General features: G+C 45.5%; 6 protein-coding genes and 1 long non-coding RNA gene across 7 annotated transcripts; 4 read left to right on the forward strand and 3 right to left on the reverse strand.

The window, feature by feature from the left end:
* Positions 1–3247: 3247 nt before the first annotated feature.
* LOC135889323 (nicotinamide N-methyltransferase-like) lies at positions 3248–6699 on the forward strand. The gene is made up of 3 exons (XM_065417181.1): positions 3248–3401; positions 5127–5334; positions 6264–6699. The coding sequence occupies exons 1-3, from the start codon at positions 3248–3250 to the stop codon at positions 6697–6699; spliced, it is 798 nt and encodes a 265-aa protein (XP_065273253.1).
* A 5571-nt stretch (positions 6700–12270) lies between these two features.
* LOC135889239 (nicotinamide N-methyltransferase-like) lies at positions 12271–14859 on the reverse strand. The gene is made up of 3 exons (XM_065417066.1): positions 14817–14859; positions 13635–13863; positions 12271–12706 (listed from the first exon to the last, which is right to left on the reverse strand). Exons 1-3 carry the CDS (start codon positions 14857–14859, stop codon positions 12271–12273), a joined length of 708 nt encoding a protein of 235 aa, XP_065273138.1.
* A 6301-nt stretch (positions 14860–21160) lies between these two features.
* Positions 21161–23434, reverse strand: LOC135889240 (nicotinamide N-methyltransferase-like). Its single transcript, XM_065417067.1, has 3 exons — positions 23326–23434; positions 22214–22421; positions 21161–21596 (listed from the first exon to the last, which is right to left on the reverse strand). The coding sequence occupies exons 1-3, from the start codon at positions 23432–23434 to the stop codon at positions 21161–21163; spliced, it is 753 nt and encodes a 250-aa protein (XP_065273139.1).
* Positions 23435–24721: 1287 nt separating this feature from the next.
* LOC135889345 (nicotinamide N-methyltransferase-like) lies at positions 24722–29889 on the forward strand. Its single transcript, XM_065417206.1, has 3 exons — positions 24722–24875; positions 25992–26199; positions 29454–29889. The coding sequence occupies exons 1-3, from the start codon at positions 24722–24724 to the stop codon at positions 29887–29889; spliced, it is 798 nt and encodes a 265-aa protein (XP_065273278.1).
* A 5304-nt stretch (positions 29890–35193) lies between these two features.
* Positions 35194–38648, forward strand: LOC135889328 (nicotinamide N-methyltransferase-like). Its single transcript, XM_065417186.1, has 3 exons — positions 35194–35347; positions 37073–37280; positions 38213–38648. The coding sequence occupies exons 1-3, from the start codon at positions 35194–35196 to the stop codon at positions 38646–38648; spliced, it is 798 nt and encodes a 265-aa protein (XP_065273258.1).
* A 5033-nt stretch (positions 38649–43681) lies between these two features.
* On the forward strand, positions 43682–52941 carry LOC135889153 (nicotinamide N-methyltransferase-like). The gene is made up of 3 exons (XM_065416963.1): positions 43682–43880; positions 46151–46358; positions 51573–52941. Exons 1-3 carry the CDS (start codon positions 43721–43723, stop codon positions 51997–51999), a joined length of 795 nt encoding a protein of 264 aa, XP_065273035.1. The 5' UTR covers positions 43682–43720; the 3' UTR covers positions 52000–52941.
* A 5836-nt stretch (positions 52942–58777) lies between these two features.
* LOC135889443 (uncharacterized) lies at positions 58778–63817 on the reverse strand. Its single transcript, XR_010561931.1, has 2 exons — positions 63630–63817; positions 58778–59221 (listed from the first exon to the last, which is right to left on the reverse strand). It is a non-coding gene; the product is annotated as an uncharacterized LOC135889443 (long non-coding RNA).
* Between the last annotated feature and the right edge of the window lie 5602 nt (positions 63818–69419).

Raw genomic sequence — 69419 nt, forward strand, 5'->3', positions numbered from 1 at the left:
GCGAGCCTCTCAGGCCCACCTTGGAAAAGAGTGTGTGTGTGTGTGCGGGGGGGGAGGGTGATTGGGCACCACTCCCACCCCAGGTTGGGGGCACTGCTGTGCCTCAGTTCTCCTCCTTCTTAGCCCCCTGAGGCACTCACACACCCACGACAGGTGAATCAATTTAATCCCCCCCCCCACTTGCTTTATTGAGCCAGAAACAAAAAACCACAACCAGTTCACTTGGCTCACCTAAGCATAATCTGTTTTGTTGTCATCTTTGCAATTTAAACATGAGTGTCACAATATTTGGTGTTTTCTTAAATCCTCACCTGCTGAAGTCACCTCATGATGTTAGAATCTCAGCTTTCTTTTTTTGGAGTGCTGTGTGTGGCTCAAGTAAGTTTCTAGCCCTCATGGTTTTGGGGGGAAAACCCTGAAAAACACGACCTGAGTGTACCCAACAGGCTCAGCAAGCAAAGAAAAAGGACCCAGCATATATTATTATTATTATTATTTTCAAGTCCCTTGATTTTTAAGCATATCATGATTTTTTGGGGCCTTGTGGTGCTTCCATGCTTGGGGTTGGCCATACTGCTTTCCCTTGTCATTAGGGTTTCCCAAGAGAGTCCTGCTACCCTTCCCAGCAAGTCTCTCTTACGCCATTCACCTAGTTAGTGTGTAAACTTTCCCACCTGGTTCCCTTTCCCCAGTGCTCTCAGAAACAGAGAGTGCGGGCTAGGGTGACCAGATGTCCCGATTTTATAGGGACAGTCCCGATTTTTGGGTCTTTTTCTTATATAGGCTCCTATTACCCCCCACCCCGGTCCCGATTTTTCACACTTGCTGTCTGGTCACCCTAGTGCGGGCAGCCCCTTTTATAGCAGGCGTGCTTCCAGTCTGGACTCAGGTGATCCTAATCTCACGCTCTTAGGGAGTCCTGTGCTCCCCCTGCTCAGGTTTTCACCAGCATTGGCTCAGCCCCACCCTTCAGAGGAAAACCAGGACAGTTAGAGCTATGCCCAAGCTGCCTTCAAGGGCGAGCTCACCTTATGATGGGGCCACAGGGAGGAGATGGAACACAGAACCGATGTATACAGGGCCAGCCCTAGAACAAATGGTGCCCCAGGTGAGGAGTGTCCTCAGTGCCCCCTTTCCCCCCCACACACACATTTGTTAAACTTTTGAATACCTTACAGCACCCTGAGCTCGGCACCCTCCCAATCCCGGCACCTGGGTCACCTGCCCCAAAATCTGGCTCTGAATGTATGTACTCCTGTCAGATTGTCACCTGCACCCCTGACCCAGATCCCTGGCTTGTGAAGTGTCCTCAGAGCATCAGTCGAACCTGTTTATCCCAGATGGTAACACGAGGACAAGTCGGAGGTTAATCTAACTAACTGTAAATTACCCAAGAGAGTCAGGCAAGGGAACGTGGCTTAGTGGCACGTAGTCCTAGTCCGCTTTCTCTGAGGTAAGATGAGGGATTAAGTAACAAGTGCAAGAGCAATAAAAGTGTTTAGATACAAGCGATGTCAGGGCAGTGCTTCGATAAACAACATATTTCAGTTGACCTCTTCCCTCCTGTGCAGCTGGGACGCTGACCTCGTCGAGGCTGAAATGGAAGCGGTGCCTCTTCGGATATGAGGCCAAAGTCCCTGAGGGCTCAGTTGACTTTGGTGGAGTTACGCCACCAGCAGAGAATTTAGCCCAGTGATCCTTCTACAGAATGCTAAGCACGGAGCTGCCCAAGCTAGCCCAGGGGAAATGCTGATGACAGGGCTTTGCATATTGGGGACTGCCCAGAATGTATGTAACTGTGCAACCAGCTCACCAGAATGTCCCCACCGCTCCCATGTACTGCTTGTTCCTGGTTTGATTGTGATACATTTGAGTATCTTGCAGCAGTGCCACCATCATGGGCTATGGTGGCATCAGAACGTACAAGCAGAGCCATGCTGGGATGAACGGTACCTGTCCAGTAGCTAGAGAGGGGCATGAGATGATGCAGTTCCCTCCCTGCTGATAGCCAGGGCTCAGAGAGGAGCCAGAATCCACAGGAAAGGCCATGGAATCCCACTTTTACTCACGCTGGCTTCCCCCAAGAGAAGTACAGAGAAAAATCAGCCCAGGGGAGAAAAGAGTTCAAGGTTCATGAATGGTTGGGGAGACACGGGAGTTCGGGGCGGTGATGCTGTATGGAATATGGGTTTATAATAATTTATAATATTAACAGCAATATTACAAATTGGAATGAATCATGCTAGATATGCTGTGTAAGGTGTTGGTGAAAATGTTCTGATTTGACAAGTCTAATAATCTTGTTTATGTTTGTATTGCCTTTGTATTGTGAGTTAGAGATATGTAGGGTATATCTGTATTTCCAAACTTGCGCTGTGTTTCTGGGTGACACCCCCAGGCAGTTTGACATCAGCACTGCCTAGCCTGTTTGATGGTCCATCAAGGATCATTGGCTGTACAACTGACCCATTGAGAGAAGGCAAGGGATACATCTTAGTAGTCAGCAAGGCATGTAGTAACTGGAGTAACTTTTCTACAAACAAAGCTCTAAACAAAGTACCGAAAGACCCATCCAAGCTGTGGATGTGTTCCAGAGGGACTTCCAAGACAGCAAACTCACCAATACTCCTAAGAACATGATATATGGACTTGGAAGTTTCGATATGTGTTTGAGTGCTTTATCATTTAACAACTCTTTATAATAAACCTTTAGTTTTAGACACTAAAGGATTGGCTGGCAGCATGGTATTTTGGGTAGGATCTAAACTAATATTGACCTGGTAATGTGGCTGACCCTATGGGGTCAGAGGAACATTTGGTATATGTGAGCAGAGTTTTTAAATGACTTCTCCCTATACTGGACCTAGGTGCTGATTGGGAGCCAGAAAACTGGAATGGAATTACGGGACTGTGGGTGGGGATTTCTTTTTTTTTAACTTCTTGATAACCAGCGTGGGAGATCAGAAGTATAGACTGACTGGTTGGTGAGTTTAACTTCAGTGTTAACCACTAGTTTGGGGACTCTGAGCTCTCCCTTCTGCAGCCTGGCCTGACCTTGGCATTTTCAGTGAGGGCAGCCCCGGGCACCCCGGGTCACAGGGGCATGTGAGGGAGTTATGAAGAAAGCCTGTAATCTGATATTTGGACAAAAGAAGGTGGAGCCATGGCCGGGAAGAGCTGAGGAACCCCATATTAACCCAGATCGGGAACAGCCAGGCAGTTGAACGTCTGCAAACTCAGAGACAAAATGGACCAGAGCCACACTAAGAAAGAAGCTTTGGAGAAACTTTTTGATCCAAATGATTATTTGAAAACGTATTATTCCTTTGACTCCACAAGCAGTGAAAAAAATGATATTTTGATGTTTCTTCTGAGAAACTTCTTCAAGACCTTCATTTTGGGTGAGTGGGGTGTGTTTTGTGCCATTCTGTTTGCACAAAGGCTATTTTATAGTGGGATGCGTGTTGCTGGAAACATGTGTGTGTAGATCTGGATTTCTTTTAGCAGAGGAGATTTTCCCTAATTATCTTCTACCCCTGCTTTATGGCGTGATGGGCCACAGCTGGTCATCCTCATTACAAAAGCCTGGCACAATAGGTGCATTGAGAGTAGTATTGTCCTATAGTGTGTGCAATGACAACACTGGGCTGTGCTAATGACCTAGATGGGTCTCCCAAAGTCAATCGGAGAGTCTGAGATGAAACATAAAATGGGGGCCACTACAGGCTTAAGAATCAACAGTGGAGAAGGTGCACCTGGATCGTGGCAGCATGGAAGAGGGGAGAGGAGGGGGGGGCGAGAGCATGCATCAGTGCTTGTGCACAGGGTCCTGTAGGGTGCAGTGGTTGGGGACATCACTGGTGACAGCGGTTATGGCACAGACCAGGACAGAGCAAATCCTCCTCTGCTAGTTTGTGCCTTAAGTACAGTCTCCCTACAAGATTGAGCAGCTCCTCATCCCATGCAGTAGAGCTCTGTGCCATTCCCCAGCAAGCCCTGGTCCCAGCATTGCGATGACCAATGGCTGGTGGTAGATGAGAAGCCGGCTCGTGCCACTGAGCCAGGAGTCAGCAGTCAAGGAGCTCCCCAGCGGTCCCCGAAACAGGGACTTTCTCCCAAGCTGTTCGTGTGTCTAGGCTTGTGGGCCTGTAGAATGTACTTTTAAAGCTACCTGGGCTGTGTGGGTATTGCTAACTCCGAGCCAAGTGAGCTTAAATAACAGATGTTAAAGATAACACATCTTGGGTTTTGTTTCGGTGCCTTCTGGATCTTGAGCTTTTCGGGTTGTTATTTTTTAAAGCTTTCTCCACAACTCTTCACGCTAGAAACTAGCTTTAATTGAATTTATTTATTCAAAGGAAAGATGAGATGAGATCTCCCGGTGCCAGCTTTAAGAAAGATATGGACAAATCGGGCAGAGCCCAGAGGAGAGCAATATAAAAAGAGAGAAGGCTTAAAAATCTGACTTCCAGGCAGGATTGGCAGAATTCAATATTAATTTTTTTTATACTTTCAATGGATAAGATCAATGTTTATTTTTAAGCTTCTTTATTTTTATTGATTTAAATTTTCACACTTGTGGGAAATTATATGACACTCAGGTGGGGAGGGAGTCAGACAACAATTATTTTATGACAGTAGACACTGAGATTTAAAACGTTAAAGTTTTATAACCTTTAAAACACCAATTGTCAATATCACATGCCAAATATTTTACAGCTAAATACCTTAAATCCACATCAAAGAAGTTCTGGAGCAGGATTTCGCTTACTTTGTCTAGCTGTATATTTCAGTTATTATCAATGGAAATGCTTTTTAGTCAGTTTGTGTGTGGTGGTGAAATCAACGTTTATTGACGTTTATTGATACAAATCTAATCCTTTTCAACCTGCTTATGAGGCAACCTCATCATACTGTCCCCTCCATAAACTTATCAAGCTCAGTCTTGAAGCCAGTCAGGGGTCCTTCGCTGCATTTTACCTCTCCTGGAACTGGCCTTCTTAAAACCCTTTATAAACCCAGAGGGGAAATTGTCCAGCTTGCACCCTTGGCCCCCCAAACCTCCTCCTCTCCCATCTTCTGCTGCTGTATGTGCTGATACACAGGTATTTTGCATTCCAAACCAGATGGTGTTAAAGGCAACACCTTGATTCGTATTGGAAATGCTCCCACCATTTTCGAACTGCTCTCTGCCTGTGAGTCCTTCAAGGAGATCATCGTCACAAACTATATGGATCGGAACTGCCAGGAACTGGAGAAATGGCTAAAGAAAGAGCCAGGAGCGTTTGACTGGACTCCGGTGGTGAAATATGCGTGTGAGCTGGAAGGGGACAGGTACGGGGAGGAGACCTAGTTCTGTTACAATTCAACTAAAGAAAATATGTAAAAATCCCTTTTAATTTGTGGATCTTCCTTCCCCGGGGTGCTTTTTTCCTAATAATTGTTATGTATTATGGTGGTGTTCAATACGTATAAAAAGAAAGAAGTGGATTGGATTGAAGTAAAGGAAAAATTTAAGAGAAGTCTGGAACCAGGACTCCCCTCCAGCTACCGCTAGCAAGGGATTCCTCTGAATTCAGCAGACTCAGAGCTTGAACTTGCAATGCTTACAAGAGGAAGGTTTACTCCTACAAGGGTAATTTTCCCCTTTCCCCCCCCCCCCCCCCCGGCAGAGTGGCAAACACTTCAGGATTAGACACCCCTTCACTCCCATTTTAGCCTTCAAAATGGGCCGTAAGCACTAGATGTTCCAAACAGCTGAGTACACGGGGTGCTGAGCTCCTTAGATTATTGGCCACACTTTATATAATCTTCTATTTATATGAGTGAGCTATAAAGGGTGAATAAATGGTGAGTACATGTTTTAATAACGGGTTAGTCTATTGCTCAAAATTGTTACAGGGCCCAACAGATCAATAACGATTTACACCATTTTCTACAGATTTGCTGATAACCAAACATTTATGACGCATAGTATTTGTGTCTGTAAGATGCCTGTGTCATTTATTAACCCTTATAAAACCCTTAGAAATGGGAACTTCATATAAAGTGTGACCAACTCTGGCTAAATGGGAGCTGAGCTCTTCTGAAAATCTGGCCTTAAGCAGGTGAATTCCACCCAACAGAGATTTTATGTGACTATGTAACTCTCATCCACTGAGCCGATTGCTGATATATTGACTGCGTGCACTGGTCCTGGATATGAAGGGCTCTTTGACACAACAGTAGCACATTTCTCTTCAGTGTTATATTTATCTTTCCAGGAAAAAGTGGGCTGAGAAGGAAGAGAAGTTCCGAAGAACGGTCAAGCAGGTTCTGGAATGTGATGTCAGCAAATTCAATCCTGTGACCTTTGCCTCTCTGCCCCCTGCTGACTGCCTGCTCTTGTGCCATTGTTTAGAAGCAACTTGCAATGACCTGAGTACCTACCGTGCTGCACTGAAGAATGTCAGCTCCCTGTTAAAGCCAGGGGGTCACTTGCTGATGGTGACCACAATGAAGTGTAATTACTATATGACTGGCCAACACAAGTTTCCCTGCCTCTTTCTGGAGAAGGAGGTTCTGGAGGAAGCAGTGAAGGAGGCTGGTTATGATATTTTGCAGTTTGAGGTGACTCCCATATGCTATCCAGCTAGTTTGGTAGAGCATGAGGGGATCTCTTACCTAGTTGCTGCCAAAGGGAAGGGCAAAGAAGATTAAAGAGAAAATACATCAGCTCAATGCAAGTAGAGAGGCAGAATAGATTAGCTGTAGATGCTAGTAGACCTGAAGATCAATGTGCGCGGTGGAGCTTTGATGACCTCCAAGAATTTTGGAGAACCAGTTTGTTCAGGATGCACTAGCTTGAACCCCTTGTTGTGCTACTAAAGCTGCCCTCATCCGTGTCCTTTCCCACTCAGAGCTGCCATCATGTCTCCCTGGCCTCCAACCCCACTATGCTTCATCCAGTGTAGCTGCACCCCACTGGGCTTTATCCTCTCCCTGCTCTTGCCATGTTTTGCCTAGGCCATGCTGCAGCTGTGCAGCTAATAATAATTACATAATGAATCATATAAAGTCCTTCTCACTGCTAATGGACTGGAGCCTGCTCCCAGTAGTCAGTGGCAAAACTCCCATTGGCTTCAGTGGTGCAGGACTGGGCCCAATCAGTGCTGGGTTTGGAATCATTGGTGGATGGGGTTTAGAAAGAGGATCAAAACCCATCTACAGGCCCAACCACCCCAGACTTTTAGGAACAGAGGTTCTGCCCCTGAGCTGCCTCTGGATTCAAATTCTGCAAATAGCTCCATTTGATAATGGGTTGAGCTACTCCTTTCTTACCCCAAATTTTGCAACTCGCTCCCATGTCACGTGTTTAGCTTTGTGCCTTTCTATGCATCTGCATTAGACTGTAAACTCCTTGGGGCAGCCATCCTGCCTCCTTGGGAGTCTTGTCTCCCGGCATTGAGAGCATGGCTCACACTGTACACATCGTCCTCAATACTGGCTATAACATTGATCCGTTTGAACTGATTGGCTGCGGCCTGACAGCTGCATTGGGCCATGGTGTTGGAAGAATGATTTGTTTTGGTGAATAATTGTAATCTCCACCCAATCGGTGCTTGCCTAATAAAGATCTGTTTCCCATATGCAATAATCTCTGGTTCCAGGTCTTATTATTACCTTTGCAGAAGGAGATTTACAGGTTAATACATCTGGATTTAAACGATATCACTATGGCTACACAGGGATAACAAACCTGAGGCTGGCCCAGGTCAGCTGACCAGGGCTCATGGGGATTGGATTCCGGGGCTGAAAAATTGCTGCATAGACATTTGGGCTTGGACTGGAGCCCGAGCTCTGGAACCAGAACAGCCACGGCCATACCGCAGGTCTTTTATCCCTGTGTAGACAGACCCTGAGTCAGTCCTCTCTTCTCTTAAGGGGACACAAGTGAAAGGATCTAAATTCTCTCCTGAAAACCCTCTAAAGCAGAGTCTCAATGCTGAATGTAAAAGGAAAGTTGAGTGAAATACCACTACACTTTTTCGCTCTCCAAAAGGGGAAAATCACAGACAATGTACACCTCCCACCGCTGCAGAATACAGCTAAAACAGGTGAAAAGATGTCGCAGATACCATTACTGCGCATTTGGCAGATGCATTCTTGGCGATCCATCATGTATCACCAAAAATGATAGCAGCGGCTCAATGAGAGCCTGTAGCTTGCTCACGTGCCCTGCCCCAATGCCCCTGAAGCTTCCCCTTAAACACTGACTCAGGTATATTTCATTCCCCCTCTCTTCCACCAACAAAAACTTTTCTGCTTCCTGTGGGTCACATGCCCCCTCCCAGATTTCTGCCTTCCATTTAGCACAGAGATTTTAAGACAGGAGCCGGTGGATTAGAAGCTGATGGGAGCCGGTCATCCTGCCTCTATGCATTGCTGCTATGGGGCGCAAATCTGCAAGCTCACCCCTGGCGCTAAAATGCCTAGTTACAGCTCTGCATTAGCGCCCAAAAGTCTGTGACAGGACCTTGGCCTAATCTCAGAGCCCTCTCACTATGCAAGTATCTGCTTTTGAGCTCTAGAAGGGCAGAGGCTGGCCTAATGCTATTAACTATTCCTAGAACTTTATATCAGCTTCCAGCCTGGGATTCCATTAGGGACCTGTAATCTGCCCTGGAGTTGTGAAAAGCAAATGAGATTAAGAAAAAAAGTTTTTAAGCAACACCAAGTTGTACATCTAACGTTAAAGAGTGTAGGGGCTGAGTTCCACAGCTGCACTCTTCTTGCAGGCACATGAAAGTGTTAAAAGGCAGAGTTCAGAGAGTGCGTCACCAGGGGCAGCTCACTGTGGACAGGGGACCCTGGGAAAACCAGCACAGTTTATGTGCAGACTCGGAGCGAGCACCATGGCTGAGTTCACCGGAGGAGATGATTACCAGGCAGAGTTTGATCCAAAGGCCTATCTCAGATATTTTAAAATTTGGAGAAGACACCTTGGGAGAGGAATATCTTAACTTTGCCCTGAAACATTATTGTAAATCCTTCACTTCAAGTACAGCCTGTTGGTGGGATTTGGGACTCATCCCTGGCTTGTCTATCCTTCTCTGCCGTGGCGCTGGAACATTTTTAATAGTGGGGGAGCTGAAAGCAGCCCCCTCCCCCAGTCCATGCCCCACCCAAGAGCTGGGGCTGGGAGCAGAGCCGTGTCTCCGGGAGGAGTGGACCCGAACAGGGTAAGGGGGACGAGGCTGGGGCCGGCAGCTGGGAACCCAGGCGTGCGCCGGGAACCTGCTGGGGGCCAGAAGCAGAGCCCGGGTGTGGGTCCGGCGGCCGGGGCCCCACAGCCCTGCATAAAACCTGAGGGTGCTGCAGCACCTCCTGCACCCCTGATTCCCGCGCCTATGCTTGTCTGTGACATAAGAAACCAGGTTATTGTCGTGGCAACTTTTGGCCTGGGTTGTGGCGAAGTATCCTGTAATATGCATTAGTTATTTGGTTTCCATGGTCACGCCTATCTGATGTGCAAGAAACATGCTCTGGCAGTTCATCAAGTCTCACCTTGCGGCACAGGGGGGCAAGTCACTAGGCGTTTGGCCATTGTCTTCAATGGAAGCAAGATTAACGCTAGATGTATTAAACTAAATCAACTAAATTTAATTGAGACCAAGCTGCATTTTGTTTGGTTAAACAAAACAGGCGCCTTTGAATGGGAGCCACCAACTCCCGAATGCTAAGCACGGAGCTGCCCAAGCTAGCCCAGTGGAGATGCTGATGACAAGGTGGTGTGCCATGCCCCAACACCTCCCCCAGTGTTGATCATTGGACTCTGAGTGGCCCCAGTTTTATGCCTCCCCTCATACTCTCCCATTGACTTCAGATGGCCTGCCTGACTCGTGGGCACAGTCATGTTGTCACTGCAGAAACTGGAGTTGTTGGCCATTTTTCTGGAGGACAATGTTACCCTCAATGCAGCTGTGCTGACAGGCTCTGTTAACAAGAATGACTGACCCATCCCATCCTTCCACCTAGGTGAAAGGTAACTAAGAAAATCTTCTTCGATAAAAGATAATTCCAGGTCTGCAATCATGTTTCAGTTAAAATATCTCCAGCTATAATGTAGCATTGGTGTAGACAGCACAGAGCAAAACACAGCAGAGATTCACCATCTAAGAATAGCTAATAGCCTGGTGGTTTGGGCAATCAGCGGGGGTGTGGGAGAAGTTTATGTCAGTGCTTTAAATAAGGCAGACCAGGAGCTTGAACCTGGTTTTTCCAGGTGAATGCCTTACCCCTCAGGCTACTGGCAAGTCTGGCTTGGTCCTTCACTACTGCTAGTTATTTGAGAAAAACTTGAAAAGTCTCAGGTCCCTCACAATGCAGAACAGGAACATTTCTGAAATGTCGTACGTTTGGCCATGACAGGAAAGCATTTCTCAGCCATCTCTATTCACTATCTCCTGCCTATGTCTGGTAGCTTAACGGGGAGATAAACTTATATAAACTAAATGGGGGATAAACATTACATCTTACACAATGGATCTGTGTCCTGCCCTCTGATCCTGCTGGATATCGGTAGTCCTTCCGGTTGACAGTTTAACCCCTTATTGCACATGCAAATTGCATTCTTCATGTATCTATCGGGGAGTTTCATTCTTCACACCGAGATAGATTCTTGTAGAACCCACAGGAAGCAGAAAAGTGTTCATGGAGAGGGGGAATGAAATATGCCTGAGTCGGTGTTTAAGGGGAACCTTCAGGGGCATTGGGGCAGGGCACGTGAGCAAGTTGCAGGCTCTCACTGAGCCACTGTTATCATTTTTGGTGATGGATCCCCAAGAATGCATCTGCCAAATGCACAGTAATGGTATCTGTTACAGCTGTATTCTGCAGCGGTGGGAGGTGTACATTGCCTGTGATTTTCCCCTTTTGGAGAGCGAAAAAGTGTAGTGGTATTTCACTCAACTTTCCTTTTACATTCAGCATTGAGACTCTGCTTTAGAGGGTTTTCAGGAGAGAATTTAGATCCTTTCACTTGTGTCCTCTTAAGAGGAGAGAGGACTGACTCAGGGTCTGTCTACACAGGGATAAAAGACCTGCAGCATGGCCGGGGCTGCTCTGGTTCCAGAGCTCGGGCTCCAGTCCAAGCCCAAATGTCTATGCAGCAATTTTTCAGCCCCGGAATCCAATCCCCATGAGCCCTGGTCAGCTGACCTGGGCCAGCCTCAGGTTTTTTATCCCTGTGTAGACATAGTGATATCGTTTAAATCCAGATGTATTAACCTGTAAATCTCCTTCTGCAAAGGTAATAATAAGACCTGGAACCACAGATTATTGCATATGGGAAACAGATCTTTATTAGGCAAGCACCGATTGGGTGGAGATTACAATTATTCACCAAAACAAATCATTCATCCAACACCATGGCCCAATGCAGCTGTCAAGCCCCAGCCAATCAGTTCAAACGGATCAATGTTAAAATCACAGTGAGGTTATAGCCAGTATTGAGGACGATGTGTACAGTGTGAGCCATGCTCTCAATGCCGGGAGACAAGACTCCCAAGGAGGCGGGATGGCTGCCCCAAGGAGTTTACAGTCTAATGCAGATGCATAGAAAGGCACAAAGCTAAACACGTGACATGGGAGCGAGTTGCAAAATTTGGGGTAAGAAAGGAGTAGCTCAACCCATTATCAAATGGAGCTATTTGCAGAATTTGAATCCAGAGGCAGCTCAGGGGCAGAACCTCTGTTCCTAAAAGTCTGGGGTGGTTGGGCCTGTAGATGGGTTTTGATCCTCTTTCTAAACCCCATCCACCAATGATTCCAAACCCAGCACTGATTGGGCCCAGTCCTGCACCACTGAAGCCAATGGGAGTTTTGCCACTGACTACTGGGAGCAGGCTCCAGTCCATTAGCAGTGAGAAGGACTTTATATGATTCATTATGTAATTATTATTAGCTGCACAGCTGCAGCATGGCCTAGGCAAAACATGGCAAGAGCAGGGAGAGGATGAAGCCCAGTGGGGTGCAGCTACACTGGATGAAGCATAGTGGGGTTGGAGGCCAGGGAGACATGATGGCAGCTCTGAGTGGGAAAGGACAGGGATGAGGGCAGCTTTAGTGGCACAACAAGGGGTTCAAGCTAGTGCATCCTGAACAAACTGGTTCTCCAAGGTGCTTGGAGGTCATCAAAGCTCCATAGCACACATTGATCTTCAGTTTTACCAGCATCTACAGCTAATCTATTCTGCCTCTCTACTTGCATTGAGCTGATGTATTTTCTCTTTAATCTTCTTTGCCCTTCCCTTTGGCAGCAAGTAGGTAAGAGATCCCCTCATGCTCTACCAAACTAGCTGGATAGCATATGGGAGTCACCTCAAACTGCAAAATATCATAACCAGCCTCCTTCACTGCTTCCTCCAGAACCTCCTTCTCCAGAAAGAGGCAGGAAACCTTGTGTTGGCCAACTACACAATGACTACACTTCATTGTGGTCACCATCAGCAAGTGACCCCCTGGCTTTAACAGGGAGCTGACATTCTTCAGTGCAGCACGGTAGGTACTCAGGTCTTTGCAAGTTGTTACTAAACTATGGCACATGACCAGGCAGTCAGCAGGGGGCAGAGAGGCAAAGGTCACAGGGTTGAATTTGGTGACATCGCATTCCAGAACCTGCTTGACCGTTCTTCGTAACTTCTCTTCCTTCTCAGCCCACTTTTTCCTGGAAAGATAAATATAACACTGAAGAGAAATGTGCTACTGTTGTGCCAAAGAGCCCTTCATATCCAGGACCAGTGCACGCAGTCAATATATCTGCAATCGGCTCAGTGGATGAGAGTTACATAGTCACATGAAATCTGTGTTGGGTGCAATTCACCTCCTTAAGGCCAGATTTTCAGAAGAGCTCAGCTCCCATTTAGCCAGAGTTGGTCACACTTTATATGAAGTTCCCATTTCTAAGGGTTTTATAAGGGTTAATAAATGACACAGGCATCTTACAGACACAAATACTATGCGTCATAAATGTTTGGTTATCAGCAAATCTGTAGAAAATGGTGTAAATCGTTATAAGCTATCTATTGATCTGTTGGGCCCTGTAACAATTTTGAGCAATAGACTAACCCGTTATTAAAACATGTACTCACCATTTATTCACCCTTTATAGCCCACTCATATAAATGGAAGATTATATAAAGTGTGGCCAATAATCAAAGGAGCTCAGCACCCCGTGTGCTCAGCTGTTTGGAACATCTAGTGCTTATGGCCCATTTTGAAGGCTAAAATGGGAGTGAAGGGGTGTCTAATCCTGAAGTGTTTGCCACTCTGCCGGGGAGGGCGGGGGAATTACCTTTGTAGGAGTAAACCTTCCTCTTGTAAGCATTGCAAGTTCAAGCTCTGAGTCTGCTGAATTCAGAGGAATCCCTTGCTAGCGGTAGCTGGAGGGGAGTTCTGGTTCCAGACTTCTCTTAAATTTTTCCTTTACTTCAATCCAATCCACTTCTTTCTTTTTATACATATTGAACACCACCATAATACATAACAATTATTAAGAAAAAAGTACCCCAGGGAAGGAAGATTCACAAATTAAAAGGGATTTTTACATATTTTCTTTAGTTGAATTGTAACAGAACTAGGTCTCCTCCCCGTACCTGTCCCCTTCCAGCTCACACGCGTATTTCACCACCGGAGTCCAGTTAAACGCTCCCGGCTCTTTCTTTAGCCATTTCTGCAGTTCCTGGCAGTTCCGATCCGTATTCTGTGTGACGATGATCTCCTTGAAGGACTCACAGGCAGAGAACAGTTCGAAAATGCTGGGCGCAGAGCCAATACGAATCAGGGTGTTGCCTTTAACGCTATCTGGTTTGGAATGCAAAATACCTGTGTATCAGCACATACAGTAGCAGAGGATGGGAGAGGAGGAGGTTTGGGGGGCCGAGGGTGCAAGCTGAACAATTTCTCCTCTGGGTTTATAAAGGGTTTTAAGAAGGCCAGTTCCAAGAGAGGTAATATGCAGCGAAAGACCTCTGACTGGCTTCAAGACCGAGCTTGATAAGTTTATGGAGGGGATGGTATGATGAGGTTGCCTCATAAGCAGGTTGAAAAGGATTAGATTTGTATCAATAAACGTCAATAAACGTTGATTTCACCACACACACACAAACTGACTAAAAAGCATTTCCATTGATAATAACTGAAATATACAGCTAGCCAAAGTAAGAGAAATCCTGCTCCAGAACTTATTTGACTTGGATTTAAGGATATTTAGCTGTAAAATATTTGGCATGTGATATTGACAATTGGTGTTTTAAAGGTTATAAAACTTTAACTTTTTAAATCTCAGTGTCTACTGTCATTAAATAATTGTTGTCTGACTCCCTCCCCACCCGAGTGTCATATAATTTCACACAAGTGTGAAAATTTAAATCAATAAAAATAAAGAAACTTAAAAATAAACATTGATCTTATCCATTAAAATTATATATAAAAAAACTGTACAGCCAATGATCCTTGATGGACCATCAAACAGGCTAGGCAGTGCTGATGTCAAATCCAGAAACACAGCAGAAGTTTGGAAATACAGATATACCCTACATATCTCTAACTCACAATACAAAGGCAATACAAACATAAACAAGATTATTAGACTTGGCAAATCACCAACACCTTACACAGCATATCTAGCATGATTCATTCCAATTTTATAGTATTGCTGTTAATATTATAAATGGTCACCCATATTCCATACAGCATCACCGCCCGCAACTCCAGTGTCTCCCCAACCATTCATGAACCTTGAACCCTTTTCTCCCCTGGAATGATTTTTCTCTTACTCACGCTGGCTTCCCCCAAGAGAACTACAAAGTGGGATTCCATGGCCTTTCCTGTGGACTCTGGCTCCTCTCTGAGCCCTAGCTATCAGCAGAGAGGGAACTGCATCATCTCATGCCCCTCTCTAGCTACTGGACAGTTACTGTTACTGCCAGCATAGCTCTGCTTGTAGATTCTGATGCGACCAGAGCCTATGATGGCATTACATGACAGCGGTGGGGATGTTGTGGTGACCTGGCTGCACAGGTACATACATTCTGGGCAGTGCCCAATATGCCCTGCATCTGGTGGCTCATGTAGCATCGAGTAGCAAAGCACCACTCAAGCCAGCCAGCTGCCTGACTGTCACACACCTTTTCTGGTTCATCTGGCAAAGTGCCTCTTGATCCAGCCAGCCGCTTGACCCTCATTTCTAAGGTCACGCATCTGGAAGATCTGGTGGGGGCTGCATTATGATTTTGACACAGACATCAGAAAGAACACTCATCTCCTGGCAACCTGCCCTGTGCATAACAGACACAGCCTACCTGTCCCATCTGGATGAACCACCAAGTCTCGAAAAAACTGTACAGGATAAATACAATTAATTTTGAGTGTGTTTGTCCTTCAGGCTGTTTAACATAAAATCTTATATCAGAGAAATTTGTGCATAAAGCTTGTACAACGGTTGCTCATTACAGGATTTCCAAGTAATGATACGTCTCTCTGAATATTCTGCCACATCCATCACAGCTCCTTTGTTTCCCAGCCAAGTTTTCCAGATCTAGTAAAGCAAACACTTCTCACGGAAATCTCTGGACTGGCCACATTTTATATAAATTTCTCCTGATTTAAAAACAAATTTCGGTGTGTGTTTAAATACAATCAATAACAGCAACTCCCCTGAATAGTGCCCATACTAATGATGGGATGTTTCTGGGATAGATGGATACAGTTACATTGCATGAGTATATTGACCTGTAGGTGCCTCTTGGTACCTGTACTCTTCCAGCTCACACTATTTAACTATTTATCCAAAATGGAACAGACACTGGGCAAGAGGGAGCAGGCAACAGAGGGACTCTGTAGTCCAGTAGTAAGGGCACCCGCTGCTCCCAGGAGGTGGGAGACCCTGGATTCATTCCCCCATTCCAATCACTTGTTCATTATTTATCCGCAGTGGAACAGCTTCAGCAAGAACGATTGGAGAGCCCCACATCAGAATATACCATAGCTCAGAGGTTGGAGAACGCTCCTGGGAGGTGGGAGACCCCTCTTCAAATCCTTTCTCCCCCTCTGGCAGCCAAGGAGGAATTGAACCTGGGTCTCCCACTTCCCAAGTGGATGCTAAATGTTATGAGATGGGCAGCTCCTCCTCCAGCCATTTTGAGTGTGGAGCAAGGCAGGCACCTAACTCATTCCCACAAGTAACTACTGAGGTGCCTAAGCCACTGGACTCCAGGCAGCAGGTTCCTGAGTGTGGGTCACTAAGCAGAGCTCAACCTCTCCAAAGGTGCCTGTCTTTGGGAGGGGTTGGGGCATGGCACACCACCCTGTCATCAGCATCTCCCCTGGGCTAGCTTGGGCAGCTCCATGCTTAGCATTCGGGAGTTGGTGGCTCCCATTCAAAGGCGCCTGTCTCTCCCTATTCATTGCATTGGTGGATCGCCGTGTTGTTCCTGTGACTTTCTAGGCATCTAAAGGTTAGGCGCCATGATGCCGAATGCTGCAACGCCCAAGTCCCTTTGTGGATCCGGGCCTAAAACTCTTCTGGCTAATTCCCCTGAGAGAACTGCCCCAAAATCTGTGGCACTCAACCCATTCTGGGAAAGGGAACTGCTGACCTGCGGCAATCCCCATGATTGAGACAAAGGCCCCAGGTAGCCACATACACGTATGTCCAGCTTGGCTGGAAAGGAGCCTCTCTGTAGAAGAAGCATTGGGCTAAATTCTCTGCTGGTGGCGTAACTCCACCAAAGTCAACTGAGCCCTCAGGGACTTTGGCCTCGTATCCGAAGAGGCATCACTTCCATTTCAGCCTCGACCAGGTCAGCGTCCCAGCTGCACAGGAGGGAAGAGGTCAACTGAAATATGTTGTTTATCGAAGCACTGCCCTGACATCGCTTGTATCTAAACGGTTTTATTGCTCTTGCACTTGTTACTTAACCCCTCATCTTACCTCAGAGAAAGCGGACTAGGACTACGTGCCACTAAACCACGTTCCCTTGCCTGACTCTCTTGGGTAATTTGCAGTTAGTTAGATTAACCTCCGACTCGTCCTCGTGTTACTTTCTTGGATAAACAGGTTCGACTGATGCTCTGAGGACACTTCACAAGCCAGGGATCTGGGTCAGGGGTGCAGGTGACAATCTGACAGGAGTACATACATTCAGAGCCAGATTTAGGGGCAGGTGACCCCGGTGCTGGGATTGGGAGGGTGCCGAGCTCAGGGTGCTGTAAGGTATTCAAAAGTTTAACAAATGTGTGTGTGTGGGGGGGGAGGGTGGGAAAGGGGGCACTGAGGACACTCCTCACCTGGGGCACCATTTGTTCTAGGGCTGCCCTGTGTACATTGGCTTCTGTGTTCCATCTCCTCCCTGTGGCCCCATCATAAGGTGAGCTCGCCCTTGAAGGCAGGTTGGGCATAGCTCTACCTGTCCTGGTTTTCCTCTGAAGGGTGGGGTGAGCCGATGCTGGTGAAAACATGAGCAGGGGGAGTACAGGACTGCCTAAGAGCGTGAGATTAGGATCACCTGAGTCCAGGCTGGAAGCACGCCTGCTATAAAAGGGGCTGCCCGCACTCTCTGTTTCTGAGAGCGCTGGGGAAAGGGAACCAGGGGGGAAAGTTTACACACTAACTAGGTGAATGGCGTAAGAGAGACTTGCTGGGAAGGGTAGCAGGACTCTCTTGGGAAACCCTAATGACAAGGGAAAGCAATATGGCCAACCCCAAGCATGGAAGCACCACAAGGCCCCAAAAAATCATGATAGGCTTAAAAATCAAGGGACTTGAAAATAATAATAATATATGCTGGGTCCTTTTTCTTTGCTTGCTGAGCCTGTTGGGTACACTCAGGTCGTGTTTTTCAGGGTTTCCCCCCAAAACCATGAGGGCTAGAAACTTACTTGCCCCCCCTCCCCACATCCCTCCAAAAAAGGAAAGCTGAGATTCTCACATCATCAGGTGACTTCAGCAGGTGGGGCTTTAAGAAAACACCAAATATTGTGACACTCATGTTTAAATTGCAAAGATGACAACAAAACAGATTATGCTTAGGTGAGCCAAGTGAACTGGTTGTGGTTTTTTTGTTTCTGGCTCAATAAAGCAGGAATCAAGGGGGGGGGATTAAATTGAATCACCTGTCGTGGGTGTGTGAGTGCCTCAGGGGGCTAAGAAGGAGGGGAACTGAGGCACAGCAGTGCCCCCAGCCTGGGGTGGGAGTGGTGCCCAATCACCCTCCCCCCCCGCACACACACACACACTCTTTTCCAAGGTGGGCCTGAGAGGCTCGCTCAGGAACTGCCTCATCATCTGTAAACCACCCGGGTTGCTCTGCCCTGAGAGACTGTTAGTAGTAGAATGTTGGGAGCCAGAGGGAAAGTGTCAAAGCTGGCTGTGGGGCCGTGAATGTGCTTTCCTTGGAAAACTCAAAGACAAAAAGACCTGCAGCTGCATCACCTGCTGGATCACCGGGTTAGGTTTGCCTGATCTGCTGTAGTAATATACAGGCTGAAAGGCACTGAGCAAAAGCCAAAGCAAAAAAAACCCACCATCTCCTAAGGGGAATGCATGGTTAGCTAGGTTAATAGGTACCCAGCATTTGCAGTGTTAGTATCTGTACTGGTATTACAGTAGCAGCCAAGTGGGCTAGGCGTTGCACAGACACATAGAAAGGCACAATCGTTGCTCTGAGGAGCTCAGTCTTAAAAAAACAAACAAACAGACTGTCCAGGTCTGTCTGCCTATAGACTCTGCTTTCAGATCAGCTCTAGACACTGATGCCTCCTAACGTTCAGAAAGCAGAAGGCACATCCTGAGACATGCCTGTGATGTGAATTACAGCCAGGGAAATGTGTCAAGATTTTCCCTGATGCACAATGGGCTTCAAAATCCATGTTGAGGAAAAACGGTGACGGGGATATAATTAGTGAAGCTGAGGCACTGTGTGATGAATGCCACACTTGGTATGACGGCGGTGTATGGGCAGCATAGCTCTGGGTGACGAGCACTGGAGTAGCAAGCTTAGCTGTGGGTCGAGACTGAGATGTCCTGGCAGAGTTTTGTGGGACCCCAGTCCCTGGAACAGCTGGCAGTCTGCTCACAACCAAACAACATGTTCACTGTGGGCATCTGAGGGTCTTAAAAAGTATGAATTGTGTTAGCCTCATGCCTAACAAGGACTTCTATGGGTTAGTTCTATTTTTAAGGCATCCAAGAAAGAGAAGAACAAAAAATAAAATACTTAACAAGATTTCTAGCTCTGATTTATTGGTACTTAGCCAGTAACAATTTACAAAACTAGCTTGCATATTATACTGGCTGTAAAAGAATTTCTGACATGATTCAAAGCAAACTATTCAGGATTCAAGCAGGTGGAATTAATGTTGAGCTATTTATTTGATTAATTTAAAGAAAAACAAATTACATACTAGAAAACTAAATAACCCCCCAACAAACAACTAACCTTGTGCATCCTTTAACCCATCTCCTCCCCAAATGCCTGGGATTAAAGGTGGACTTTGCAGTGTCCTAGAGCTGGGATCTGACATACCAGACAGGGGACAGAATGCCAAAACCAAGGACCTCTCAAGTTCTCAGGGCTTTTTTTTGGGCGGGCGGGGAGGGGCTAGGAGGAGAGCTGAAAGGCAACTGACTGTGGGGGTTGCCTTTGGAGGTTTCAGTTCATCAAACGTCCTGTTGAACCTGCAGGTTGGTTTGCCTCCAGCCCCCACCAAAGGAACTCTTGCTCTGAGCACAGCCCCGCCACCAGCACTTTGCACACCTCTTCTCAGGCACAGAGAAGGGAACTGACTTTCAGTCGCGTGGTTAAGACCTGCAATCGAGCTTGACAGCTCAGGCACATCTCTGAGGAGATCTGACACGACCAGGTGCTTGGGCCTGAAGTTCTGAATGCCCCTCCCAGCCCTAGACCTGCAGTCCGTCCAGATTCTTATCTGGAATTCTGACCTATCTGACCAGTCCAGCCAGTGCCGTCCCACTTTGTGAGAGCAGCCGCGACAAACTGGGGAGCATAAAACCTTCGGAATATCCAACAACGTATGCCCCAGGCCCATAGAACATTACAGAATTATATATAATCTTACAGCTGCATTGTGCTTTTGCATGGATGATACATGTGGCAGAGACTGGCCCATGGTGGGGGTCATGACCAGACTATATCTGGGTTCCAGTATCCCTGGCTACTGGAACAGTCCTTTGCAGGCTCTTACCAGCCTGTGCAACTTAGAGTAGCCCTGCAGCTGCTCTAACTTTTGCAAAGGGCTGACCTGGCCGCCAGTCAGTTAAAGGATCAGGAGGTAAAGGGTTGGGGGAAAAGAAGGAGGCACAAAACCACGTTCATCTCCTCACCTCAGTTGGGTGCTGCCTGAACACAGACTGGCCGGACCAGAAGACCAAGCCCATGGTGTCTAATTCTATTTATAACTGCCTTTCCAGAGAAACCTGAACTAGGGGACAAAAAATTAAGATTAGAGACCATGAGCCAATATTCATTAAAGCAATGGATTGGGTTCGAATAGAGCAAATCCACCTCAGTATCCTCACTGGGAATATTTAACAAGGCTGGGTTTTTTCACAGGAATAAAGAACCATTTTTCATAATGCATGTTACTACAGCTGGGTGTGTCCTGTGTGCTGGTGAAAGTGCAAGACTGGGAGCAGGTCTGCAGCTTGTCACAGCATCACAGGGTGAGTGGAAGCCCAGGCTGGTGAGTTGGGAGGCTCAGTGGTACCCCAGTTCCAGATGGTACCCCGGAAGGAACGCATCACACCTCTCACTATGTGACTCATAGGAACTTTACTTTGGCAAATGCGAAGAACCGAAGCAGAACTTGGGTAAAAATTGTTCAAAAATTGCAATAAATTTTAAAAATAGCAACCAAAATTGTCTCTTGGAACTCTCTTCCTGCAGGGAAGCATTTCCTCAGTTAAGTTCATCCAGCAGCAGCAATTTAGCTGCTTATCTTCTCCTGCATTGGTCATGGGCATTGTGTATTTCACAACAAAGGGTTAATGTATTTAACATTGCTGGAGCAAATACTGCATTCATTTCATTGGTATGTTTATTAGTAATATTCGCTCTGTTCCTTTGGGGAGGGTTTGCTTTACCCGTACTCCCCAAAGGATTTATATTGTTTCCTCTTTGCGAGCGAGAATGAAGAACTTCCCAGAGAAATCAGAGCTGTCGTCGATGATATCATCACCCCTGAAGAGAACCTCAAACTCCTGAATGATGAAGCCAGTTTCACTGAGGGCTTCCCTCAGAAATTCCTCTCTCAGGACCAAACACGAGAACCTTTTGGGGCCAACCATGTAGAAACTGCAGCCCAAAACTCCACTCAGCACCAAGTGCCCTCCTGGCTTTAACAGGGAGCTGATGTTCTTCAGAGCAATGCGATAAATGGTCAGATCTTTGCAAGCAGATTCCAAGCACAGTGATGAGATGAGACAGTCAGCTGGAGGCAGGACAATTGGATCCATGGGGTTGCTTTTGTGGACATCACATTTTAGAACCTGTTTGATGGTTTTTCTTAATTTTGCCTCTTTCTCAGCCTTCTTCTCCCTACAGAGACATACACATATACAAAATGAACTCCAAAGGGTTATCTGCAATTTCAGTGTCTTTCTATGATCTAGGTGTGAGTATTAGAAGGAAAACATAATTCGCTAGAGTGATGTCTGTTTGTAGGACCTTTTGTTAACTTTATCTTTAGTTCCCTTTCCCCGGGTCATGCTTTAAGATATGCTGGAATGCCAAGCAACATTAAGTCCTTGCCACCACATTTTGCTCAGAATTCATCAAACTTTTTCAAACAGGGTCATGAACTCTGGCTACTTTTTCAGTGGACCCTCTGTCTGAATTTTGGATTTTTAAAAAATCTGAAACCAGATGAATTTACACTTGCCTCTGCATTTCAGATGGGAAAAATGCCATTATCAGATGATAGCGCTCTCCAAGATCTTTGATGCTGAGACCTCTTGGAAACTCTATACAGACTCCTACCATGACTGAAAACCACATTCCCCCTGCTCTTTATTTTCTCCCCAAAATTTCTGCCTGTATTCACCACTGATTATGTTGCAGCTTCCAGTTGATCAGTATAAGTAGATGATGCTGCATAGACAGACTAAGCAATACACAATGACTTTAGACAATCTGCTTTTTCCAGCCCCCTGTACTTGTTTCCCTCTAGCTCACACATGTATTTCACCACTGGAGTCCAGTCAAACGCTTCTGGCTCATTCTTCAGCCATTTCTCCAGTTCCCGGTGGTTCCAATATGTATAGTTTGAAGCGATGATCTCCTTAAAGGACTTGCAGGCGGAGAGGAGCTGGTGGATGGTGGGGCCACTGCCAATATCAATCAGGGTGTCGCCTTTCACCTCACCTGGTTCGGAATACAGAATTCCTGGAGCTCATTGCATCTTAACCAAACAAAATGCAACTTCATCTCAATTAAACTTAGTTGATTTAGTTTAATACATCTAGAGTTAATCTTGCTTCCATTGAAGACAATGGCCAAACGCCTAGTGACTTCAGTGTTACCAAGCTTTGGCTGCAAGTCCTCAATGCTTCTTGACATGCAAATTAACATCAGATACCCTTTTTATTGCACTTACATTTCTATTCAGTTTTAGTTTTTCTGTAATGCAAGATGCTCTAATTCTATTACCAGTCCCCTGAGCCAAGCAATTCCCGCTTACAAGTTACTGAACTTAAGGACAATCCCCAGGATTACACATGTATCTATATGGTTGCAGTAATAGTTAATACTAGAAAAATACAGTATGATGCAATATCTCTGGCTCTTGCAATCCAACAGCTTTGAAATCAGAATTAAAATTTGCACCACATCTACTTCGTAGTAAGGGATGCAAGCAAGTATATTCAATAATTTAACTGCTCCATCCTGGTCTGTGCCACAACCGCTGTCACAGTTATTGTGTACGTTTTTTTCGAGACTTGGTGGTTTATCCTGATGGGGCAGGTAGGCTGTGTCTATTATGCCCGGGGCAGGTTGCCAGGAGATGAGCGTTCTCTCTGATGTCTGTGTCAAAATCATAATGCAGCCCCCACCAGATCTTCCAGATGCGTGACCTTAGAAATGAGAGTCAAGCAGCTGGGGGGGATCAAGTGCCACTTTGCCACATGAACTGTGTGACAGTCAGGCAGCTGGCTGGCTTGAGTGGTGCTTTGCTACGTGATGCTACATGAGCCACCAGATGCGGGGCATATTGGGCACTGCCCAGAATGTGTGTAACTGTGCAACCAGGTCACCACAACATCCCCACCGCTGCCATGTACTGCTTGTTCCTGGTTTGATTGTGGTGCATTTGGATATCTTGCAGCAGTGCCACCATCATAGGCTATGGTGGCATCAGAACCTACAAGCAGAGCCATGCTGGGAGGAACAGCATCTGTCCAGTAGCTAGAGAGGGGCATGAGGTGATGCAGTTTCCTCTCTGCTGATAGCCAGGGCTGAGAGAAGAGCCAGAGTCCACAGGAAACGTCAGGGAATCCCACTTTGTACTTCTCTTGGGGGAAGCCAGTGTGAGTAAGAGAAAAACCAGCCCAGGAGAGAAAAGGGTTAAAGGTTCATGAATGGTTGGGAGACACTGGAGTTGGGGGCTGTGACGCTGTATGGAATATGGGTGACCATTTATATTATTAACACAAATATTATAAAATTGGATTGAATCATGCTAGATATGCTGTGTAAGGTATCAGTGAACATGTTCTGATTTGCCAAGTCTGATAACCTTGTTTATATGTTTGTATCACTTTTGTATTGTGACTTATAGATATGTAGGGTATATCTATATTTCCAAACTTGTGCTGTGTTTCTGGGTGACACCCCCAGACAGTTTGGCATCAGCACTGCCTAGCCTGTTAGGTGATCCATCAAGGATCATCTGCTGTACAAATGACCCATTGAGAGAAGGCAAGGGATACACCTTATGAGTCAGTAAGGCATGTAGTAACTGGAGTAACTTTTCTACAAACGAAGCTCTAAACAAAGTACTGAAAGACCCATCCAAGCTGTGGATGTGTTCCAGAGGGACTTCCAAGCCAGCAAACTCACCAATACTCCTAAGAACATGATATATGGACTTGGAAGTCTTTGTATGTATTTGAGTGCTTTATCATTTAACAACTCTTTATAATAAACCTTTAGTTTTAGACACAAATGGATTGGCTGGCAGCATGGTATTTTGGGTAAGATCCAAACTAATATTGATCTGGTAATGTGGCTGACCCTATGGGGTCAGAAGAACATTTGGTATATGTGAGCAGAGTTTTTAAATAACTTCTCACTGTATTGGACCTAGGTGCTGATTGGGAATCAGAGAACAGGAATGCAGTAAGGGGGCTGGGGGGATTTCTTTTTTTTAAACTTCTTGAAAACCAGTGTGGGAGATCAGAAGTAGTCTGTGACTGGTTGGTGAGTTTAACTTCAGTGTTAACCACTAGTTTGGGGAGTATCTGCTCTCCCTTCTGTAGCCTGCCCTGACCTTGGCATTTTCAGTGAGGGCAGCCCCGGGCACCCCAGGGAGTTGTGAAGAAAGCCTGTAATCTGACACTTTGACAAAAGAAGGTGGAGCCATGGCCGGGAAGAGCTGAGGATCTCCATATTAACCCAGAATGGGAACAACCGTGCAGTTGAACGTTTGCAAACTCAAAGACAAAATGGACCAGAGACGCATTAAGAAAGAAGCTTTTGAGAAACGTTATGATCCAAAAGATTATTTGAAAACTTTTTATTCCTTAGACTCCACAAGCAGTGAAAAAAATGATATTTTGATGTTTCTTCTGAGAAACTTCTTTAAGACCTTCATTTTGGGTGAGTGGGGTGTGTTTTGTGCCATTCTGTTTGCACAAAGGCTGTTTTATAGTGGGATGCGTGTTGCTGGAAACATGATTGTGTAGATCTGGATTTCTTTTAGGAGAGGAGATTTTCCCTAATTATCTTTCTACCCCTGCGTTATGGCATGATGGGTCACAGCTGGTCATCCTCATTACAAAAGCCTGGCACAGTAGGTGCGTTGAGAGTAGTATTGTCCTCTAGTGTGTGCAATGACAACACTGGGCTGTGCTAATGACCTAGATGGGTCTCCCAAAGTCAATCGGAGAGTCTGAGATGAAGCATAAAATGGGGGCCACCACAGGCTGAAGAATCAACAGTGGAGAAAGTGCACCTGGATCGCTGCAGCATGGAAGAGGGGAGAGGAGGGGTGGGGGGAGAGCATGCATCAGTGCTTGTGCACAGGGTCCTGTAGGGTGCAGTGGTTGGCGACATCACTGGTGACAGCGGTTATGGCACAGACCAGGATCGAGCAAATCCTCCTTTAATATTTTGTGCCTTAAGTACAGTCTCTCTGAGATTGATCAGCTCCTCATCCCATGCAGTAGAGCTCTGTGCCATTGACACTCGGGTGGGGGGAGTCAGACAACAATTATTTAATGACAGTAGACACTGAGATTTAAAAAGTTAAAGTTTTATAACCTTTAAAACACCAATTGTCAATATCATATGTCAAAATATTAAAGCTAAATATCCTTAAATCCAAGTCAAATAAGTTCTGGAGCAGGATTTCTCTTACTTTGGCTAGCTGTATATTTCAGTTATTATCAATGGAAATGCTTTTTAGTCAGTTTGTGTGTGTGTGGTGAAATCAACGTTTATTGACGTTTACTGATACAAATCTAATCCTTTTCAACCTGCTTATGAGGCAACTTCATCATACCATCCCCTCCATACACTTATCAAGCTCAGTCTTGAAGCCAGTCAGGGGTCCTTCGCTGCATTTTACCTCTCCTGGAACTGGCCTTCTTAAAACCCTTTATAAACCCAGAGGGGAAATTGTCCAGCTTGCACCCTCGGCCCCCCAAACCTCCTCCTCTCCCATCCTCTGCTGCTGTATGTGCTGATACACAGGTATTTTGCATTCCAAACCAGATGGCGTTAAAGGCAATACCCTGATTCGTATTGGTGCTGCATACAGCATTTTCGAACTGCTCTCTGCCTGTGAGTCCTTCAAGGATATCATTGTCACAAACTATATGGATCGGAACTGCCAGGAAATGCAGAAATGGCTAAAGAAAGAGCCGGGAGCGTTTAACTGGACTCCGGTGGTGAAATACGTGTGTGAGCTGGAAGGGGACAGGTATGGGAAGGAGACCTAGTTCTGTTACAATTCAACTAAAACTAATATGTAAAAATCCCTTTTAATTTGTGGATCTTCCTTCCCTGGGGTGCTTTTTTTCTAATAATTATTATGTGTTATGGTGGTGTTCAATACGTATAAAAAGAAAGAAATGGATTGATGGAAAGGAAAAATTTAAAAGAAGTCTCCACTCCAGCTACCCCTAGCAAGGGATTCCTATGAATTCAGCAGACTCAGGGCACGTCTTCACTACCCGCCGGATCGGCGGGTAGCAATCGATCTATTGGGGATCGACTTATCACGTCTAGTGAAGACGCGATAAAATCGATCCCCGATGGCTCTGCCGTCGACTCCGGAAATCCACCGCGGCAAGAGGCGGAAGCGGAGTCGACGGTGGCGCGGCAGCGGTCGACTCGCCGCCGTCCTCACAGCCAGGTAAGTCGACCTAAAATACGCAACTTCAGCTACGCTATTCACATAGCTGAAGTTGCGTATCTTAGGTTGAAACACCACCCCCCCCCCGCCCCCCCCGTAGTGTAGACCTAGCCTCAGAGCTTGAATTTGCAACGCTTACAAGAGGAAGGTTTCCTCCTACTAGGGTAATTTCCCCCCCGGCAGAGTGGCAAACACTTCAGGATTAGACACCCCTTCACTCCCATTTTAGCCTTCAAAATGGGCCGTAAGCGCCAGATGTTCCAAACAGCTGAGCACACGGGTTGCTGAGCTCCTTAGATTATTGGCCACACTTTATATAATCTTCCATTTATATGAATGGGCTATAAAGGATGAATAAATGGTGAGTACATGTTTTATAGATTCATAGATTCATAGATTCTAGGACTGGAAGGGACCTCGAGAGGTCATCGAGTCCAGTCCCCTGCCCGCATGGCAGGACCAAATACTGTCTAGACCGTCCCTGATAGACATTTATCTAACCTACTCTTAAATATCTCCAGAGATGGAGATTCCACAACCTCCCTAGGCAATTTATTCCAGTGTTTAACCACCCTGACAGTTAGGAACTTTTTCCTAATGTCCAACCTAGACCTCCCTTGCTGCAGTTTAAGCCCATTGCTTCTTGTTCTATCCTCAGAGGCTAAGGTGAACAAGTTTTCTCCCTCCTCCTTATGACACCCTTTTAGATACCTGAAAACTGCTATCATGTCCCCTCTGTCTTCTCTTTTCCAAACTAAACAAACCCAATTCTTTCAGCCTTCCTTTATAGGTCATGTTCTCAAGACCTTTAATCATTCTTGTTGCTCTTCTCTGGACCCTTTCCAATTTCTCCACATCTTTCTTGAAATGCGGTGCCCAGAACTGGACACAATACTCCAGCTGAGGCCTAACCAGAGCAGAGTAGAGCGGAAGAATGACTTCTCGTGTCTTGATCACAACACACCTGTTAATACATCCCAGAATCATGTTTGCTTTTTTTGCAACAGCATCACACTGTTGACTCATATTTAGCTTGTGGTCCACTATAACCCCTAGATCCCTTTCTGCCGTACTCCTTCCTAGACAGTCTCTTCCCATTCTGTATGTGTGAAACTGATTTTTTCTTCCTAAGTGGAGCACTTTGCATTTGTCTTTGTTAAACTTCATCCTGTTTAACTCAGACCATTTCTCCAATTTGTCCAGATCATTTTGAATTATGACCCTGTCCTCCAAAGCAGTTGCAATCCCTCCCAGTTTGGTATCATCCGCACACTTAATAAGCGTACTTTCTATGCCAATATCTAAGTCGTTAATGAAGATATTGAACAGAGCCCGTCCCAAAACAGACCCCTGCGGAACCCCACTCGTTATGCCTTTCCAGCAGGATTGGGAACCATTAATAACAACTCTCTGAGTATGGTTATCCAGCCAGTTATGCACCCACCTTATAGTAGCCCCATCTAAATTGTATTTGCCTAGTTTATCGATAAGAATATCATGCGAGACCGTATCAAATGCCTTACTAAAGTCTAGGTATACCACATCCACAGCTTCTCCCTTATCCACAAGACTCGTTATCCTATCAAAGAAAGCTATCAGAGTGGTTTGACACGATTTGTTCTTTACAAATCCATGCTGGCTGTTCCCTATCACCTTACCACCTTCCAAGTGTTTGCAGATGATTTCCTTAATTACTTGCTCCATTATCTTCCCTGGCACAGAAGTTAAACTAACTGGTCTGTAGTTTCCTGGGTTGTTTTTATTTCCCTTTTTATAGATGGGCACTATATTTGCCCTTTTCCAGTCTTCTGGAATCTCTCCCGTCTCCCATGATTTTCCAAAGATAATAGCTAGAGGCTCAGATACCTCCTCTATTAGCTCCTTGAGTATTCTAGGATGCATTTCATCAGGCCCTGGTGACTTGCAGGCATCTAACTTTTCTAAGTGATTTTTAACTTGTTCTTTTTTTATTTTATCTGCTAAACCTACCCCCTTCCCATTAGCATTCACTATGTTAGGCATTCCTTCAGACTTCTCGGTGAAGACCGAAACAAAGAAGTCATTAAGCTTCTCTGCCATTTCCAAGTTTCCTGTTAACTGTTTCTCCCTCTTCACTAAGCAGTGGGCCTACCCTGTCTTTGGTCTTCCTCTTGCTTCTAATGTATTGATAAAAAGTCTTCTTGTTTCCCTTTATTCCTGTAGCTAGTTTGAGCTCATTTTGTGCCTTTGCCTTTCTAATCTTGCCCCTGCATTCCTGTGTTGTTTGCCTATATTCATCCTTTGTAATCTGTCCTAGTTTCCATTTTTTATATGACTCCTTTTTATTTTTTAGATCATGCAAGATCTCGTGGTTAAGCCAAGCTGGTCTTTTGCCACATTTTCTATCTTTCCTAACCAGCGGAATAGCTTTAATAACGGGTTAGTCTATTGCTCAAAATTATTACAGGGCCCAACAGATCAATAGATACCTTATAACAATTTACACCATTTTCTACAGATTTCCTGATAACCAAACATTTACGACGCATTGTATTTGTGTCTGTAAGATGCCTGTGTTATTTATTAACCCATATAAAACCATTAGAAATGGGAGCTTCATATAAAGTGTGACCAACTCTGGCTAAATGGGAGCGGAGCTCTTCTGAAAATCTGGCCTTAAGCAGGTGAATTGCACCCAACAGAGATTTCATGTGACTATGTAACTCTCATCCACTGAGCCAATTGCAGATATATTGACTGTGTGCACTGGTCCTGGATATGAAGGGCTCTTTGGCACAATAGTAGCACATTTCTCTTCAGTGTTATATTTATCTTTCCAGGAAAAAGTGGGCTGAGAAGGAAGAGAAATTACGAAGAACGGTCAAGCAGGTTCTGGAATGCGATGTCAGCAAATTCAACCCTCTGACCTTTGCCTCTCTGCCCCCTGCTGACTGCCTGCTCTTGTGCTACTGTTTCGAATTAAGTTGCAATGACTTGAGTTCCTACCGTTCTGCACTGAAGAATGTCAGCTCCCTGTTAAAGCCAGGGGGTCACTTGCTGATGCTGACCACAATGAAGTGTAATTACTATATGATTGGCCAACACAAGGTTCCCTGCCTCTTTCTGGAGAAGGAGGTTCTGGAGAAAGCAGTGAAGGAGGCTGGTTATGATATTTTGAAGTTTGAGGTGACTCCCATATGCTATCCAGCTAGTTTGGTAGAGCATGAGGGGATCTCTTACCTAGTTGCTGCCAAAGGGAAGGGCAAAGAAGATTAAAGAGAAAATACATCAGCCCAAGGGAAGTAGAGAGGCAGAATAGATTAGCTGTAGATGCTGGTAGACCTGAAGATCAATGTGCGCAATAGAGCTTTGATGACCTCCAAGCACCTTGGAGAACCAGTTTGTTCAGGATGCACTAGCTTGAACCCCTTGTTGTGCCACTAAAGCTGCCCTCATCCCTGTCCTTTCCCACTCAGAGCTGCCATCATGTCTCCCTGGCCTCCGACCCCACTATGCTTCATCCAGTGCAGCTGCACCCCACTGGGCTTCATCCTCTCCCTGCTCTTGCCATGTTTTGCCTAGGCCATGCTGCAGCTGTGCAGCTAATAATAATTACATAATGAATCATACAAAGCTCTTCTCACTGCTAATGGACTGGAGCCTGCTCCCAGTAGTCAGTGGCAAAACTCCATTCGCTTCAGTGGTGCAGGACTGGGCCCAGTCAGTGCTGGGTTTCGATGAGGTTTAGAAAGAGGATCAAAACACATCTACAGGCCCAACCACCCCAGACTTTTAGGAACAGAGGTTCTACCCCTGAGCTGCCTCTGGATTCAAATTCTGCAAATAGCTCCATTTGATAATGGGTTGAGCTACTCCTCTCTTACCCCAAATTTTGCAACTCGCTCCCATGTCACGTGTTTAGCTTTGTGCCTTTCTATGCATCTGCATTAGACTGTAAACTCCTTGGGGCAGCCATCCTGCCTCCTTGGGAGTCTTGTCTCCCGGCATTGAGAGCATGGCTCACACTGTACACATCGTCCTCAATACTGGCTATAACCTCGCTGTGATTTTAACATTGATCCGTTTGAACTGATTGGCTGGGGCCTGACAGCTGCATTGGGCCATGGTGGTGGATGAATGATTTGTTTTGGTGAATAATTGTAATCTCCACCCAATCGGTGCTTGCCTAATAAAGATCTGTTTCCCATATGCAATAATATCTGGTTCCAGCTCTTATTATTACCTTTGCAGAAGGAGATTTACAGGTTAATACATCTGGATTTAAACGATATCACTATGTCTACACAGGGATAAAAAACCTGAGGCTGGCCCAGGTCAGCTGACCAGGGCTCATGGGGATTGGATTCTAGGGCTGAAAAATTGCTGCATAGACATTTGGGCTTGGACTGGAGCCCGAGCTCTGGAACCAGAGCAGCCCCGGCCATGCCGCAGGTCTTTTATCCCTGTGTAGACAGACCCTGAGTCAGTCCTCTCTTTTCTTAATGGGACACAAGTGAAAGGATCTAAATTCTCTCCTGAAAACCCTCCTAAGCAGAGTCTCAATGCTGAATGTAAAAGGAAAGTTGAGTGAAATACCACTACACTTTTTCGCTCCCCAAAAGGGGAAAATCACAGCCAATGTACACCTCCCACCGCTGCAGAATACAGGTAAAACAGGTGAAAAGATGTCGCAGATACCATTACTGCGCATTTGGCAGATGCATTCTTGGGGATCCATCACGTATCACCAAAAATGATAGCAGCGGCTCAGTGAGAGCCTGTAGCTTGCTCACGTGCCCTGCCCCAATGCCCCTGAAGCTTCCCCTTAAACACTGACTCAGGTATATTTCATTCCCCCTCTCTTCCACCAACAACTACTTTATTGCTTCCTGTGGGTTCTGCAAGAATCTATCTCAGTGTGAAGAATGAAACTCCCCAATGGATACATGAAGAATGCAATTTGCATGTGCAATAAGGGGTTAAAGTGTCAACCGGAAGGACTACCGGTATCCAGCAGGATCAGAGGGCAGGACACAGATCCATTGTGTAAGCTGTAATGTCCAGATACGTTTATCTCCCGTTAAGCTACCAGACATAGGCAGGAGATAGTGAATAGAAATGGGTGAGAAATGCTTTCCTGTTATGGCCAAATTTACGACATTTCAGAAATGTTCCAGTTCTGCATTGCGAGGGACCTGAGACTTTTCAAGTTTTTCTCAAATAACTAGTGGTAGTGAAAGACCTAGCCCAGACTTGCCAGTAGCCTGAGGGGTAGGGCATTCACCTGGAAAAACCAGGTTCAAGCTCCTGGTCTGCCTTATTTAAAGCACTGACATAAACTTCTCCCACACCCCCGCTGATTGCCCAAACCACCAGGCTATTAGCTATTCTTAGATGGTGAATCTCTGCTGTGTTTTGCTCTGCGCTGTCTACACCAATGCTACATTATAGCTGGAGATATTTTAACTGAAACATGATTGCAGACCTGGATTTATCTTTTATCAAAGAAGATTTTCTTAGTTACCTTTCACCCCAGGTGGTAGGATGGGATGGGTCAGTCATTCTTGTTAACAGAGCCTGTCAGCACAGCTGCATTGAGGGTAACAGTGTCCTCCAGAAAAATGGCCAACAACTCCAGTTTGTGCTGTGACAACATGACTGTGCCCACGAGTCAGGTGGGTCATCCACAGTCAATGGGAGAGTATGAGGGGAGGCATAAAACTGGGGCTGCTCAGAGTCCAAGGATCAACACTGGGGAGGTGGAACAGTATCGGGCCATGGCAGCGTAAAGGGGAGAGTGCAGGGGTCAGAGAGAGCATGGGAGATGGTGCTCACTGCCCAAACCAGGGCAGAGTAAATTATCCCATCTCACCCATTGCCTGGAATACAGTCTCTCTTCAGGCGTGATCAGCTCCTCATTCCATGCAATCCTCCATCCAGCCCTAGTCCCAGAATTGCACGGATGAGTCGGTGATATTAAAGAAGCCAGTGTGGGCCATCAAGCCAGGAGCTGCCACGCAGTCAAGTAGATTCCATGGTGCCACTCGCAGCGGGTGTTTGTCCCGGGCTGTTCATGCTCCAGGGCTTGTGGCCACCTGGAAGGTACTTTACAGCTGGAACTTAAAAAAAATGCCAAATACTGCGAGACTCACAGTAATTATCATGAGATGAGGCAACACTGCTGCTTTATTTCTTCCCCCGCCTTGGACCCAGGGTACTCCCATGTGCAATGCTGGAGGGAAGGTGAGCCATAGCCATGCCCTGTTTCTTGACAATGCACCATCTGTGTACAGCTACTGGGCACTGCAATCAAGTGCTGACTATCCCTGACCAGCAGCAGGGCACGTAAGGGGACTCTTCCCACTGCACTGGGCCAGAACTTGAAGTTCTTATTTGAAAAGGGGTCAAGCCTAGGTGACAACCTCAGTTTTTAGCCTGTTACATCACATGTATTCAGACTGTTGTATCTATTGAGCATTGTCACAATAGCCCTTTCACCATGAGCCAGAAAAGGTGTGTGACAGTCAGGCAGCTGGCTGGGTCGACTGGTGCTTTGCTACTTGGATGCTACGTGAGTCACCACATGCAGATACCTCACCTCATCAGGATTCTCACATGCTCTGCCATTTCCTAGCCAACACCTACACCTTGCCTTTCTGAGAGCCAAGTCAGGGAGGGCAGGTGGAGGCTGATCAACCTGGTTAAGGTAGTGCTGTGCACGTAATCAGGGGTGCCTATAAAGACTAATGTACTCTCCCAGAAAGGAGTATGTTCCTTGGAGAACAGACGGGGTTAATTTTTGTAAGATCAGGGTCAGCCCGGCCTCTCCCCACTGCTTCCCCTACTGGGTGCATTCAATGCCCAGACTCTGACTCCTGAGGGCCATACGCCCGTATGTGGCCAGAAGATTTGCAAACTAGGATGTGGGCAACGTTCAAGTTGTAGCAGTGTCCCCCAGCACTGCCTGTTCTAGGCTGTGACAACAGCTGTAAGACTGAGGGTCTTGGCCTCAGCATACAAGACTGCATCTGCACCTTCCAAATTTTGCAAATAGAGCCTTTTGTAACCTCTCTGAAATCCCTTGGCCCTTGTGCTAAGGGCTTTGCATATTGGGGACTGCCAGGATGTATGTAACTGTGCAACCAGGTCACCACAACATCCCCACCACTGCCATGTACTGCTTGTTCCTGGTTTGATTGTGCTGCATTTGGATATCCTGCAGCAGTGCCACCATCACAGGCTATTGTGGCATCAGAACCTACAAGCAGAGCCATGCTGGGATGAACAGCACCTGCCCAGTAACTAGAGAGGAGAATGAGATGATGCAGTTCTCTCTCTGCTGATAGCCAGGGCTCAGAGAGGAGCCAGAGTCCACAAGAAAGGTCAGGGAATCCCACTTTGTACTTCTCTTGGAGGAAGCCAGTGTGAGTAAGAGAAAAATCAGCCCAGGGGAGAAAAGGGTTCAAGGTTCATGAATGGTTGGGGAGACACTGGAGTTGGGGGCTGTGACATTCTATGTATTATGGTGATCATTTATGATATTATTAACACCAATATTATAAAATTGGAATGAGTCATGCTAGATATGCTGTGTAAGGTATCAGTGAACATGTTCTGATTTGCCAAGTCCGATAACCTTGTTTATATGTTTGTATCACTTTTGTATTGTGACTAATAGATATGTTGGGTATATCTGTATTTCCAAACTTGTGCTGTGTTTCTGGATGACACCCCCAGACAGTTTGGCATCAGCACTGCCTAACCTGTTCGATGGTCCATCAAGGATCATCTGCTGTACATCTGCCTTGAGAGAAGGCAAGGGATACACCTTATGAGTCAGCAAGGCATGTAATAACTGGAGTAACTTTTCTACAAATGAAGCTCTAAACAAAGTACCGAAAGACCCATCCAAGCTGTGGATGTGTTCCAGAGGGACTTCCAAGCCAGCAAACTCACCAATACTCCTAAGAACATGGTATATGGACTTGGAAGTCTCTGTATGTATTTGAGTGCTTTATCATATAACAACTTTTTATAATAAGCCTTTAGTTTTAGACACTAAAGGATTGGCTGGCAGCATGGTATTTTGGGTAGGATCCAAACTAATATTGACCTGGTAATGTGGCTGACCCTATGGGGTCAGAAGAACATTTGGTATATGTGAGCAGAGTTTTTAAATAACTTCTCACTGTACTGGACCTAGGTGCTGATTGGGAGCCAGAGAACTGGAATGCAATAAGGGGGTTGGAGGATTTCTTTTTTTTCACTTCTTGATAACCAGCGTGGGAGATCAGAAATACAGTCTGTGACTGGTTGGTGAGTTTAACTTCAGTGTTAACCACTAGTTTGGGGACTCTGAGCTCTCCCTTCTGCAGCCTGGCCTGACCTTGGCATTTTCAGTGAGGGCAGCCCCGGGCACCCCGGGTCACAGGGCCGTGTGAGGGAGTTGTGGAGAAAGCCTGTAATCTGATATTTGGACAAAAGAAGGTGGAGCCATGGCTGGGAAGAGCTGAGGATCCCCATATTAACCCAGAAAGGGAACAGCCGGGCAGTTGAATGTTTGCAAACTCAAGAGACAAAATGGACCAGAGCCGCACTAAGAAAGAAGCTTTTGAGACACGTTTTGATCCAAATGATTATTTGAAAACGTATTATTCCTTTGAGTCCACAAGCAGTGAAAACAATGATATTTTGATGTTTCTTCTGAGAAACTTCTTTAAGACCTTCATTTTGGGTGAGTCGGGTGTGTTTTGTGCCATTCTGTTTGCACAAAGGCTGTTTTATAGTGGGATGCGTGTTGCTGGAAACATGATTGTGTAGATCTGGATTTCTTTTAGCAGAGGAGATTTTCCCTAATTATCTTTCTACCCCTGCTTTTTGGTGTGATGGGCCACAGCTGGTCATCCTCATTACAAAAGCCTGGCACAATAGGTGCATTGAGAGTAGTATTGTCCTCTAGTGTGTGCAATGACAACACTGGGCTGTGCTAATGACCTAGATGGGTCTCCCAAAGTCAATCGGAGAGTCTGAGATGAAGCATAAAATGGGGGACACCACAGGCTGAAGAATCAACAGTGGAGAAGGTGCACCTGGATCGTGGCAGCATGGAAGAGGGGAGAGGAGGGGGGGGCGAGAGCATGCATCAGGGCTTGTGCACAGGGTCCTGTAGGGTGCAGTGGTTGGCGACATCACTGATGACAGCGGGTATGGCACAGACCAGGACAGAACAAATCCTCCTTTACTCGTTTGTGCCTTAAGTACAGTCTCCCTACAAGATTGAGCAGCTCCTCATCCCATGCAGTAGAGCTCTGTGCCATTCCCCAGCAAGCCCTGGTCCCAGCATTGCGATGACCAATGGCTGGTGGTAGATCAGAAGCCGGCTCGTGCCACTGAGCCAGGAGTCAGCAGTCAAGGAGCTCCCCAGCGGTCCCCGAAAGAGGGACTTTCTCCCAAGCTGTTCGTGTGTCTAGGCTTGTGGGCCTGTAGAATGTACTTTTAAAGCTACCTGGGCTGTGTGGGTATTGCTAACTCCGAGCCAAGTGAGCTTAAATAACAGATGTTAAAGATAACACATCTTGGGTTTTGTTTCGGTGCCTTCTGGATCTTGAGCTTTTCGGGTTGTTATTTTTTTAAGCTTTCTCCACAACTCTTCAGGCTAGAAACTAGCTTTAATTGAATTTATTTATTCAAATGAAAGATGAGATGAGCTCTCCCGGTGCCAGCTTTAAGAAAGATATGGACAAAAAAGAGACAAGGCCCGGGGAGAGCAATAAAAAAAGAGAGAAGGCTTAAAAATCTGACTTACAGGCAGGATTGGCAGAATTCAATTTTTTTTATATATAATTTTAATGGATAAGATCAATGTTTATTTTTAAGTTTCTTTATTTTTATTGATTTAAATTTTCACACTTGTGGGAAATTATATGACACTCGGGTGGGGAGGGAGTCAGACAACAATTATTTTATGACAGTAGACACTGAGATTTAAAACGTTAAAGTTTTATAACCTTTAAAACACCAATTGTCAATATCACATGCCAAATATTTTACAGCTAAATACCTTAAATCCAAGTCAAATAAGTTCTGGAGCAGGATTTCGCTTACTTTGTCTAGCTGTATATTTCAGTTATTATCAATGGAAATGCTTTTTAGTCAGTTTGTATGTGGTGGTGAAATCAACGTTTATTGACGTTTATTGATACAAATCTAATCCTTTTCAACCTGCTTATGAGGCAACCTCATCATACTGTCCCCTCCATAAACTTATCAAGCTCAGTCTTGAAGCCAGTCAGGGGTCCTTCGCTGCATTTTACCTCTCCTGGAACTGGCCTTCTTAAAACCCTTTATAAACCCAGAGGGGAAATTGTCCAGCTTGCACCCTTGGCCCCCCAAACCTCCTCCTCTCCCATCTTCTGCTGCTGTATGTGCTGATACACAGGTATTTTGCATTCCAAACCAGATGGTGTTAAAGGCAACACCTTGATTCGTATTGGCTCTGCGCCCACCATTTTCGAACTGCTCTCTGCCTGTGAGTCCTTCAAGGAGATCATCGTCACAAACTATATGGATCGGAACTGCCAGGAACTGGAGAAATGGCTAAAGAAAGAGCCAGGAGCGTTTGACTGGACTCCGGTGGTGAAATACGTGTGTGAGCTGGAAGGGGACAGGTACGGGAGGGAGACCTAGTTCTGTTACAGTTCAACTAAAAATATTTTAAAAGCCCTTTTAATTTTTTGGTCTTCCTTCCCTGGGGTGCTTTTTTCCTAATAATTATTATGTATGGTGTTATGGTGGTGTTAGGGTGACCAGACAGCAAATGTGAAAAATCGGGCTAGGAGTAGTGGGTAATAAGAGCCTATATAAGAAAATTACCCAAAAATTGGCACTGTCCCTGTAAAATCAGGACATCTGGTCACCTTAGGTGGTGTTAAATAAGTATAAAAAGAAAGAAGTGGATTGGATTGAAGTAAAGGAAAAATTTAAGAGAAGTCTGGAACCAGGACTCCCCTCCAGCTACTGCTAGCAAGGGATTCCTCTGAATTCAGCAGACTCAGAGCTTGAACTTGCAACGCTTACGAGAGCAAGGTTTACTCCTACAAGGGTAAATTCCCTCACTGCAGAGTGGCAAACACTTCAGGATTAGACCTCCCTTCACTCCCATTTTAGCCTTCAAAATGGGCCGTAAGCGCCAGATGTTCCAAACAGCTGAGCACACGGGGTGCTGAGCTCCTTAGATTATTGGCCACACTTTATATAATCTTCCATTTATATGAAGGGCTATAAAGGGTGAATAAATGGTGCACGATTTACACCATTTTCTACAGATTTGCAGATTTGTCATTTATTAACCCTTATAAAACCATTAGAAATGGGAGCTTCATATAAAGTGTGACCAACTCTGGCTAAATGGGAGCTGAGCTCTTCTGAAAATCTGACCTTAAGCAGGTGAATTCCACCCAACAGAGATTTCATGTGACTATGTAACTCATCCACTGAGCCGATTGCAGATATATTGACTGTGTGCACTGGTCCTGGATATGAAGGGCTCTTTGGCACAATAGTAGCACATTTCTCTTCAGTGTTATATTTATCTTTCCAGGAAAAAGTGGGCTGAGAAGGAAGAGAAATTACGAAGAACGGTCAAGCAGGTTCTGGAATGTGATGTCACCAAATTCAACTCTCTGACCTTTGCCTCTCTGCCCCCTGCTGACTGCCTGCTCTTGTGCTACTGTTTGGGAACAAATTGCAAAGACCTGAGTACCTACCGTGCTGCACTGAAGAATGTCAGCTCCCTGTTAAAGCCAGGGGGTCACTTGCTGATGGTGACCACAATGAAGTGTTGTCATTTTGTAGTTGGCCAACACAAGTTTCCCTGCCTCTTTCTGGAGAAGGAGGTTCTGGAGGAAACAGTGAAGGAGGCTGGTTATGATATTTTGAAGTTTGAGGTGTCTCCCACATGCTATCCAGCTAGTTTGGTAGAGCATGAGGGGATCTCTTATCTAGTTGCTGCCAAAGGGAAGGGCAAAGAAGATTAAAGAGAAAATACATCAGCTCAATGCAAGTAGAGAGGCAGAATAGATTAGCTGTAGATGCTGGTAGACCTGAAGATCAATGTGCGCTATGGAGCTTTGATGACCTCCAAGCACCTTGGAGAACCAGTTTGTTCAGGATGCACTAGCTTGAACCCCTTGTTGTGCCACTAAAGCTGCCCTCATCCGTGTCCTTTCCCACTCAGAGCTGCCATCATGTCTCCCTGGCCTCCAACCCCACTGGGCTACATTCAGGGTAGCTGCACCGCACTGGGCTTTATCCTCTCCCTGCTCTTGCCATGTTTTGCCTAGGCCATGCTGCAGCTGTGCAGCTAATAATAATTACATAATGAATCATATAAAGTCCTTCTCACTGCTAATGGACTGGAGCCTGCTCCCAGTAGTCAGTGGCAAAACTCCCATTGGCTTCAGTGGTGCAGGACTGGGCCCAATCAGTGCTGGGTTTGGAATCATTGGTGGATGGGGTTTAGAAAGAGGATCAAAACCCATCTACAGGCCCAACCACCCCAGACTTTTAGGAACAGAGGTTCTGCCCCTGAGCTGCCTCCGGATTCAAATTCTGCAAATAGCTCCATTTGATAATGGGTTGAGCTACTCCTCTCTTACCCGAAATTTTGCAACTCGCTCCCATGTCACGTGTTTAGCTTTGTGCCTTTCTATGCATCTGCATTAGACTGTAAACTCCTTGGGGCAGCCATCCTGCCTCCTTGGGAGTCTTGTCTCCCGGCATTGAGAGCATGGCTCACACTGTACACATCATCCTCAATACTGGCTATAACCTCGCTGTGATTTTAACATTGATCCGTTTGAGCTGATTGGCTGGGGCCTGACAGCTGCATTGGGCCATGGTGGTGGATGAATGATTTGTTTTGGTGAATAATTGTAATCTCCACCCAATCGGTGCTTGCCTAATAAAGATCTGTTTCCCATATGCAATAATCTCTGGTTCCAGGTCTTATTATTACCTTTGCAGAAGGAGATTTACAGGTTAATACATCTGGATTTAAACGATATCACTATGTCTACACAGGGATAAAAAACCTGAGGCTGGCCCAGGTCAGCTGACCAGGGCTCATGGGGATTGGATTCCAGGGCTGAAAAATTGCTGCATAGACATTTGGGCTTGGACTGGAGCCCGAGCTCTGGAACCAGAGCAGCCACGGCCATGCCGCAGGTCTTTTATCCCTGTGTAGACAGACCCTGAGTCAGTCCTCTCTCCTCTTAAGGGGACACAAGTGAAAGGATCTAAATTCTCTCCTGAAAACCCTCTATAAGCTGCTGGAGGGATGGAAAAAAGGAGAGAAGTTTTTAAAAAGATACATTTTACAGAACAATGCTTATACTCTTTCACAGTGAAAAACACTATTCACATTACATAGCACATGTGATTTCAGTACAAGGTCGCATTTTCCATCTTAATATTGAGTGCCTGTGGCTTTTGTGTTAGAGATCACAGACGCAGGTCCGGGCAACAGAATTCGGCTTGCATGCGGCCTCCTTTCCTACATACCAAGCAAAGCCCGTTGACTGCTGCGGTTTTCCTGTTAGCCTTCAGCAGCAGAAAACAAACTAACCCCCCCCCCCCCATCCAATTCTCTGGGATGATTGCTTTATCCCTCCCCCCACCGCATGGCTGGTATCAGGGAAGATCCCTGCAAAAACCAAACTAACCCCCCGCCCCCTCCACCCGCCATGAATTATCTGGGATGATCGCTGTACCCCTCCCCCCACCGCGTGGCTGGTATCAGGGAAGATCCCTGCTAGCCAAAGGCGAAAAGCTCAGCGCCAATTCCCCCCCCCACCACGCTTGGCTAACTGCAGGAAAGGATTTCTTTTCAGCCACAGGCAAACAGCCCAGTAGGAATGGCCACCTCTGTCCCCTTAATTAAATTCCCGTATTTCAACCAGGTTACCATGAGCGATATCACTCTCCTGAGGATTACACAGCGAGATAAAAAACGGATGTTGCTTGAATGCCAGCAAACACCGGGACCATACGCTGCCAGGCTTTGTCATGCAATGATACCAGATTACTTGCTACTAGCATGGCGTGGTCAAGTGTCCTACCATGGAGGACGGAATAAGGCTGCACTGCCCAGAAACCTTCTGCAAAGGCTTTTGGAGTACCTCCAGGAGAGCTTCATGGAGATGTCCCTGGAGGATTTCCGCTCCATCCCCAGACACGTTTACAGACTTTTCCGGTAACTGTACTGGCCGCGAATGCATCCCAAGTCCTCAGGGCAAATTAATCATTAAAAAACGCTTGCTTTTAAACCATGTTTTATATTTTAAAAGGTAAACTCACCTGAGGTCTCTTCCATGGGGTCATGGTCTTGGGTACTGGCTTGGGAGGCTTGGGTGGGTACTTCAGTCAGGCTGAGAAAAAGATCCTGGCTGTTGGGGAGAACGGAGTGCTGGGTGCTCTCCGCAAGCTCGTCCTCCTCCTCTTCCCCGTCCGCAGAATCCTCAGGTGTGGCTGATGAGATTACCCCTGCATCGGAATCCACGGTCAAAGGTGGGGTAGTGGTGGCGGCCCCCCCTAGAATTGCATGCAGCTCAGCATAGAAGCGGCATGTCTGCGGCTCTGACCCGGAGCGACCGTTTGCCTCCTTTGTTTTCTGATAGGCTTGTCTGAGCTCCTTGACTTTCACGCGGCACTGCTCTGAGTCCTTATTGTGGCCTCTCTCCATCATGCCCTTGGAGATTTTTTCAAAAGTTTTGGCATTTCGTCTTTTCGAACGAAGTTCTGCTAGCACTGAATCCTCTCCCCATATAGCGATCCGATCCAGTACCTCCCGTACGGTCCATGCTGGTGCTCTTTTTCGATTATCGGCCTGCATGGTTATCTGTGCTGATGAGCTCTCTGTGGTCACCTATGCTCTCCTGTGCTGGGCAAACAGGAAATGAAATTCAAATGTTCGCGGGGCTTTTCCTGTCTACCTGGCCAGTGCATCCGAGTTCAGATTGCTGTCCAGAGCGGTCACAATGGTGCACTGTGGGATAGCTCCCGGAGGCCAGTACCATCGAATTGCGGCCACACTAACCCTAATTCAAAATGACAATATCGATTTTGGCACTACTCTGCTCGTCGGGGAGGAGTACAGAAATCAATTTTAAGAGCCCTTTATTTTGAAATAAATGGCTTCGTTGTGTGGACGGGTGCAGGGTTAATTTGATTTAACGCTGCTAAATTTGAATTAAACTCATAGTATAGACCAGGCCCAAGGATCAACACTGGGGAGGTGGAACAGTACCGGGTCATGGCAGCATAAAGGGGAGAGAAAAGGTGCAGGGGTCAGAGAGAGCATGGGAGATGCTGCTCACTGCCCAAATCAGGGCAGAGTAAATTATCCCATCTCACCCATTGCCTGGAATACAGTCTCTCTAGAGGTGTGATCAGCTCCTCATCCCATGCAATCCTCCATCCAGCCCTAGTCCCAGAATTGCACGGATGAGTCGGTGATATTAAAGAAGCCAGCGTGGGCCATCAAGCCAGGAGCTGCCAGTCAAGTAGTTTCCATGGTCCCACTTGCAGCAGGTTGTTTGTCCCGGGCTGTTCATGCTCCAGGGCTTGTGGTCACCTGGAAGGTACTTAAAGTTCCAGCTGTAAAGAAAAATGCCAAATACTGCGAAACTCACAATTAATATGATAAGATGATGCAATGCTGCTGCTTTATTTCTTCCCCCACCTTGGACCCAGGGTACTTCTATGAGCAATGTTGGATGGAAGGTGAGCCATAGCCATGCCCTGTTTCTTGGCAGTGCACCATCTGTGTACAGCTACTGGGCACTGCAATCAAGGGCTGCCTATCCTGACCAGCGCAGGGCATGTAAGGTGACTCTTCCTACTTCAATGGGCCAGATCTTGAAGTTCTCATCTGAATGGGGCTCAAGCAAGCCTAAGTGACAACCTCAGTTTTTAGCCATGTATTCAGACTGTTGTATCTATTGAGCATTGTCACAACAGCCCTTTCACATGCTGATCTCAAAGCACTTTACAGACATCCCTGTGTGGGGGGAATGCGGTATACAGGGTCCTTCGTTGCATTTTACCTCTCATGGGAAATGGCCTTCTTGAAACCCTTAAGAAATGTAGAGAAGAAATCCTTAAGCTTGCTAAACTCAGCCTCTATCCATCCAACTTTATCATCTATCCCCTGCTGCTGTATGTCCCGAGAAGTTGGGATTGTTTATTCCAAATCAGACGATATTAAAGGGGAGACCCTGATTGATATCTGCACCAGCCCCACCATATACCAGCAAAACCTTCAAAGAGATCATTGCCACAGACTAGATGTATCAGAACCCCCAGGAGATGCAGAAATGGCTGCAGAATGAGCCGGGAGCATTTGACTGAGCTCCGGACCAGACCAGATCCGACCAGACCAGATCATCTGAGCTCAGGACCAGATCATCATCCCACGGCTAGTGTAGATGTAGCCTCAGACTAGGGGGACCATATGTCCCATTTTGGCTGGGACAGTCCCTTTTTAAAGCCCTGTCCCAACCGGCCCCACTTTTTTTGGCATTTGTCCCGTTTGTTCTTGCCAACTGATGATCAGTTGGCAACAGCAAATGGGACAAATGGCCAGTTTGGCCAACAAAAGTGGGGTGCACCCCCTAGCGGGGCACGGAGGAATGTGCGGGTGGAGGTGGGAGAGCGGCAATGCCAGCCCTGAGAGGAAGGGAAGGAAGGCTCAGGAGAGCAGCTTGGGCTGGGCCAGCCCCACGTGGGTGGGTGGCAGGGGGCTTCAGGCTGGCCCCGTGCAGGGGGGCCTCGGGCCAGCCCCACACAGTGTCCCATTTTCCCTTTGGGAAAATATGGTCACCCTGCCTCAGACACACTTTCTTCCCCGTCTATTCTTTTCAGCTGCTGCTTCTTTTGATTCTGCAGACTGAGAAAATCTTGCAGAACCTGTGGGTTTTTTCAGCCTGAAAAATTTCACAGTCTGAAGTGAAAGTGAAATTTGCCAGTCCAAGGAGGGGCTAAAGTATCAACAGGAAGCGCTATCAGTCTCCACTGGGAACAAACACAGAGCAGAGGTTGTTTGTGCAAGATGGAATCTCCAGCTAGTTTCACGGGGGGAGAAGCTTACCAGAAAGATTTTGACCCTGCAGCGTTTTTGAAAACCTACTATTCCTTCGGTTCCAGTCATTGCCAAGGGAATGAAATTCTGGAATTAAACCTGAGAAGCCTGTTTAAGATATTCATTTCAGGTGAGTATAGTGTCCTGCGGGCATAGTGCACTAGGGCTGAGAAGTTCTCAGCTTTTCCCCTGTCCTGTGATCGCATGCTCGTTTAATAATGCTGTCTGTGGCGGGAAACGACGAGGCTCTATAAGGGTAGTAAGGCTTTGGGGACAGGAGTCTTGTCTTCATACTCATGGCATGTTTGGGGCATGCACATAATAAATAACATTGAGAGTGTTTCTAACTGTAATTAGCAGCTGTAGAGGCCATGATGGTTCAGTATGATGTGGGGTTTTGTATGTCACACACACTAATCTCTAGAGCTACATACTCACACTAAGCTACTGAAAGTATTTCAGAGTATGTCAGCCCCTTCATTTTCTAAGTGTTGCAGCTAGTTTTAGCTACTTGATTTTCCCCTTTAAAATCCATATGTCAGTGGCAATCTCAGTTCTGGAGAGGTTGAGGGCTGGAATAATGGGAGGTGCTGTGGGTCAGGATTGAGGGGTATTGGCAGAGCTGGGGCTGGAGGAGACCTAGACTAGAGAAAGGTAGGGACTGTAGTCAGGATTGAAGAGCATCTGCAGAGCTGTGTATAGTGAAGCTCGGGATTAGAATAACAAGCGTATTGTAGTATAGGATTGAGCTGCATTAGCAGAGCTGTGTGTGGTACAGCCCAGGAGGGGAAGAACGAGTGGAAGCTGCGGCTCAAGAATAAGATGCAATGGCAGAATTGAGGGTGAGGCCCAAGGCTGGAATGGCAGAATCAGGATGGGGGACCCAGAGTAGGGAGCCATCTGTGTCATCAACCCCAGACTTTCATGAGAATTAAAATCACTGACTCGGCTGGACTGCAAATTGCAACTAGTAAAAGGAGCAGGTGACCTGGTTCCCTGCATCCTGTTATGATCAATGTTGCTATCTGGAACTGTCCTCACTGTTGCACAAGCAGTTAAACCCTTTAATATCACAGGAATTAAAAAAAAATCCTGCCTCTTCATAAATTAATCTGATTTCTTTCCTGCTATATATTATGAAAAGTAACAGATGTTGCCAGCTGGATTCTAAACCTGGAAATGGACTAGGGGTTACTGATGTTACTACAAACCCTGGAGAACTTCTCCACAGCATTTTATAGCATATAATTGGGCTCACAGCTAAGCAGTTTATAACTAGGCTATTCTGGGTTACCCTTTCCACTGCTGGTTCCCTACTCTGGTTTTCTAGTTTTTTAATCTAACCTAGCAACATTTTTAAAGCATGTTCAGGATCATGGTATCAAAACAGCTATGATAATGAGCTTCTATAGAATGATTATTGTGATAGTGTAGAGAGTCCCCAGCTGAGATCGGGACCCTGTTTGTGCTGAGCGCTGTACACGCACATAGGAAGTCCTTTCCCTAGAGAGCTCTGAGACTGAAGTTGGTTCCTTATTCATGGTTCCTAGACCCTTATTCAAAGACCAACATTATTTTAAAATGTATTGATCAGTGTGATTGAACCGATAAAAATGTAAAAGATAATGATCTGATTATTCAATTACTAACAAAGTAAGGAGCTGGGTTTTGACGGGCCGAACATGACAAAATTAGTCTTGGGTCACCCCAAGTGACACACCCCGGTCACTGTTAGACTATTCCGAAGGAACTGAGGCACGCCGTTGGCTGAGCTGAAGTTTTGTTACTGCGCAATGTCACACTGCCAATCCACTTATTTGGTCATTCAATTAATAAATAATTAAGTAATCAGTCATTTAAATTTTTAGCACATTCAATCACATACATTTGATGAAATTTCTAAAAATAATTAATCTTACATTGACATATTTTTAAATAATTGTGGAGGTTAAATACACAGCTGGGAACAATGGATAGGAAGCTGGTACCAAAAACAAGGAATTGGGAATAAGGAGCCAACTTCAGCCTCGTCAGAGAGTTTATAATCTAAATAGACAAAATGTACAAGGCAGGATTGTTATTCCCACTTAACACACGAAGGATTGAGGCTCAGACAGATTAAGTGACGCACCAAAGTCACACAGCGAGTCTGTGGCAGATTTCATTAGTCCTAGGCAAAGGCCCTAACCAGGACACACCTCCTTAGGTGATGAGGCTGTTGCTGGAGGAGTGTTCCATCCTACATACCATTCGCATGAGGCGTCAAAGGAGCAAATAAAACAAACAAACAAACAAAAAGCCCCCCCCAAAAAAACCCCAACCAGCAGTGAGTACAACTTCTCCGACTTATGGGTCGTGCAATGCGCCAATGTAACTTCGTTCCCCGACGTTCCAAACCAGGTGGGGTGAAAGGCGACACCCTGATTGATATCGGCAGCGGCCCCACCATTTATCAGCTCCTCTCCGCCTGCGAGAACTTTAAGGAGATCATCGCTTCGGACTATACCGACCGGAACCGCCAGGAACTGGAGAAATGGCTGAAGAATGAGCCAGAAGCGTTCGACTGGACTCCAGTGGTGAAATACGTGTGTGAGCTGGAAGGAGACAGGTAAGGGAGGGAGACCTGGCTACTGATGATCCAGTGAGAGGAAACATGTCTTGTCACTGAAATGAACCCCTGCAGGGGAGGGGACCTCTTACTAGAGTACGATGTAAAAACACAGGACTAGGTCACCCAACAGGCTGACATACGACAGACGCAGGGAGGCTCAAGAAATGGGAATCTACTAGAAGCGCTCGCTCATGGATCCAACTGCCATGTATGGAAGCTGCCAGCTGAACCCTATAGGTCATGCGTCACTCTTATTATTAGTTATAATTATTATGATATTATCTTAATTACCATAGTACCCACAAGCCATAGCCACATAGTTGCTGGAACTAGGGATGCTGCAGTACCACCTGGACTGAAGTGGTTTCCATCATATACAGGGTTTACACTTTGGTTTAATGGCTCTTAGCACCTCCACTATACAAATTGTTCCAGCACCCCTGCGCTGTAGTAATACAAATAATCAATAATAATACATTGTCTGAAGTGAAGCAGTGTATAAGTGTTTCAGGATCAGGGCCTAGGGCTTATCTCTGTGTTGTGTAAAATTTTTGACTAGAATAGTGCTGCACACAGAACAACAGTCCTCTCTTTTCAGCCTTTATTATAAAACAACTCAGAAGAATGATCCTGTCACACATTCTCTGTAGCTGCTATCAGGAAACCCTCCCATACCTCACTCAGAGCGCTGAAGCCTGCATGCTTCTCAAACTTAAGTAACTAATTTTTTTTTTTTTTTACTAATTGCAGCTGGTTGGAAAACAAACAAAAAAAACCCATGGACATCTTCGTGTAACTTCCCCACATCATTTTCCATCAAAGTTGGGTTTGGACATTTTTCTGACCAATTCTGCACATTTTCCCAGGGGACTAGTTTTTTGGGTGCATTAAATGAAATGCTGTAAAACAGGCCCAAATCTAGCATGTCCTAAGCACTTCCCATGTGAAAATCAGGCTCCCTTTAAGGTAGCTCAAGTTGGACACCCAAAAAGAGTCTCCCGAAATCACTAGTCACTTTTGAAAATGTAGAGCATCCATTTTCTTTGTGCATAGAATTTGTCATTTTTCCTTTCATGATTGGTGGCTTTAATAATAATTCTCAGGACAAAATTTCATGTTGAAACCCCTCTATTTCAAAAGGATCCACCTTAGGGAGACTTTTATAGGTAACATGATGCGTTACACGCATTGGTGCTGGAAGTAAGGAGGCTGGGGATGCTGCAGTACCCCCTGGCTTGAAGTTGATTGCATTATATCCAGGGTTTACAATTTTGTTCAATGGCTATCAGCACCCCCACTATAAAAATTGTTCCAGCACACCGGCATAGCCAGGGACCCCCTTGTGTTAGGTGCTGTACAAACATACAGCAAAAAGAAGGTCCCTGCTCCAGAGAGCTTACTATCTAAATTTCACACTATTGTACTGAAATAACTAGTCTAATATGTACTAATACTTTGCAATTTTCAATCACCTTCCATCTCATAAGAACATAAGAATGGTCATACCAGGTCAGACCAAAGATCCATCTAGCAGAGTATCCTGTCTTCCGACAGTGGCCAATGCCAGATTCTTCAACGGGAATGAACAGAACAGGGCAATTATCAAGTGATCCATTCCCTGTTGTTCAGTCCCAGCATCTGGCAGTCAGAGGCTTAGGGACACTCAGAGGATGGGATTGCATCCCTGACCATCTTGGCTAATAACCATTGATGGACCCATCCTCCATGAACTTATCTAATGCTATTTGAACCCAGCTATACTTTTGGCCTTCACAATATCCCCTGGCAATGAATTCCAGAGGTTGACTGTGAGTTTTAAAAACATTAGTGAATTTAGCTTCATAACTACTCTGGAAGGTGAAATACCATGGTGATGGGCATAGCATAAATACCTCGGCAGACAGATAAGGGGACAAGGTAGGTGAGGTACAATTTTGTATTGGATGGAAGTTGGTCCAATAAAAGATATTATCTCACCCACCTTGAGTCTCTAATATCGTGTGACTAACATGGCTACAACTACACTGCATAGACAGATAAGGAAGCATTTTTATCTCCATTTTAAAGATGGGGAGACTAAGGTGCAGAGAGGGAAAGTGGCATGCCCAAGATCACACAGGAAGTCAGTGGCAGAGTGAGAACTAGAACGCCGGTCTTTGCTTTGACTAGATGACCATTGCTCCCACCATAGATGGAAAGGACTGAGTGTGTGTCTTTCAAAAGCATGTGTGGAGGGATTTGAAACCTGAATCCAAAGTCATATTGAAATGAACAACCGGGACAGAGACCTTTACTTAAATTCCCCAGTTCTGGTAAGCAGGTTTCTATACACATCACCTTTGCTGCACCATGCCAGAGTTTCTCCTTACTTGATAATTTCCAGATTTGTAGTTCTGGGCATTACCCCTCCCAGGACATTCATTCAGTGGAGTGCAAGTAGTTACTGCCAACTGTGTAAGTGCAGCTGTACAAACACTGATCCCACTTCTGCTTCTCTCAATTCGTCCTTTTTCCGCACTGGTTGAATACGGTTCAGTCACTGTAGCCTGCGGCTTGGCCAATGCAGGGAACGTGGATGCCTCTCGCTTTTTAGTTTCCTGTGGGGTTATGGTTTAAACAGGAAATTGAAACCTGGAAAACCACACAAACTGTATTTCCCAATAGATGTAAATATCTTTAAAATTCCACTCTGGGCCAGCGGGGGCCTCTCATGGGACCTAGTTGAGACCTTGTCTAGAATAAAGAACAGGAGTACTTGTGGCACCTTAGAGACTACAGCTTTCGTGGGCTACAGCCCACTTCTTCGGATGCATAGAATGGAACATATATTGAGGAGATATATATACACATACAGAGAGCATGAAAAGGTGGGAATTGTCTTACCAACTCTGAGAGGCCAATTAAGTAAGAGAAAAAAAAACTTTTGAAGTGATAATCAAGATAGCCCAGTACAGACAGGGACTGGGCTATCTTGATTATCACTTCAAAAGTTTTTTTTCTCTTACTTAATTGTTCTCTCAGAGTTGGTAAGACAACTCCCACCTTTTCATGCTCTCTGTATGTGTGTGTATATATATCTCCTCAATATATGTTCCATTCTATGCATCCGAAGAAGTGGGATGTAGCCCACGAAAGCTTATGCTCAAATAAATTTGTTAGTCTCTAAGGTGCCACAAGTACTCCTGTTCTTTTTGCGGATACAGACTAACACGGCTGCTACTCTAAAACCTGTCTAGAATAAAAAGTTCTAGTTAGTCTGGAGAGCAAGGTCCTTGGAACAGGGCTCGTGTCTTTACACAGGTCTGCAAATGGCCATGGTGTGAATGAGTTAACAAAACTGATCAATAATAAAACAACCGTTGTATCTAGAAAGAGCAGCTGTCTCTGTGTATGGCAGCGATGGTGTTTCAGTCCGATGTGGGGCTTTGTGTTGCAGAGACTTGCTATCTAATCTCTCTCCAGAGCTAAACATCCACATAAATATTTCCAAGTACATCAGCCCTTATATTTTCAGAGGGCAGTGAATAGTTGTAGCTACTTGATTTTAATTGAAATCCACACCAGTGGCAGTCTCAGTTCAGGAGAGGTGCCAGGCTGGAAGAGCAAGGAGTGCTGTAGGTTAGGACTGAGGGGCATCAGCAGAGCCGTGTATCTGTGTGTAGGGGGAGCAGGACTGGCCTAGCAAGGGTCAGGGAACGCAGGTCTGGATAGAGGTGCATTGGCAAAGCTGGAGGGGTGGGGAGAGCCCAGGACTGGAACAGCAGGGGGGCTGTTCAGGCAGAGCTGTTGAAGAATGCAGCCCAGGACTGGAATGATGGAGGGTGGGGGGAAGAAGGGCTGCAGATTAGAGGCATGAGACTCTATTTTTCTGGGAACTCATACAGCCCCAATTGCCATAGTGTCTGAGAGACTCTCTATTTTTATTAAAAAGAACAGGAGTACTTGTGGCACCTTAGAGACTAACAAATTTATTAGAGCATAAGCTTTCGTGGGCTACAACCCACTTCTTCGGATGCATAGAATGGAACATATATTGAGGAGATATATATACACACATACAGAGAGCATGAACAGGTGGGAGTTGTCTTACCAACTCTGAGAGGCCAAATAAGTAAGAGAAAAAAAACTTTTGAAGTGATAATCAAGATGGCTCAGTACAGACAGTTTGAATGGCTGAGCCATTACAAACATTGAATCTATCTCCCCTTGTAAGTATTTTCACACTTGCTTCTTATCAAACTGTCTGTACTGAGCCATCTTGATTATCACTTCAAAAGTTTTTTTTCTCTTACTTAATTGGCCTCTCAGAGTTGGTAAGACAACTCCCACCTGTTCATGCTCTCTGTATGTGTGTGTATATATATCTCCTCAATATATGTTTCACTCTATATGCATCCGAAGAAGTGGGCTGTAGCCCACGAAAGCTTATGCTCTAATAAATTTGTTAGTCTCTAAGGTGCCACAAGTACTCCTGTTCTTTTTGCGGATACAGACTAACACGGCTGCTACTCTGAAATCTATTTTTATTAATGCATTGACTCTCAACACCCTTGTGACATTACCCCCATTATCCAGAGAGGGAACTGAGGCACAGAGCGACGGCGACTTATTCAAAGCCACGCAGAAGGATCTGTGGCAGAGCACAGAACTGAATGCAGGTCTCCGGGGTTCTAGGCTAGCATGCTAAACACTGGAGCCTCCTCCTTCCCGGCATAGATCAGAAGCGCAGAAGGTGTTGATGCAAAGAGAAAATGCTGAGCTGCCCAAAGCTCCGCATGCTCCTGGATCAGTAGGAATGGAGAGTCACACCAATATCCTTTCTTGCTACTGCTGCATTGCTCTGCAGTTTGACAATTGTGAAATGCCTAGCACCCAGGGAACGTTTCCTCCTAATTCCAGCTAGTCAGGGGTTCGCTTATGCCCTGAAGCAGGAGGGTTTATAGCCCTTCAGGGCTCAGTTATGATTAATCCCTACTGTAAGGTAACTGGCTATTATCCGTGTAAATATCAGATCCTTTTGTCTAATTCTTGGCCTCAGCGGTGTCTTGTGACAATGAGTTCCACTGGTTAATTGCGTGCTGTATGGAAAAAGTGTCCCCTCTTATTAGTTTTAAATATGCTGCCTTTCAAATCCATTGAACATCCCCTTGCTGAGATCTAATGGACAGACTGCAAATCATGCAATAGTACACAATATAACATTTCTTGCAGGGAAAAGTGGGCTGAGAAGGAAGAGAAGTTGAGAAAGAAAGTCAAGCAGGTTCTGAAATGCGATGTGTCCAAATCCAACATCTTGGCCCCTGTGTCTCTGCCCCAGGCCGACTGCCTGCTCTCCACACTGTGCTTGGAAGCTGCCTGCAAAGACCTGAACAGCTATCGTGCAGCACTGAAGAACATCAGTTCTCTGTTAAAGCCAGGAGGCCACTTGGTGATGGTGATAGTCCTGAAAGAAACCTACTACATGGTAGGCCAACGAAGGTTCTCCTGCCTCTACCTGGAGCGGGAGTCGGTGGAGGAAGCCCTGAGAGAGGCCGGGTATGATGTACAGTGTGTTGAGGTGACTCCAAACCGTTCCCAAAGCACATTTTCAGATTTTGAGGCTGTGCTGAGTCTGGTTGCGTGCAAGCGGCCTGCTTAGTCCTGCTGAAAATGAGCAGGAAAGCGCCTTGGTGCAAGGGAAAGGGCAGGGCTGGCCTTAGGGAAAAAGGCACCTGGGGCAAACTTGTATTTTGGCTCTGTGAGGGGCAGGGAGTTGTAGGGGGCGTGGAGCACAGGGAGCTGGGGTGGGGGCTTCTCAGAGCCAAACCTGCGCATGATTTTGCATTGGCATGTGCATTAATCAAAGAATATAGAATTGAGAGATAGGACATGTGACCCAAGGACCCCTTGACGCCAACTGGCAGATGGCCCCAGGGTACATAGGTGGAGAGGGATCTCCTGGGTTCGTCAAAAGGGGTCATGTAAGGTCTCTAATGAAAGCCTGTGTCACACTGATCGTCATAATCATTGCAAGATATATGTATGGAAAACATGTGAATAGTTATGGATCTATACTAAAAATTATGTTCCCTAGGACTGTGAGTTAAGGCAGGCCACCAGGTGATCCACATACCTCTGTCATGCAAGACAGAGATGCGTATGTCACTCTGGCTCATCATGTGCAAACTGAGCATTGTGTGGTTCCCAAAGGACACCCATTTACAGTCTGAGCCAAATTCTAATCAATTGATTGCAGGGGCTTCAGGAAAAAATAAGCCAGCAGGGGTTATCCTGTTTAGGCATAAGGCAATGAACTTTTGAAACTATATCGGGGGTGCAGATGAACCTCCAGTTATTCCTTCAGTCTGTGAGGACTGCCAGCAGGATTGATTTGATGAGAAGGGATCTCAGCTAAACTGGTGAAAATCCTGAGAAAAGGACGTGGGGTAAGCTATCTCGTAGGAGATAGCTGAATGTCTGGTTAGGTGAGTGTCGGCTCTCGAAAGCACGTTATGATTTTGTTTGATATGTAACCACTGCTTTGCAATATCCTCACTTGCTGTCCTTGAATCTCTGTTTTGATAATAAACTTATTCCTGTTTTCACTCTGTGTATATATTGAAGTGTGTTGAGTTGAGTGGTGATCCTCAGCTGAATCTTGCAAGCTGGTGTGTGTTTTTCCTTTAGGGAGTAGCAGCTCTGAGAGTTCTGTGACTGTTCAGTGGAACATGGGCTGGGCGTGCCAGAGGCCATTCCGAGAACTCAGGGGGAGGTATGTGCCTAACGGTAATCTGTACCGAGACAGTGAGGCCTACGAAGGGCAGGAAGGCAGTGCTTCTCCTGCCGGAGGCTAGTGGTTTCACATTGCGGGCATAGACAAGACTTCCTCATGCTGAGGGCAGGCAGTGGGCAAGGTGCCTGAAAACCCTGGGTCCCCGAAGGAAGTGTCACAATACAAGCAGCAGCTATCCCATTCCTCCAGCCCCCTCAGCCAATCCAGGCTGCTCTCGAGAGTACAGTTTCCCATGCTGTGTCCAGTCCAGGCTTAAATGTCTCAAGTGATGGAGTTCACAGCTAGAGCTGGGCAAAAAAAATTTGGCCAAAATTGTTTTTGGTGAAAAAAATACAGATTTGGTGATACCAAAAATGTCACAAATTTGTGTTGGTTTCACTGAATTGTTTTGACCGAAAAAAACAAAATATCTGCTGTTTTGACTTATTCCAACCCTGGAATACTTTCAAAATGAAAAGTTTTAATGACTTTTCATTTCAAAATGTCCTTCAATTTACTTTAAAAATACAGAAATATAAAAACAAAACAAAAACAACAAAACTCAAAATCTAGAGAAAACACAGTTTCCTGTCGAACTAAATATTTCATTTGACCCAAAATGAATTTTCTTTTACTTTTTGATTCACCAAAAATTCAGCAAAATATTTTTTTTTCAGGTCGACTCAAACGAATGTTTAAAAAAATATTTCAGCATGGCCAGAGAACCCCAAAATTCATTATTTGGAACTGGGATTCCAACAGAAAGTAGGCAGCCAATGCCAACCCTTTGAGCCAAGTCTTGAACGGAACCGGTTGGCTATTTCCATTGGCGGCAACAGGTGATCTTAGACAAGCTACCTAGCAAGGGGGTGGCTGAGCAGTAGTGCGCTGCAGTGCCATGAGGGACAGACTTAGATTTGGTTTGAGCAGACCTGGAAAGCGTTTCAGGGCATGGCAAAGAGCACTGGTCTGGGAATGTCCAAGGTGAGGATCAACAAAAAGCAGATAGTCTGGGCTCAAAATCACTGCCTAATCCAGGCTCCAAGATTCATCTGACCTTTATTAATTCATCCTAAACAAATACTTCTATAACCCAGAGGGGGAGGCAGGTGACTCCCTGCAACTTCTCCTTGTCTTTACGGGGCTCTCATCCAAGGACAGTGCTGGCCCCACCCTGCTTAGTTTATGAGACCTAAGGAGGTCATAATCTATCACAGCTCAGCTACACTCGGTGCTGAAAGTGTGTGTGGGGGTGGGTGCCTCAAGGGGGTCACAAACCCAACCAAAAACTGAAACCAACCTGGGGATGCACTTTAAGCACTGCTGCTTGCAGATGATGAGAGAGCCGCCAACCCCACACATTCTTTTCATGCCGCTTTAAGCCCTGGCTGCAAGTCTGAGCGGTTGTTGACACCAGAGATGCGAATAGCTTCAGAAAAGCTCTCCCTTTCTATCCAATCAAAAGCAGATTGTTCTTTCCAAGTTACAATTGCTAACTTGTGGGGGGAAAACCACCCCACTCTCTTGCGTGACACTCTCAAAGTGGTGTCACCCGGACTGGTGGAATCTGGAGAGAAACGATGGCTTTGTTTAGAATTAGTTGGACCAGGTCCATTGGGCTATGGCTGTGCCCGCACATGGCTCCCATTAACTCGGCTGGGAGTGAGTTACAGGAAAGCTGATTAGCCTGAAGGGAAACTGCTGTATTCAAAACAGCCTATGCCTCACTTTCTCCATCTGTGCAGGACTGTAGCCAGTAGGTTCAGGGATTGGGCAAAGGAGCATTAGTGCTGGGGAGATGAGCCGGACAGGCAGCCCTGGGGTATTTACGGGAGTTCTCTATCTATGGAAAAGGTACAACGTGAGCAGCAGTAAGACAACCTTTCCCCATACATACAGCCTCTCCTTCCTGCCTAAGAACTTAGAAAACAGCCCTGGAAACACTCTGTGCTAGGGCTCGCAGCCAGGAGGCCCTTGGCTTTGGACATTTGCTTGCTGGTAACTGTACTGAGATCCATCAAATGATTTCACAGAGGGCGCCACCAAACAGCAGCAGCTTTTGGTTACTGTTGACCTGAGGCAGACAGAATCATACTAGGGAAATACTCCGTGGTCCACTCCCGATCCCCAGAGCCAGCCCAGTTGCCCACAAGGGGGCTTTTTCATTAGGTTAATCAGGCTTGTAAGGCAAGGAGCAGCCCCAAACTGTCCCAAGGGTCTGTGAAAATATTACACACATACCTCCAGCCTGTGTAAATACCCTTTCAAAAGCTTGCATGGGGGAGGCCCCTCCCAGACACACACACCAGCACCCGAATCCTCTTCCACATTACTGTAATTCTCAATGGCCTGAAAAGAAAGGACAAGTGATGGGAATGGGGAGATTCTTATGTGCAATATTTTCAACGGAGTCAGGCCATTCCCACCACACAGACTAGGGCCCGTAGTTTCTAATTACCGTAACTCGTGCTTCATGAAAGAAAGACAAATACACACGCTTCCTGGAGCACAGGAAAGAGTGATTGCAACAGAGATACAGTTTCCCCATCTGAATGTTTACCAAGCAGCAGGGGCTCCATTAGAGCACAGGGATTTTCTGCCCTCTGAAAGAAAAATGTTGTGGAGTGAAAGGTTTTGAGAAGCCCTGAAAAGAAAATGGATCTGAGGCTGAAGACTTGACCCCAGTACATTTTTCCATTGATGGCAGGAGCAGGGAGAGCTTTACTGGACCCTGAGGGATCCCAGGTTCTTTACTTCAGCTCTGTAAATCCTAGGGCACGAGAGCACCACTAACTACACTACGACTTTAATTCGGATTTAGCTGCTTTAATTCGAATTAACGCTTGACCCGTCCACACAACGAAGCCATTTAATTCGAATGAAAGAGCCCTTTAATTCGATTTCTGTACTCCTCCTCGACGAGAGGAGTAGCGTCAAAATCGGTATTGTTAATCCGAATTAAGGTTAGTGTGGCCGCAATTCGACGTTATTGGCAATTAGATGTTATTGGCTACCCACAATGCAACGCTCTGGAAATCGATGCTACTGCGGTAGCTTGGACGCACACCACCGAATTAATGGTGCCTAGTGTGGCCGAATACATTCGAATTTATAAAATCGGTTTCCTAAATTCGAATTATATAAATTCGGATTAATCCTGTAGTGTAGACATACCCTAAGAAGGGGTCTCTTGGTTAGACAAGTCACCTTGCATATTGATTAAAAATAAGGATTTTTGTATGGAAAAAGCCAACCATCCTCTAACTGACTCTGAACTATGGAAGCTACAAACATGTGGCAAATGCTCGTTTCTGGCTCTTTTGAATGTGCAGATACCATAGGCATAGCCACACCTTGTAAAGACAGCTGGAGAATCAGCTGCAATATTCCACTGCGTGCAGTCACTTTAATCTGACCATTTTTTGCCCTGGGCATCTCTCTTTGGCAGCCATGCAAGAAGAGCTGGAGTAAAATGTAGCTGCATCAAGTTGATGTTGCAAAAAAATGATAGTGTGTTTATTTCATTTTTACCTTTCTGAAAGGATGTGGGGCTTCCACCCCTAACCCTCCCATAGCTGTTGCCTTTCTTGGGTGGAGCCCTGCCTCTGTCTCCCTCCTGACTGGGGTATTTCCAGGCTGAACAGTTCCCGGACTTCATTGTGTTATTTCCAGCAAATGACAGTCTAACTAAGAAGGCCTGTTTTGCTTCTGCCTCTGAGATTGACAACCATGTAACTTCCCGCAGTTATAAATTACCACACAGCTCTTTCTAAACAAGCACATTTATTCTTACGGTAAAAGTATTACACAGCAAACATTAAAAACATGAAAAGAACCTACATGCACGCTAATAAGCTTGCCAGAGATCACCTCCTCCCTCCCCCCATCGCCACAAGGGCTCTGGTTGATATCAGTTCTTCCAACCCTGCCCTAAGGAGTGGGACTCTCCATGAGCCAGAGGTCTTGTCCCTTTGCTGGATCAGAATGAAGGCTGCCCTGAATCAGTTTAAACTCAGGCTATTTATTCAAGAATCCTTTCTTTGTCTGTTGGGTCCCTGGAAAATCCAGTTGGAAGAAACGTGAATAGGTAATCAGCCAGACAATGGATTTGCCAGGGCAAAGCTTCAAAAGGGCTGATAACTGGAGGAAATATATTAGCATACCCCCTCCTCCTAGAGAAGTTACACACAATCTCACAATAGCACATAAGCAATTGCATTTTTAATACAATGCACCCCAAATGTATTAAGCTTAAGGTTTGTCCAGGAAATTGCCACCTGTCACACCACAGTCCTGGCCCTCTCCAACTGTGCTGATGGTACCTCAGTCCAGTCCAATAGCACCCCCTGCCACTCCAGTTCCTGGATGAATTGTGTGATGGTGGCTGGGATATAAATAAGCAGTGATTAGGATGAGACCTACCAGACTCAGCCATCTGTGAACTATGAACCCAATTCATCTCCCATTGAAGCCAGTGGCAAGACTCCTATCAGACTCTAAATCCAAAATCTAATGAAACTAAGTCCCTGATTCAGTAAAGTGCTTAAACATGTGCTCAAGTCCCATTTAAGTTAATGGGGCTTAAACACATTCCTGAATCAGGGTCTAAGAGTGGATTTGAATTCATCTCTCCAGAGGTATCAGGCTAGTGCATTCAACCCTAATACCACCTACCTCCCCATTCCGTACCTTTACAAAGGAGGAAGCATAGTAAAAGGGCATCTGTCCAATGGCAGAGCAGGAAACAAATACAGGAGCCGTCGCTTCCCCTAGTTGTGAGCTCATCTGTGGGACAGTGGATAAAAGTTTAAGAAATGTTCCAATAACCTGTAACAATGAATGTTAATCGGAAAAGGTACAAAAGGGAAACAGACTGAATTAGTCTAAACAAAAAAGGCCTCCTGATATAACTCAAGGACTGTGTTAACATCCTGTCTGGTAAACAAGAGGTGTAGGGCCAGAAATCAATTAACCCAATCTGGTGTATTGGAAATTAGGCCTAATTGATGGACAAAAAAATTAGAGGTCGGGCTATTCCACCCATTATTTCCTTTTAGGGTCTTTAAAAACAGACTTTTGAGGGAAAATCAGGGATGGAGAGATGTGAATGCTAGCTGACTGGAAGATGAGAAAAGGGGAAGGAGTGAGCTTCACCATTATGGCTGCCACCCCCACAGTCTCCTGGGATTTAGTGTGACTCCATTGTGCCTTTTTTGTCCTAATCCCAAGAGATGTCCTGACCAGACCAGGCCAAAGAGAGGGACCTCAGATGACCTCACCATGCCCACCAGATCTGGCTAACCCCAGAGCACTACCTGGGATGAGAAACTAGTGCTTCACATAGACACATACTCCTATGTGCCCTTTCCTTTCCCGCACCTTAGTTCTTTTCTTTCCTATCCCTCTCCTTTTCCCTTCTGTCTAATAATAGTATGGCTTAGCTGGCCAAGACCATATATTTTGCAACACTTTTCCTTTTGTTTCTGTATCTTTAATAAAAGTTTAAAAGGATCTTTAGTGGTGTGTTGGCCAGGGTATTAAACAGGCTGAGGTCTCTGTACACCAAACCTTGTTTAACGTTGGGTAGTTTCATGGTTACATTAACACCTTTGATTCTTTGGCCCCGTATATTAATGCAACATGGAACAAACTTGTAGGGAGACACTTGTATACAAATCCTTTTTTATTGTATCTTGTTACAATATATTTGCGTACCAATAGAGAAAAACATGTTAATCTGGTTAATTCAAAAGCGCAAAGCAATTAATTATGGAGAAATGCTTCTAAAAGGACAGGCTGGTGCTTGTGCATGACGCAGCGTCTGGCTGGCAGTCTCAGTGGTGCCGAGGACTCCCCTTTTTGCGCCCAGTTGGCTCTTTGAGTAGGTAGGAGGGCTCGCACTGGATACATGGCTGTTGCCCAGCACCGGTGAGTTTTTCGAAGATGACGCTGGCTTCTATCACTTGGCGGTTTTCCCCACTACCAGTACGACAATTATAATGATGAGGAAAATTACTCCTACGACAATCCCGATGATATTCAGCATGCGGGCAGTGCGGGAAGCTTGGGACGCTCGCTCCATGTCACCTGTCCCAGCTGCATTCTCTACCTGGAAGGGAAGCACAGCCCACCCCACCCATCAAAACAGTTATTTAAATTCCAGGCTAATAAAACCCCACCCCAAAGGGCGTCAATCCAATGCGCCATGTGACGTCAATATACACAAGGACATAGGAATTACAAAGAAACAATCAAAAAACAGCTGCATGTCTTCCTCTCACCTACCACATGTCATTTGATTAAATGTCACATGACCAACGTAGCTTAAAATGCATAAGAACAGCCATATTGGCTCAGACCAATGGTCCATCTAGCCCAGTATCCTGTCTTCTGACAGTGCCAGGTGCTTCAGTGGGAATGAACAGAACGGGGCAATTATCGAGTGAGCCATCCCCTGTCGTCCACTCCCAGCTTCTGGCAGTCAGAGGCTTAGGGACACCCAGAGCATGGGGTTGCATCCCTGACCATCTTGGCTGCTAGACATTGATGGACCTATCCTCCATGAACTTATCTAGTTCTTTTTTGAACCCAGTTGTACTTTTGGCGTTTTACAGCATCCCCTGACAAGTAGTTCCACAGGTTAATTGTGTGTTGTGTGAAGAAGTACTTCCTCATATTTGTTTTAAACTTGCTGCCTATTAATTTCATTGGGTGACCCCTGGTTCTTGTGTTATGTGTTAAGGGGTTAGTACCACTTCCCTATTCACTTTCTCCACAACTTTCATGATTTTATAGACCTCTATTATGTCCCCCCTTAGTCATCTCTTTTCTAAGCTTAACAGTCTTTTTAATCTCTCCTCAGATGGAAGCTGTTCCAGACCCCTAATTCTAATATATATATATTTTGAGATGAGACAACCAGAACTGCACACAGTATTCAAGGTGTGGGCATATCATGAATGTATATACTGGCATTATTTTCTGTCTTATCTATCCCTATCCTAGTGTCTCCTAACAATGTTAGCTTTTTTGACTGCCGCTGCACATTGAGCAGATGTTTTCAGCAAACTATCCATGATGTCTCCAAGATCTTTCCTTCCATATTGCATTTTTCCACCAGTCAGAAATCCCACCATTAGCTGTTTTAGCCTTTGGACATACCCATTCAAAGAGATGGGCTTTCCACCATGCTTTGAAGTTCAACAAATTCTGGGGGAATCCATCTATCCTACGTACTTATCTGTCCCCATCACAATGGTAACTGAGCCCCTCACAGTCACTAGTGAATTTATCCTACAGCACCCCAGTGAGGTAGGGGAGAGCGGCTATGCCCATTTTACAGGTGGGGAAGTAAGTCACAAGGTGGCTAGCGTCCTTTCCATCTGACCATCACGGGAGGAGGCTGAACACTCCAGAGGAAAGGGGGTTAGGTTTCCAGATGGAGGTCAGTGACATGCAGGATGAGAGCTGGTCAAAGTGTGAATGGAAAACATTAAAAAAAATTCATCAAAATTCCTGTGATTTTTTTGGGGAGGTCCTTTTATTTTTAATCAGCTCTCTTCAGGATCTTCCTGTCACACCCTGTTTGCTGCATTACACAGTATGGTTGGGGAGGAAGGGAGGGTGGAATAATACAAAGCAAGAAATTCAATCATTCAATCACCAAAAGAAAATAAAAGGTTAAGAGATTCTGGGTTTTTTATAAGTAAATTTGACAGGCCTCAAGACTAAAGCCCCGATCCTGCAAAGACTTACTGCATGCACATAGCTTTACACGTCTGAGTAACCCCATGGACATTGGTAGAGCTACTCATCTTCACAGTGTTAGGCCTGTGCAGAATTAGGGCTTAACACCCTTGCTCCACAGAACAAGCATGCCTGGATAGAGCTGGGGAAGTACAGTCGTAATACGATTTATTTCCCAAAATTTACTCCTCCTGTCTGTGACTGGCCTGCAAACAGACTGGCTGTTATTTCATTATTGGAAGTTACTGGGTGGGTAGTTTTGTGAATAACTTGTGGTGGCTTGTGCCTCTGTAGGCAGCTTATTGAACGTTTGCGGTATTCAGAATGTGATCTACCCGTTTTCTAAAGAATTCAGAGCTTTTAAGGCCAGAAGGAATCACTCTGATCATTTAGTCCGAGATCCTGTATAACACAGGCCAGAGAATTTCACCCTGTCATTCCTGCTGTGGAGGAAATTGCTCTTCTCAGTACACAAGTGAACACTATTGAGACCCGTATCAGAGGGGTAACGGTGTTAGTCTGGATCTGTAAAAAGCGACAAAGAGTCCTGCGGCACCTTATAGACTAACAGACGTATTGGAGCATAAGAATCCAATGCGTCTGACGAAGTGGGTATTCACCCACGAAAGCTTATGCTCCAATACTTCTGTTAGTCTATAAGGTGCCACAGGACTCTTTGTCGCTTCTTAATATTGAGACCAATAACTTGTGGCAGAACTAGAGCATTTCTCTTAGGAAGATGTGCAATGTCTGTTTAAAGACTCCTATGATGGTGAATTTAGCACTTTCTTTGGTAAGTTGTTCCAATGTTTAATTACCCTCACTGCTAAAAGACTGAGTCTTATTTCCTATTTGAATATTTCTAGCTGCAGCTTCCAGCCATTGGACCTTGTTCTGTCTCTGCTAGCCTAAAGATAGCCTTAATGTCAGATATCTTCTTGCTGTGTAAGTACTCAGGGCAGATTTTAAAAAATATTTAGGATTTCAATGGGAATAAGGTGTCTAGGTGCTTCTGAAAATCCCACTAGGCGATTAGAATCTTTAGGTGCCTAAATATGTTTGTAAATCTGGCTTTTAGCGACGATGAACGTATCACCTTGCGACAACGGATGCTATGGAGTCATCGCCACTTTCATGAGCTATGTACATATTTATCCTTTCTTCTGAAAATCAACATCTGCAAAAGGAACTTTTGTTTCCATCACTGGAATTAAATAGGGAATAAGTTCTCTCCACTGCAGAAACCCTAAAAATCCATGAAGGAGGAAGAAACCCAGGCATACAGAGAAACTGATTCTCCTGGGAAAGTGACCTTAGATTAGATATCAGGGAAAGGCCTTCTAAAGGCCCTTAATACTGGGAAAAGAATGTGAGATCAAACCCAGCAAAATATCCTTAGCACAACTATAATGGCAGCTGATAAGGCCAAGCACGAGCCGTGAGAAAAGAGCAGAAAATTAAGGTGACTGGAAATATTGACCCTCACCCTCCCTGACTTCTAACCTTTCAAATGCCTTTAACCCGTTCCCTCCTCAAATTCCATAGTCATCTGGTTTGTGTTCTTCCCCATGGGAAGGACCTCTCTCTGATGAAATAACCTTACTCCCCAGTCTGGTGGGAGAGGCTGCTGCCAGTTTAAACCATGTTTTCTAGTGGGAAGAAGCAGATCTGGCTAAGCACCTGTCACATGCCCCCTCTCCACTTGGCCAGTCACCAACCCTGTCACAGACCGGACACATGTTGGCATTGAAACCCAGCCACGCACTTCGTCTTTGCTCAAAGAGATTGCATGGCTAATTAAAGTGGAGCCACATTCCTCACCAGAGTATCGGTGGTGGCCATGCTGTCATCCCTGTGTATTTACTTCATCGAGCAACAAGTTTCTTAGGGCAATGACAGCTTCAATACGCCACTTGGTTATTGCTCAGAAGAAAATACACATCAGCTGGGTATCTCAATAAAATTGGGAAAAAACGACCTTTCACAGACAAAGGTTTCAAGTAGAGGAATTTTCCTACTCAGCACATCAGCTCATTGATGGATTTGCCTATAAAATTCCATATCTTTGGGAGCTGGGGAAAAAACAGTACCAATGATTTGTATAGATGCAAAAATGCAATTCCTAATGAATCCTCATGAAAGAGGCTGTGCTGTCAGGGACTGATGGCCTCTGTTTACGCCCAGAATTGTCCCAGCCCATATTCATAACTGTGAATCTATCTACATGGTTAGTTGTGTGATGTGAATACACAGAAAGAGGATTAAGTATGCATTGGTCACAATGAAACTCATGGCAGAATTTGATCACTCCAGGACAAAGGTCCTCAGCTACTGTCCCAAGGAGGCGAAAATCCCCATCCTTAAGCTAATGGTCAGAACACTGGACACAGAACTCAGCGCTGCGTCTCTCCACTCACAAGGCATACAAACAGCCCACACTCCAGTGCTCACACACATCCTTCATTTACACCCAACACCACCACCAAAGCAACAGTTCAAGAGAAATGTCTCTTTCCAGTCAATTCAACTTTGGAAGCAACAATTCCCACAACTTGCTTAAAGTAGCCCTAGAAAATTGCTAAAGGAAAATTGCACTGTTCCCTATAACTTCTGGGAATAAAATCCAAATGTTTCAACACCTTTGCATTGAAAATTAGGGTTGGCTTCTCCAACTCTCTCTGTAACAGACATTTTAAGACCATATTTGTAAATCAAAGTTTGGAAATGTATCAACGAAAAAATAAATACGCTTAAATAAATGCCAAACTTACTCTGAGAGAAAAGATGAGAGCAGCTATTCCAAGCGGGAGGCAGCAACACAACAAGTTAAAGATCGACAGGGCAAGGTAAGTAGGGACATTTCTTTGAGTTGTCTCCATCTTCAGAAGCTTCCTGTTTAAATTCTCTATTGCTGAAGCTAGGAAGGCTTTGAAGAATAGTAACACTGCTTCCTCTGTTAAATCTTGCAATGGGGAGGGGGGGAGTAACCAAGGGAAACACTGCTGAGCAAAGCATGCACTTGCGTGCATCGTTTACAGACTCCTTTCCCAATCCCATCCCATAAACTACTGGTTGCGTTTGTAACCAAGCTACACACCTGTTTCAAATTAAATTTCTGTGATGAATCTAGTAGGATTTTCAGACTAGAATTCTGTATGGAGGGGTGCGACTGGACTGCTAATAAACGCTTGATAGTGTAAAACAGAATGCTGTTCTTGAGGAGTGGGCAATTCAGCTTCCAGCTGTCTTATGATATAAAAAGTAGAGCTGCTCAGAAAAACTTCAGCTGAGCCATTCTCCATCAGAGACGGCAGTGCCATCAAAAAGGAAATGCTTCTCAAAATGCCTATTTCACAGACATTTCATTTTGGAGAAAACCTGGGGGAGGGAGGAGGAAGTTGTCCGATTTCAACATTTGTAGAACAAAATACTTTTAGCTTCCATTTCAATATTTTTTGTTGTTTTGTATTATAATATAGAGCAGGGGTTGGCAACCTTTCAGAAGTGGTGTGCCGAGTCTCCATTTATTCACTCTAATTTAAGGTTTTGCGTGCCAGTCATACATTTTAAAGTTTTTAGAAGGTCTCTTTCTATAAGTCTGTAATATATAACTAAACTATTGTTGTATGTAAAGTAAAGTAAATAAAGTTTTTTAAAATGTTTAAAAGGCTTCATTTAAAATGAAATTAAAATGCAGAGCCCCCCCAGACCGGTGGCCAGGACCTGGGCAGTGTGAGTGCCACTGAAAATCAGCTCGTGTGCCGCCTTCGGCACGCTTGCCAGAGGTTGCCTACCCCTGAGATAGATTATAATAATTATAATATACATTGAAAAAGCCAAGAATTTTCTTTTGTGGAGAATTTCAAAGTTTGAATGAAAGCCAAATTTCAACACCGCAAAACCCCTTTGCAAAATGGAATTTCCATGCTCCTCGCAGACCTATCAGCAAGTTATTTACTGGGGCTTTTTCTATAGGTTTTTTTTTTCTGGTTTACAACACCAACCATCACCTGTGGCTTGAGCATTTCTTTTTCTTTTGGGGGCGGGCACTTTGCAACCCACGGGGGAGTATCGGTTTCAAGCAGCCACGAGTTATTGTTTATATTACAGTAGCATCTAGAGGCTGCAACTGAGATCAGGGTCCACTGTGCTCCATGCTGCCCAGACACACGCTGAGAGACAGTCGCTTCCAATCTCAAAAGACAAAACAAAGGGAGGGAAGAAAGGAAATGTTATTGTTCTCGTTTTACAGAGGGGAAGCTGAGTTGGAGAGAGTTTAAGTGACTTGACCAGAAAATCTGTGGCAAAGCAGATGCTGAATACAGATCTCCTGAGTCCCTGTCTAGTGCCCTACCCATAAAACTGTTACTCCCCTCCCACTCAGTCATCATCCCACCTCCTCCTTCAATTCCACTCTGCTATTCCCTATGCCCCTGAGGAGGAACAGAAGAGTTCCTCAACCACTTAACAACAGGAAGAGAAAGGCAGTCAAGATGAGAACATTGTGTCTTGCTCATGCACCAGTACATGATTATGTTGAATTGTAGCAGCGCAACATTAAGATGCAGATGCTACCATGAGATGTCAAGAGATTGTAACTGTACTTTATAGGGGCTCCCGCTGACTCCATGTGACAGCAAAGGGGCTCACCCTCAGGCGGGCAGGGGTGAAGTTTTGCACCTGTGGAGGTCAACCTGGCTGTTGTGTTCATTGTGCAGCTGAGCTGGATGTATGTTTATATTAGGGAGGCAACGAGAGTTATACTGCTCTTCCTCCCAGCTGACCCCCGGACTCCCGCTGGCCTAGCTAGGGAGAAAGAGCATGCCTAACTCTGACATGTGTTGAGTCATTCACAGCGCTCGGGGTGCCAGCCTGAGCAGAACCGCTGCTGCATTATGGCACATGTCCAAACGAGGCTGACAAGTCCCATTGTCTTTTGGAAAGCAACAACAAATCCTACAAACACGGCACCACATCTGCATGCCCCCTATGCTTCCTCAAGCCCTCAGAGAATTTACTACATGACCTAACACCTCACTGGCTGGCTGCCCTCAGATCACACTTGGATATGGATTTCAGGACATGCATACCCAGTGCAAGTGATCTTTGATCCCAACCCTTTGAATAAAAGCACACACAAGCTAGCATTGTCTTAAATGCCACTCTGACATGCCTTCTGCTCACAGAGGAGGGGACAAAATGGGTTGCAGCTAAAGCAGTGCTCAGATGAATATAACAGAGCAACCACTGCACAAGGTACATAGGCATTGGGGACAACTCTACAGCCCCTGGCTTTGGCAAGACTCCTGATTCATTTGCCCAAGGCTCTAGGAAGAGCTGTGGTCTTCTGAACTCAAGAAATTCCCTTGTGGGATTTGTTCTCCAGGACAGTGCGAGGTGGAGTTTTCTGACATTGAACGAGGAGAACAGGGAAGGGACTGTGGAGATTTGCTGTGCTTGGAAGTTCTGCAGACCCCTCTTTCCAGGGGCTTGGCTGGCTGAAAGATTCAATGTCACCGGAATGAGCTAATGGCTGCTATATTCATATATTATATATTACAGTCTAGTTTAAATGTCCATAACCCCTTTCATCCCAAATTTCTAAACAAGCTGTAAGTGCTACGGACCTGAATTCCAGGCAGATGACACTCTGTGAGTTTGTTCACAACTTAAAAAACTGAGTTCCCCATTTCACCAACAAAAGGCAGCCTCCTCTGGAGTGGAGCATAGTAATCAGAACCCTGCATAATAGTGAAGGGAAGGGGAAATGTTGGCCAAGGATATTGGGTCAGATCCCTGCCTCCATGAAAGTGCCCATGAGACATACCAAGTCCATGCAGAGTAGACAGAACCCAGGTTTTTAAGACCTCCTCCCCTCCGCTCTCCCCAAGAGAAGAATGGGTTCCAAGCAGGAGGAAACAACTTGTAAACAATGCAGCAAGCCCCTGTCTAAACTAGGGGTTTGCACAGGTGCAGCTACTGATGGCTAAGTAAAGCCTGAGGAACATTTTTGTGATGGAATCTAAGGAAGTGCTTTGGCTCTGTCCTGCCTTTCACTGCTGAGCTGCTCCTGCATCTCTCCAATGTGATTTGTGTGCTGGCAACCTACTGCGCGCCTGTGCTGACCCATAGTCAGCACACTCCCCTCTCTGGGGGGACTCTTCCCTTTCCTATGCTGGGAACATTGCTTGGCTGCAGGCATTGTTATTGCAGCTTGATCTAGGAGTGATAATACATGTACATGCCTGTGTGAATGCTTGTAGTGGCAAAATGCTGCATGGTCAGCACTTCCATAGAGTCCGTCAAAGGCTGTAGCCTCCGCAAGGATTGATACTGTAACCCTCATAAGCTTATTTCCCCACTGAAGCAATGAGATGAAACTAAGGCCTTGGAGATTTCATCACAATGGTAGCTGCATCTGTGCAAGTCCCTGGTATAAGCAGGCCAAGCGACTGTCCGTTAGGGTTTTGCCTCGGGTTCTGCTCAACCCTGATTGTGCCGGAGTTTCAAGACAAGCAAAGTCTATCCACAGTGGAAGGCAGTGCTGGTCATTAATGGCTATAACCCGGACAGATCTCCAGAATGCCTTAAGATCTCAGAATGTGCATCAGTCTCCAAGGGAACTAACTGGCACTATCAGAGTCATTTAAAACTGGACTAGACAGAGCAGACAGAGTGACAATCTCACAGTAGCCCATGGACTAGACTGATCTAATAGGGCTTTTCCATCTACAGTATGTGTAAATTTTTGAGATTTGCTGTCACTCTGCAATGTGACGCATACAGAGAAGTTGTCACTGTAGTTTTCTTTACTGACATACAAATAGCCATGCCCAAGAAGAAATTTAATCTAGAAAAATCCCATGGATTTAACAGGTGGCCTGAAGGCGGAGGTTAATATATTAAGAACTGAATCTCTTAATCCCTATTTAGCGCCCCCTCCCATTGCTGTAAGACTTGGTGGAATCTGGATAGTGAGCGAGAAGGGATGGAGACATAAAAGTCTTCACAGACCGCACACCATCTACCTGCTCACCAGGGAACCAGGCCTGCTGTATCCCATGCTGAAATGCAGACAGGTCAGCGAAACAGGGATTACTTTTACAATGGGAGAGCATTGCTGCAAGGAAGGGAATTAGAGCAACATTCAGAAGAGGTGAAGGAGATGAAAAGGTTATTGAAGGGGACAGTGTCACAGTCACCTCTGACCCCTCCCGGTCTCTCTGAGCACAACCCTGCTAGATCTCAGGTTCCACCTGTTTCTTGGGGTGGAATCATGCGATACTCTCACTCTCCGCCTGGGCCCTGGTGCTAACCGTGATTGCCTCAGCAGGTCCGACTCAGGTCCTAACCCTGCAATTCTGTTCCCTCCAAGGCAATAACAGTAGTAATCCATGACCAAAACCAAGAATCATTTATTTATAACCAAAGCATTTCAGAGAAAACAGATCTTAACAACAATTAAACAGATTATATGCCTGGCTGGTTAATCATCTTCCACACAGGGATCCTCGTAGAACTAATCCTTATTAACTCTTCCACAGAACCTCTCGCCTTGGTGTCAGCTTCTCTTCCTGATGGAGCTCTGCCCCGGCAACTCACCCTCCTTCACAGAAATCTAGTCACTTTTTCCACTGTTTATAGCCCTTTTATAGCCTTTCCCAGCCCTCGCAAAGCAAGGTTTACAACTTGTTGGAAATGGGATCCTAGAAGCTAATAGTTTGCCCCATTGTCTTTCCAGCGTGTGTTCTGCTGGTCTTATTTGGAAAGCAATTGTGTCACTTCTCTGCACAGATTCCCATTGAATTTGAGCATTGTAGGTACATAATAAACATTCCAATACAAGTTAGATCAGTACACTCATACACGAGATTCTAATAGCCCAATATACAATAACTCCCCCTCACTGACCTGGTCAAATACAGTGTTTATAAAATTGTTACATCTCCGTATTTGTAACATTATTACATACCAGCCCCAAGTCTGTCCAGACAATAATCTTTTTCTTAATCAGATAAAACATGCCTCAATAAGACAGGGATTTATCAACTGGAGCAGCACATGGGGAATAGGAGACTTTAGCCAGAAAACACATGGGAACAAAAGAACCCAGTTAATTCAGGGGCTTCTTCCTGAAAAATATAGAGAATTAGTCTCTTCCATGAAGTCATATATCTGCAGGGCTTGGTGCACAAGAAACCTCTACAATCTGCTGCATAAAGGGGAACAAAAAATTGCACATTCCTTTCCTTGCCTCTGTGACACCAGCGACTTTTCAAACACAGCTGCAACCCTTTCGTGTCTACTTTTCCTATCTGAGTTGAAACAGCAAAGACAGACATCCTGGCTACCTCTATTCCAAACTCCAGTGCCAATAGTAGCAATTTCCCAGGCTCCTGCCTCAGAAAGGCAAGTCTGCATTTCAGTAAAACCATAACTAAAGGTAAGACATGACATCCTCCCCACAGCAGAATACAGGAGATAAGAGAAACCAAAGAGTGAGATGACAAAAGAGAAGGCTATGGAGCATTGGGCTGATTGTGAAGAATAGAGGATAACAC

The sequence above is a fragment of the Emys orbicularis genome, chromosome 15 (assembly GCF_028017835.1).
Source record: "Emys orbicularis isolate rEmyOrb1 chromosome 15, rEmyOrb1.hap1, whole genome shotgun sequence".
NCBI classification, from domain to species: Eukaryota; Metazoa; Chordata; order Testudines; family Emydidae; genus Emys; species Emys orbicularis.

What these genes read in the sequence shown, in the direction of transcription:
- LOC135889323 (XM_065417181.1), top strand. Translation starts at nt 3,248, where the DNA reads ATGGACCAGAGCCACACTAAGAAAGAAGCTTTGGAGAAACTTTTTGAT. An exon ending in CTTCAAGACCTTCATTTTGG is followed by an intron (nt 3,402 to 5,126) that starts GTGAGTGGGGTG and finishes ATTCCAAACCAG; the next exon opens with ATGGTGTTAAAGGCAACACC. An exon ending in TGTGAGCTGGAAGGGGACAG is followed by an intron (nt 5,335 to 6,263) that starts GTACGGGGAGGA and finishes TTATCTTTCCAG; the next exon opens with GAAAAAGTGGGCTGAGAAGG.
- LOC135889239 (XM_065417066.1), bottom strand. Translation starts at nt 14,859, where the DNA reads ATGGAATCCCACTTTGTAGTTCTCTTGGGGGAAGCCAGCGTGA. An exon ending in CTTGGGGGAAGCCAGCGTGA is followed by an intron (nt 13,864 to 14,816) that starts GTAAGAGAAAAA and finishes GCTGATACACAG; the next exon opens with GTATTTTGCATTCCAAACCA. An exon ending in TGTGAGCTGGAAGGGGACAG is followed by an intron (nt 12,707 to 13,634) that starts GTACGGGGAGGA and finishes TTATCTTTCCAG; the next exon opens with GAAAAAGTGGGCTGAGAAGG.
- LOC135889240 (XM_065417067.1), bottom strand. Translation starts at nt 23,434, where the DNA reads ATGGCTCTGCTTGTAGGTTCTGATGCCACCATAGCCTATGATGGTGGC. An exon ending in ACAAGCAGTACATGGCAGCG is followed by an intron (nt 22,422 to 23,325) that starts GTGGGGATGTTG and finishes ATTCCGAACCAG; the next exon opens with GTGAGGTGAAAGGCGACACC. An exon ending in TGTGAGCTAGAGGGAAACAA is followed by an intron (nt 21,597 to 22,213) that starts GTACAGGGGGCT and finishes ATGTCTCTGTAG; the next exon opens with GGAGAAGAAGGCTGAGAAAG.
- LOC135889345 (XM_065417206.1), top strand. Translation starts at nt 24,722, where the DNA reads ATGGACCAGAGACGCATTAAGAAAGAAGCTTTTGAGAAACGTTATGAT. An exon ending in CTTTAAGACCTTCATTTTGG is followed by an intron (nt 24,876 to 25,991) that starts GTGAGTGGGGTG and finishes ATTCCAAACCAG; the next exon opens with ATGGCGTTAAAGGCAATACC. An exon ending in TGTGAGCTGGAAGGGGACAG is followed by an intron (nt 26,200 to 29,453) that starts GTATGGGAAGGA and finishes TTATCTTTCCAG; the next exon opens with GAAAAAGTGGGCTGAGAAGG.
- LOC135889328 (XM_065417186.1), top strand. Translation starts at nt 35,194, where the DNA reads ATGGACCAGAGCCGCACTAAGAAAGAAGCTTTTGAGACACGTTTTGAT. An exon ending in CTTTAAGACCTTCATTTTGG is followed by an intron (nt 35,348 to 37,072) that starts GTGAGTCGGGTG and finishes ATTCCAAACCAG; the next exon opens with ATGGTGTTAAAGGCAACACC. An exon ending in TGTGAGCTGGAAGGGGACAG is followed by an intron (nt 37,281 to 38,212) that starts GTACGGGAGGGA and finishes TTATCTTTCCAG; the next exon opens with GAAAAAGTGGGCTGAGAAGG.
- LOC135889153 (XM_065416963.1), top strand. Translation starts at nt 43,721, where the DNA reads ATGGAATCTCCAGCTAGTTTCACGGGGGGAGAAGCTTACCAGAAAGAT. An exon ending in GTTTAAGATATTCATTTCAG is followed by an intron (nt 43,881 to 46,150) that starts GTGAGTATAGTG and finishes GTTCCAAACCAG; the next exon opens with GTGGGGTGAAAGGCGACACC. An exon ending in TGTGAGCTGGAAGGAGACAG is followed by an intron (nt 46,359 to 51,572) that starts GTAAGGGAGGGA and finishes CATTTCTTGCAG; the next exon opens with GGAAAAGTGGGCTGAGAAGG.